The sequence below is a fragment of the Chrysemys picta genome, chromosome 11 (assembly GCF_011386835.1).
Source record: "Chrysemys picta bellii isolate R12L10 chromosome 11, ASM1138683v2, whole genome shotgun sequence".
NCBI lineage: Eukaryota > Metazoa > Chordata > Testudines > Emydidae > Chrysemys > Chrysemys picta.
Genome location: NC_088801.1, coordinates 79,063,405 through 79,117,404, shown reverse-complemented (window position 1 = coordinate 79,117,404; position 54,000 = coordinate 79,063,405). Strand labels below are relative to the sequence as shown.

Below are 54,000 nucleotides of genomic sequence, written 5' to 3'. Positions count from 1 at the left end.
TTAGGACTAGATCAAGAATTGCCTCTCCCCTTGTGGGTTCCAGGACTAGCTGCTCCAAGCAGCAGTCATTAATGGTGTCTAGAAGTTTGATCTCTACATCCCATCCTGAGATGACCTGTTCCCTGTCAATATGGGGATAGTTTAAATCCCCCATTATTATTGGTTTTTCTGGGGGGTTTTATAGCCTCTAATCTCCCTGAGCATTTCACAGTCACCTGCAGCATCCTGGTCAGGTGTTGGTAGAATATTCCTACTGCTATTCTCTTCTTAGTCAAGCATGGAATTTCTAGCTATAGAGAGTCTGTGGTACAGTTTGATTCATTGAAGATTTTTACTATACTTGACTCTGCTTTCTTTCTGACATAGAGCCGCCCTTCTCCCCCTGCGGGTGATCTACTCTGTCACTTCTATGTATTTTGTACCTGGGTATTAACTGTGTCCCACTGATTATCATTGTTCAACCACGTTTCTGTGGTGCCTATTATATCAATATCCCCATTGAATACCAGGCACTCAACTTCACCCATCTTAGCCTTTATACTTCTAGCACTTGTATACAAGCACTTATAAAATCTGTCAATATTTTGTTGTCTGCCTTCATGTGGTGTAATTGAATGGGACTCTTTTCTGTTTGAGTTTTTCTCTTCTGCTCCTACCTGTACATTATCAATCTCTATCCTCTCCTCTTTACTAGGATATAGAGGCTCCCCATGAATAGATACACCCCTTAGTATGTGCCTATCTGACCTGTGTGATCCTCCGCACCTGTCAGCTTTCCCCCAGCCCTTAGTTTGCAAACTCCTCTATGTCCTTTTTAATTTTACATGCCAGCAGTCCGGCTCCAGTTTGGTTTAGGTGGAGCCCATCCTTCCTGTATAGGCTCCTCCTTCCCAAAAGGTTCCCCAGTTCCTAACAAATCTAAACCCCTCCTCCCTACACCATCGTCTCATCTATGCATTGACACCCTGCAGTTCTGCCTGTCTAACTGGCCCTGCGCATGGAACTGAAAGTGTTTCAGAGCATGCGCCTATGGAGATCCTGGACTTTAATCTCTTCTTAGCAGCCTACATTTGGCCTCCAGGACCTCTTTCTTACCTTTCCCTATGTCACTGGTGACGAATATCCCACAATCACCAGCTCCTCCCGAGAACTGCACATTAGTCTATCTAGATGACTCAAGAGGCCTGCAACCTTTGCATCCAGCTGACAATTCACCATGCAGTTCTCCCAGCCATTACAAACCCAGCTATCTATATTTCCAACAATCAAATCCCCCGTTACTACTACCTGTCTCTTCCTATTAACTGGACTTTCCTCCCTCGGAGAGGTATCCTCCATGCAAGAGGACACCATGACATCATCTGGAAGGAGCATCCCAATTATGGGATCGTTTCCCTCTGCTCCAGTTAGATGTTCTCCTTCCCCAAGACCTTCGTCTTCCTCAACAGCACAGAGGCTGTCAGGCGGTCGGTGGGACTGGTCTACTGTGTCCCTGAGAGTCTCATCTATGTACCTCTCTGTCTCCCTTAGCTCCTCCAGTTCAGCCATTTCTGGCTCAAGAGCCCATACTGTGTCTCTGGAGGCCATGGGTTGCTTGCACTGAATGCACACACATGCCACCTGCCCACAAGGTAGGTAATTGTACATGCCGCATTCAGTGCAATAAACTGACTAGCCCCCACCCTGCGGCTGGACTGCTCCCCCCAGTATTTTTATTCTTGCAGGGGGGGTTGGGCGGGGCGTTATTGACCTAAGTTTAAAATATGTATGTTGGGGTATCTGGCTCTCATGTTCCCTTTCTAAACTCCCTCACAACGCCCCCGTTTGCTGCTCCTGTTCATTAGCTCCTCTGGTTGTTTAGCAAATATTTAATAATGGCCTCCTCAGTCTAGCAGAGAAAGGTCTAACAGGCTCCAGTGGCTGGAAGCTGAAGCCAGACAGATTCAGACTGGAAAGAAGGGGTCAATTTTGAACAGTGAGAGTATGTAACCACTGGACCAGCTTACCAAGATTGGCTGTTTATCTAACAGATCTGCTGTAGGAATTACTTGGGGGAAGTTCTCTGGCCTGTGCTATGCAGGAAGTCAGAGGAGATGATCACCGTGGTCCCTTCTGGCCTTGAGATCTATGAATCTATGGATAAATTACTGTGTTAACCTCCATGAACAAACCTAGCCACCACACTGGGTCTGTGTCCCTGGGGATAGCACAGCAGTGCTGGATAGAGTTCTCTGCCTCAGCCAAGTGATGCTCCTTCTCCAAACAACAGCCTGCTTTTCCTCATCGCCATGGTCACAGGACCACTCGTTCCCAACACAGACTCAGGAAAAGGTCACCTCTTGGAACTCAAGGACATACAGTTCATTAACACCCACTCCTGATTCATAGCAGCTTTGGTGAACTCCCATGGCTCCTGTGAGCCTGTGTTTGGATTCAGTGACTTTGGGTAGAATGGGATTGTGTTTGGCTATTTACTTTTCAGTGGCTCCTCTGTAGCATTTTTGTGGTGCCACTTCTGCCTTCTCCAACGAAAACAGGCAATAAAGCGATGTCTCCTGATTTGATTATGAATCTCGTAATAACCGGTGTCTTTCTCAGAGCTCCTGCTCCCAGGCTCATGGGATGGCAGGAGAATCTCAGCTGTCGTTACAAAAAACAAGGAAGTTTCTAGCCCACATGGTTGTGAGAAGCTGGGCAATGTCATTCAGGGGCACCCTAAAAGGGTCAAAATCAGAAGGCAAATAGAGAACCCCCCATTTATTAGCTTGAAAATCAAACGCTTTTTAAAAGCCGATCTCATGATTTTGGGGGCTGACCTGTGACTTGAACGCTGTGGGTTGTGAGGACTGAGGAAGTCACCTCCTGTGCTCGGTGAAGAGGGAGCTTCGCAGTGCAGGGCAGTGGATCTGACAGCGCACCCCAACCCCCCCGGTGCCTGGGCCTCACGAGGACAGCGGGCAGGATGCTGATACATGGCACTGCCATTTCTTAGTGCAGTGCATGGGCACGTGGTGTGATGGGTACCCTGGGAGCCCTGCCTGTCGCCTACCCAGCCCCCGCAGGCCTCTGGCACATTTTGGGGGGCTGCAGCTAGCTCACAGGGCTGGTGCAGTGCTGGGCTCAGGTGATCTGTCTGACCTGCCCGTTGTGTGCCAGGCAGCGTGGAACCCCAGGGCAGTGGCTGGCAGGGTGGGAAGGGGCGGGGAGTGAAGCAAGAAGACCAGCCGGGCAGCCTCAGCTTTGGCAGCCCTGCCGATGAGTCACAGTGCAGGGGTTGGGGCTGGTTTTGGGGGGCCCTGCACTCCTTGGGGATCTGCCCAAGCCACCTGCAATTCCCCCGTCAGCTGCTAGAGGTTGCTGTCATGCCAGTGCTGCAGGGGGCCATGGCCACTGGCAGCCCCCTGCCCCCCACCCACCCCCAGCAGAGGCTGCTTCTGTTCATGGTGCCAGGCAAGGGAGGCAATGGAGACACAGACCCCTTCCCTGCTGGCTGGAGACAAAGGGTGGCTGCAGGAGCTGCTGTGGACTTGAAGCAGGAGGCTGGAGGAGCCAGCGTTGGCAGGGCTGTCCGCCCTCGTGGCTTCATTACCAGGCCCATGACATTTCCTTTTGACTCCCAGCCCTGCCCTGGAGGCGATTCATTACATGGGAATCTCAGCTTCCATTTGAATGCACAGAGAAGTTTCTAGCCTTCGTGGCTGTGCAGAAGCGCCGGGAAACGTGAGCCTAGTGCAGCCGCATGGCTCACCCCCGGAGGATTGAATCACCGTGGCTTGGAGTCTGAGACTAGATGAACATTTTCCGGATCCAATTAATCCAGTTTCTAGCACAGGTGCTGTGGTGTGTTGATAAGAGGATGGGGGGTGGTCAGTCTGGGTGACTGTCTCACTCCTCCCCTGGCTCTGGGGTGAGTGAAGCTTCTTTCATGAGCCACGGGGAGAACAGGATTATCTGCATTGCCCCGAACATGCTCATAACACTTGCAGCTCTGCATTATGACACTGACTCTAATAAAATCTCATGCTTCAAGGCTTCACCCTTCACCTGCAGGGATCAGGAAGATATTTACTTCTCCATGCACAATCGTAATCTGGATTTTTTCTTTCTGAAGCATCAGGGATTGGCCAGAGCTGGAGACAGGACACAGGATGTGGTGGACCAGTGTTCTGAGAACCCTCTTTCGAGACGCCCGGCTGGTGTGCCTCGTTCACATTCTTGGGGTCAGACTGATCACCACATTTGGGGTTAGGAAGGAATTTTCCCCGGGTCAGACTGGCAGGGAGCATGGGGGTGGAGGGTGTCACCTTCCTTGGAAGCGTGAGGCCGGGATCGCCTGCTGGTATCATCTGGGCATGTCCACCCCATTGCAGGGGCCTCGCACTCTCCTGGTCTCTGCTTGTGGCTCACAACAGTTTAGTCTCCTGAGGACAGAAATGCTTTAGTTTAATTAAAGTCACTGGGCTCAAAGCAGGGGTAACTGGATGAAATGTAAGAGCTTGACTTATACAGGAGCTCAGAGCGCTGGTCCCCCCTGTCTGGGGTCCTGTCTCCAGCTGTGGCCAATCCCCGATGGTTCAGAGGAAGGCCCAATCTGGACTTAAATTCTATAAGCTATAAATGGGAAATATGAAAACCCTGAACCATTTTTCTTTTGTAAATCGCTCCTGGTTTTTAAGCCTGGCGGTGCCGCACTGGGGAGCTGGAGAGGGCGGTGGGCTGGAGGAGGAAGGGGCGGCTGTGTAGGGGGCTGTGGCCTGCATTTGTGCAGATGCACCTTTTGTAGGTGTTCTCAGATTGAATTTCCCACCTGTGATTGTCTCCATGTGGCATGTGTGGCCAGGGAATTCACAAACCAGCAGCCAGACTGGGAAACATCTTTTCCAAAAACCCTCTTCTTTTGGGGCCAATCGTGGGGTTTATTAATGCTTGGGGTTGGCAGTAGGGGTTCCCTCACCCCCCACCCCCTACAACTCCCACATCCAGCTCCCAAGGCCTCCCCTCAGCAACTCCCTTCTCAGGCTTAGGTGGGAAGAAGTAGCAGTGGGACATATCTTTGGCTATTGAAACTCACTCACAGCTGCACACTTATTTTTCATAAGATTCTGAGCCTTGGAGGAAGAATATGAAAATCAGGGGACGCTTTTTAGATCTTTGGGAAGCTTAATTTGATTTCAAGACAGCCCCTTGCAGCACGCTGGTATGCAGCGGGATTGCGACATCACTGGTCAGCCAGCCAGCCATCAGATGGTTGCCATTATTCGCTGGCCAGCTGTGCTGCAGACCAGTCCGCTGAAATTCTGCAAAACTCTCTTGGCGTTTTCTGGCACTTTCATCTGCGTTCCCGGGGGATGATTATTTAATGCTGCTGGGATTTTGTGTAATTAAAGATGTTAAGAAACTTGGCTACGTAACTTATTATTTTAAAATAAACAAATCACATGGCCAGATGAGACAACACTGCCCTGAATTTTTAACAGAGGCTATTGGACCTCCTAGGTTAACAGCTACAATCGTTTAATAGCTGACAGATGCTGCATTAGGGCTCTCTGCTGTACCACACATATGCCCAGGATTGCAAGATCCCCCAGGCAGGGACTCTGCTTTTCCGGGTGCTATGTAAATAGTCATTAATGTTATGGATTAACTGCGGGCAGGAACCGACACAGTGGTTTGAGTGCTTTGATCATACCTGATTTCTCCTTCCTAACGTGCAGGCTGCACCATCCACGGGGCTGCTGTCCCTGGGGCACACCCTCCCCTCAGCACAGGAGCTGCCATTCCCCTTGATTCAGCAGGGAGCATGCCCCTGGACACTCCCTAGGGAGAGCGAGCTGCCCCCCTCCCCACACACACTTTTCCTGCCGTCTCCACCCACCAGTGGGGAAGAGCCCCCAGGTCAATCCGCCCCGCTCCCTACTGCGTCACAACCTGTCTCCTGGTTGTTTGGCTGTACAGTGACAAAGTGGGTGTGGAAATATCTTTTATTAGACCAACTTCTGTTGGTGAGAGACACATGCCTTCCAGCTTACACACAGCTCTTCTTCACGTCTGGGAAAGGTACTCAATGTCACAGCTAAATACAAGGTATGTCAGCAGGGTCTGAATGAGCTCTCCCCTGACATCTAATGATGGACTGGGGGAGAAGATGTCAGGAACTAACCTTGTTTGCGTAGACACACCGGCTCTGTCTAGGTGTGCAGCGTGATGGAACTGCTTTGTCCAAATGATCGCTTTTGGCTGGTTTTAGATTGCAAGTCACTTTGTTATTGGGAGCAGGGGTAATAAGGTGTTGTTATCCTTGTGTGAATCAAGGGGAGCAGAACTTGGCATGCCCTGATTGAGGGGCTCACCCGCAACTGAACTGCACTCACTAAGCAGGGGTTGGGGTGCCAAAGCCAAGAGGAGATGAGAAAGGGTAAGAGTAGGTGTTTCTGCTTGGGGGTGTGGTTGCTGCCTAAGGGTCCTAGACACTATTTGACCCTTCCCCTCTCCACTGTTCAATGACAGAGCTGATTAAGACTCAATTGAGAGTCTTTTGTTGTGGATCACGAGAGCTGAAATCACTGATAACCAGGTCTAAGCATTAGCTCTGCTCTGGGACAGGATCTCTGGTAAAAGAGACTGTCCTAGTGTGAGGCTCCCCCACTAAGTGCTGAAATCACTGAGAGCAGTGTTAAGCGGTGGGACCTCAAGATCTTCCAGAGGTTGCAGCAGAGAGGGCAGTGATGGAGTGAGTGATGGCGGAGTGGCCGACAGCAGAGCGAGCGGCTGACAGTGGAGTGAACAGTTGACTGAGCGGCTGAGGGTGGAGTGAGTGGCTGACCAAGGAGCAAGCAGTGGCGGAGTGAGCGGCCAATGAAGCAGCTGACAGCAGAGCGAGCAGCTGATGGTGGAGCGGAAGCTGAGGCATTGCTCGCTGCTTCCCCTCTCCTCCCCGGGGTGGGAGGTGAACTCCTCGCTCTAGGTCTTCGCTGACCAAGGACAACTGTGAGTGGGGTGTGGTGGGGGGAGAGGGAAGTGGCAGGGTAAAGGGACTTTTGTTTGTTGAACTTTCACACTGCAAGGTGAGAGATTGAGGAAAAGGACACTGCCCAGTGTACTCTGGAGTGGGTGTTTTGTTCATGGTTATATGTTTTCAAATCATGCTTGTGACATGTGACAGGTCCCTGGGGCAGGTTCGTGGGGACGAGATTGTAAAGTTTCTCTTGGAGTTGTTTGGGAAGGATTTAATGACCTCCTCTAAGCACTGGGTGAACTGTGGCCGGGCTGGTAGAGGGGGTGGTGCTGCAGTGCTGTGGGCTGAGTGGTTAGCCCAAGCGTCCCAGCTGACGGTGCTCCAGGTGCGGGCCCAGGGATCCCTCCCATGTGGGCGGCTGTCCGGCCGGTAGCGCTGTCCTGGCAGCTGGCGCGCTTGTGAAGGGTTTCTCTGCCAGGGCACATGCTGTGCCGGCGGGGGTGGGGCTGGCAGGGTGGCCAGGGAGGGGTCTGTCGCTGCTGCCAAGCAGCCAGAGCTGAGGCACCGCCAGCCAGTAGCACAGCGGGGCAGGGCCGGGGGCAAGGAGGCGGAGTTGGCGCTGCCAGGAACGCGTGGGCCCATGTCTGCCGAGCTGGGGAGCCTGTTTCTGTCCCAGCGGCTCCCGGAGGCCGCAGTTGGGCCGAGCCCCTGTGCTCGGAGCTGTACGGCTCTGTGTAATGCTGCACAGCGTGGTGCCATGGCGTCACTGGCCTGTGCAGTGCAGCACCCACCCGCCAGCCGGGGCCGGGGCTCTTAGGAATCCAGAGACATTTTAAATCCATGAACTGCCCCACTGCTCCCAGCATGGAGGGAGGTGACAGAGCTGCCACATGGGTCGATGGGAAGCTCTCCTAGAACTTGGCGCTCTGGTTGCTGCGAGGACAGCGTGGGGTGGGAAGGTGCCAAGAAAAGGGAGCGCTGTCAGAAGTAGCCCCCCTGTATGGGACCGGTTGAGGGTCTGTCAGGTGCTTGCTCCGACAGCACGGTGTGGAGTGGTCAAAGCCAAGCAAAATGACATTGGCCCAGCTGTTGCTCCGAGGACTTTCCACTTCCCTCTTGTTATTTTGAAAAGTTTGCAAAGTTTAAGTGTTGGCAACCAGCTCATGGCTGAGTGCAGAGCTCTCTGGGTTCCATGTCTATTGCTAATGCTGCAGCAGATGTCTGCACTGGCCCTGCACGTCCCAGGGCACTGACTGCCCGATGCTCAGAGCTGGCAATGCTTGGTCACACGCCTGGGATTTGTCTGGTTCCCTGTGGTCTCTCCAGGTGTTTGCGGAGAAGGGGTGGCCCATATAAAACAGAACCTGCGAGTGACCTCACCCGCTGGCGACTGAGCAATGAAGAAGGGCGGCAGAGTTGGCGCTACCTGGAGGCTGGCGAGGCACGTGAGCGAGAGCAGAGCGGGCTGGAGGCTCACTGCCTAGGCTTGGACACGGTGAGTGGCTGATTTTCACTCGCAGCGTAGTGTTTGACAAGGCTGGGAAAGGGGCACCCACCTGAACCCCATGCTCGTATGGCCGGCTGTAATTCCCCTATTGCTGCCATTGTCTCCTGCCCCCAAATGCTGAGTTGTTGTCTCTGAAGCAAGGCTTCTTTTCAGTGACTGTCTTGGATTCACATGCTTGCTAATTCCACCGGGCAGGCACAGGTGGTGCTGGCATCAGGGGCAGAATTCACAACCTCATGCCAACCTGGTTGTATTTGTTACTGGAGAAGAGGGGAGGTGTCACAGCCCCCTGCCTGGAGCCCTGGAATCTGGCCCCTGAAAAAGGGAGCGGGGGGGGACGGGAGACGGGGACTGTTTACACTGCTCCCTGCCTGCCTGCTGACCCCACGCTGGGCTAGGCAGGCCTGTTCCTCTCTGCGGATTACACTGCTCTACAGCCAAAATGCTTCTGAAATAAATGTAGTCAAACGTTACTAATTCTGGGTCACTGAGAACGAAAATGATGCTTAAAATTGTTGATTGGCTCTAGTTTTCAAGATATGCTATTGGGTCAGTATATACGACCCTTGACTTGAGAATGGCCGAGGATAAGTGAGTTATAAAGGGAAGGGATCTCAATTTAAACCAGAAATGACTAAAATACATCTTTGACTGGATCTATGAATAAATCTATGACTGGGTTTGGACAGTACTTGCTTTTTAGGCAAAACAATGAATGATGCAATCTGAAGCTGGTATTGCATCATACATGATATGAATTGCATCATGTTATTCCTAGAAGTCATGGATGATGCAATCATAACGAAGCTTACATCACTCTGCTGAACAAATTGCCCTATATCAGCTCTAGAAATCATACAGTGTCGTGGTCTCTTATTTGTCAGTGTTTAATTTTGCAAAGGGACACATTTCTGTTTAGCCAAAGTGAGCAGAGGTGCCTCGTACTTGTGTGAACAGTGCAGATAACTTCTGCTATGTTTGTGGTGAAGTGACTTTTGCATCACAAAAGCGCAGTATAACCACTATGGTTAAGAAAGCCTATCACCTTTATTTTGGCTGCAAAATTGGAGATCAGGACAAGAGGTGGGCCCCACACATATGCTGCAACACTTGTGCAACAAATCTTCGCCAGTGGTTGAACAGGAAAAGGAAATCTATGCCTTTTGCAGTGCCAATGATTTGGAGAGAGCCAACAGATCATACCAGCAATTGTTACTTCTGCATGGTGCCTCCAGTTGGGAAAGGTGTGTCAAAGAAGAAAAAGTGGACCGTGCATTATCCAAACATTCCATCAGCTATATGCCCAGTACCCCACGAGGAAGGACTGCCGGTTCCTGATGCACCAGAATCATTCTCACTTGAGTCAGATGAGGAAGAGGAAGAGGATGAAACTTCTGGTCCTGAACCATCAATGTCACAGGACCCACATTTTCTCCCATCCTCTTCCTCTGAATAACACCTCATAGCACAAGGTGAACTGAATGACCTTGTCAGGGATTTGGAACTACCCAAGAGTAAGGCAGAGCTGTTGGGCTCCTACAGCAGTGGAATCTCCTGGCAGATGGTGTTAGGGTTTCCATGTTCCGTGACCGTCAAAAGGATCTTGTCCCATTCTTCTTCATGGAAGGTGATCTTGTAGCCTGCAACAACATCGATGGTGTGATGGCAGCCCTCAACATCGTTCATGATCCAGATGAGTGGAGACTGTTCATTGATTCATCGAAGACGAGTCTTAAAGCTGTTTTACTGCATAATGGCAATGTTTTGCCATCAATTCCAGTTGGTCATGCAGTCCATATGAAGGAAACCTATGACAACATGAAACAACTTTTGAGGTGCATAAACTATGACCAACATATGACCAACGCAGCTTTGTGGCGATTTGAAGGTTGTTGCTCTCTTGCTTGGTCTGCAGACTGGATACACAAAGTACTGCTGTTTTCTCTGCGAATGGGATAGTCGTGCAAGAGATTCCCACTACATCAAGAAAGATTGGCCACTCCGACAGTCATTGGAGCCTGGGAGGAAAAGTGTTCAGCATCCACCACTTGTTGAATCAAGGAAGATTTTGTTACCACCCTTACACATCAAGCTGGGTCTGATGAAGAACTTTGTCAAGGCCATTGACAAAACACAAGCAGCTTTCAAGTACCTCCATGGAAAATTTCCAAGGTTAAGTGAAGCTAAGATAAAGGTAGGTGTCTTTGTTGGTCCTCAGATTCGTGAACTTCTTCGAGATGATGCATTTGACCATGCACTGCGTGGCAAGGAAAAGACGGCATGGAAAGCCTTCCAGTTAGTGGCAATACATTTTCTTGGAAACAACAAGGCAGACAACTACAGGTTGTTGGTGGAAAACCTCCTCAAGGCATACAAAAGCCTTGGTTGCAACATGTCACTAAAGATACATTTTTTGCACTCTCATCTAGATTTTTTTCCACCGAACTGCGGAGCAGTGAGCGACGAGCACGGCGAGCGATTTCACCAGGACATTGCAACAATGGAGAAACGCTATCAGGGCAAATGGAGCCCATCAATGCTTGCAGACTATTGCTGGACAGTGACAAGAGATGCTCCATTTAATGAATACAAGAGACAAGCCAAGAAGCGCCGAGTAGACACTGAATAGGACTAAACTATGAACATAATAGTTTTTTGCCTTTTGTTTCATAATACATTTTATTTATATAACCCTTTTGCTGATTTTTAAAGTGTTACATAAACAGGACAGGTGAAATATTATCATGTAAAGCAACCATAAACACATGAAAAGACCTAGGTTTACAATTTATGATTAAAACTCTATCTACACAATATACATAGACATTAAATGTAAAAACTTAAATGTCTTAAAAACAGTAGCCAAGCAGTTGTTTTAATTGTCATATTTGAATTCAGCACATCAAAATACATAATAAATAGCACATTTTATCTCTGAAGCAGACGACTTCTCAAAAATTGTAGACCAGTGTTATGCACTGAATGACTCAGAAGGTGCTTCAAGGCAGCAAGTGTCCTGCTTGTATTCACACTCCTCTGCTCCCCTCCCATACCCTCTTCATCCCTATGCATGCTCTGCACAGTCGCTCTGTGCTGGATTTGGTGTCTGGTTGCTGGCGTTGCTACTAAGTATTGTGTGAAAGGCCAGTGCAGTGCAGGCCATGGGGGAGGTACACATACCCTGATTACCCGTGGGACTGCAGTGCCGCCATATCCCACAGCACAAGGCACTTGATTCTACTGGTGTCTTGGCCGCTGGCCATTCCTTGTGCGCGAGCTGGAGCAATGCTCTTTTAATTTGTGTCTGTCCCTGCTCCTCTTCCTTTCTTTGCAGAGTAAGTTCTTCAAGGCCTTGCCCCAGGCCTGCACAGCCCAGGAAGCAGCGTTGAATGCGATGAAGTTTTACTCTGGCCTGCAGGCGGAGGATGGGCACTGGGCCGGTGACTACGGGGGGCCCCTCATCCTGCTGCCAGGTACGGTGGATGAAATGGCTGCGCCATGTGCTCTGAGCGGCAGCACCTCCGCACAGAGTTACCTGCGTAGGGATGGGATAGCGGGTGCCAAGCAGGGTCCGGCAGCGTGGCCAGGGTCTATGGGGTCCGTGGCGCTTGCTCTTTGCTTAGCTGTCTGGGGATGATTCAGGGTCGGGCGCTGTCGCAGGCCTGGGCAGGGCAGCGTCTTGTCATTCCCCAGCACACTGGGTGCTGAACCTTAATGGCCGATCGTTTCCCCAAACAGTGACCTAGGAAATGCCCCGGCTGCATTGCACTACAGTTAATCCCCAGCGAACGTGTCTTTAATAATGAGCTGATGTCTGTTGTGAAGCACCAAGAACTACCCAGCCAGTTAAATCCCCCGTCTGGTTTTGCCGAATGGGGGCGGGGTCCTTTGGTGCAGTTCTGACCCCCACAGCCTGTTCCATCGCGGGGGCTGAAGCCGGGGAAGCTAGGGAAGGTCATGTGGTTGTTACAGTCTGATGTGCATTCTGTCTGGACGGCCCTGATGACACTTTTGGGTTCCAGCAGATGACGACCTTGGAGCCATTTAGCCTGGGGTTGTAGCTGCTCCCTGTTAGCTATACGTGCAGTGCTTACTTGGGACTCCCTAGCTACAGTGATTTCTCATGTCCTGTGCTGACCATGAACAGGACACATGCTTCTCTGAACCAACTAGAGTGTCCCTAGTCTGAAATCGGGGGGTGGTTTGGCCTAAAGGGCGGACTGTTTTGTCCAACAGGTTTCCTGATCACCTGCCATGTTGCCAAGATCCCGCTGCCAGAAGAGTACAGGAGGGAGATGGTGCGTTACCTGCTCTCGGTGCAGCTTCCGGATGGAGGCTGGGGCTTGTGAGTAGCAGAGAAGTTCCTTTCTCCTTATTCCTGCTGCATTTGGGCGGGTTGTGCGTTCCAGACCCAGTTGACCAGGGGAATGGTTCCTATCTGTCTGTCCCTGTACAAAACAGTCAGTGAAAACAGTATAGAAATCTCAGAAGCCCCTTGCAAGCACAAAAGCCAGTTCCATTCCTGAGATGTCTGCCTCGCGAGTTGTTATCTGCTCTGATACAGCCTTATATCTCAGACATTATTGCCAGACATTAGGTCCTGCTCCACCTGCTTTGTGCTTCCCCTCACTAGCCCTCCCCGGGTCATGGCATTCCTGGACGGCGCAGAGCTGCTGTAGCGGCTCGAGGTGTGTTAGTGGGGTGGGCTGCTGGTCATTAAATACACTCGGGAAAGGAGGGCACAGAAACAAGGTGAGGGAAGCCTTCCAGCAGGCAGGCATGGACTGCCGGGAACATTGCTGGGGTGGTGTCAGGGCTGGTCTGCAGAGGCATTCTGGCTGTTATGTGCATTCTGTCTTGGCTTCACTGGAGAAGAGTGTCTTTCCCGTCTCTAGGAGGAGGGTCTGTGATCAGAGGCCTTGGTGAAAGGGAAAGCAATCATGGTAGAAACGTACGCCTGCACTGCCAGCTCTCCGCCATTGTCTAGGCAGGTTTCCCTATTCCAGCGGAGGTGAGGGGGACCCAGAGGAGCACTAGGAAACGAGGGAGAATGTTCAAAACTGGCTCATTTTCTGTGTCTCGCCTTCAACCTATTAAACAAAATCCCTGAAATCCCATCAGCCCCCAAGCTGGCCCCTGGGAGGGAAACACTCTGATTTCATTAGCAAATCAAGCCCCGCTTCATCGGCATTTCCGGGGTGACTTTAGCTCCGGCAGTGCCGCCGTACTGAATCACACAGCAACGCAACGGTGGGTGTTCGAAGTACTCGGTGTTGGCGTCATTCCGCCCCCCCTTGCCTTGACGAGAGCACTTGCCTATGGCTTCAGCGGGGACAGGCTAGGCCATGGCTGAGTGCTTCTGAAGCTCCCCCCGCAGCATCCAGAGCTTGGCCTGGTGCTCCCTTACATGTGGGAAGCGGCTCAGAGCTATGCTGAGAGCTGGAGCTGCAGGGCCGTGGAGGCCAGCACTTGGCGTGACCAGAGCCCTCCTTCACCATGGGGAGACCACTAGAGTGAGGGGCTGGGAGCATTTCGTTCCCTTTTCCCAGCAGCATGGCCCAGGGCAGTTGCTTTTCAGTTAGTTTGCTCAGTTAGCTCTAACCCCCTGGGTAGGTTTGCCCCAATAAAACCAGTCTCGGTTGATTGCACGAGCGCTCGGCCATGTCTGACTTCCCTGCTCTCTGTATGTGGCAGGCACGTGGAAGACAAATCGACGGTGTTTGGCACAGCGCTCAACTACACGTCCCTGAGGATCCTGGGGGTTGGGCCGGATGACCCGGACCTCGTGAGGGCTCGGATCAACCTCCACAGCAAAGGTCAGCATGTGGCTGGAGCTCTCCAGCATCCTGTCCTCCCCCCAGCAGCCATGGGGCTGGGACTGTTGAGAAGGGCTTGCCCAGCTCCGAAGGGGTGAGTGGTAGGCGAGGGGACATGCGGCCAGAGTGGCATGAGCCTTTGCAATGGCTTGTCCTTGGCTGTATGGCAGCATGTGCAGTTCGCACGTTAGTTTCTGCCCTGCCGCCCTTAGCTTCTCCCAGCGTGGCCTGGCTGTCGCAGCACGTGTGGCATGTCACAGCCCATGCTGCATCCTGCTGTGCCAGCACCCTGCCGCGCTTACCTTCTGGGGTGACGGTGAAACCTCAGCTCCTTCACTGCTTGCAAACGCTTCCCAGGTGTCGTTTCTGAATGGCTGTGTCTGTCGGTGTGTAGTGCCCGTTGAGTGCCCGCCGCACCGGCTTGCCGCTCTCCAGGGTCCCTGGCCTGCCACACGACCAGACCAGACCAGGATTCAGGAGCCTCTGTTCATGCCCTGTCACATGGCAGGGTCCGTGTCCCTGGCCCCCGTGGCTGCCGTCAGAGCCCAGATCTGTGTCTGTCTCTCCAGGGGGTGCTGTGGGAATCCCGTCCTGGGGGAAGTTTTGGCTGGCCGTCTTGAACGTTTACAGCTGGGAGGGAATGAACACGCTGTTCCCTGAGCTGTGGTAGGTGCTATTCTGTATCTGCAGAGTGTATTGATTTTCAGTCCCAAGCCACAGCCATGTCCCCTCGCAGCAGCACCCAGCAGAGAGCCTGATGCCGAACACCAGGGACCTGAGAGTAATCCCCGGCCTGCACCAGTCCCCCATTCTCCCGCTCAGCCTGGGCCAGGAGGCTTCGGGCATGGAAACCAGGCACCATTCCTGGCACGGGGCGTGGGCTGATGGGGGAGGGATGTTCTGTTGATGACCTTCCCTCCCCCTCCAAGCTCGGCCCACCTGCTCGATCTCCAGCCTTCCTGCCCTCTCTGCCAGCCTCCAGACCCACACGCGCTCTCCCCAAGTCCCTCCCTCTTGGGGCTGAACCTGTGCTGGGTCCTGACACGGTTCCTCCCCATTTGGCATGCCACAGCTGTCCTTGTCCTGGAGCTGGGCGTGCCGCAGACTCCCCCAGCCCTCAGGGACAGCTGGTGCCCGAGCTGGCTGTGGGGCCAGGAGCAGGGGGCAGTGTGAAGCGAGGGAGTTCAGGCAGCTGGCTGATTACAGGGAAACTAGTGGCAGCATTGCCCACTGCCATGTTCCCTGCTGGAGAGGCTGTTTATTCCCTGCGCCTCCCTCCGCACCCCGTTAACACAAACCACAGGGAATCAGATGCAGTCTGTTGGCAGAGGCCCTGTCCAGGATAACAGCCTCGCTGGGTTGCTGGGAGAGCCCAGAACACTGTCCTCGGGCTGGAGGAGACAGTCTCCTGGCTCCAAACGAGGTCTCCAGCTTCTCTTCCAGGTCCCCCACACCCCAGGAGCATGGAGCAGCGATCGCCTGGGGTCGGTGCGTTGTCCTGTAGGGCTGCTCTAACACTGAGGCAGCGGCTATCCTGGGCCCCGGGTGTCTCCTGGGCACATTACCCCTCTGACTGCCCACACCCCTGTCCTTAACTGTGCCGTGTCCCTGCGGCTCCCCACTCCCCATCCCGCAAACTGCAGACAGCATCCCTCTGTTGTGTGACAGGCTGCTCCCGGCGTGGATGCCAGGCCACCCCTCCACGCTGTGGTGCCACTGCCGCCAGGTGTACCTGCCGATGAGCTACTGCTATGCCACGCGCCTGACAGCCGAGGAGGATGAGCTTGTCCAGAGCCTCAGACAGGTAAATGAACTCCCTGAGTACCCTCCCCACTCCTCACCCTGTGTAACGGTGGCCTGGAGACCTTTCCCACCATGGCCCAGCTGTGGCTAGTCGCATGGACCCGAATCTCCTCATTGGGCGCAAATCCCAGGGGCTGCAGCCTCTGGCAGTGCTTTGGTGGAGATCCCTGTGGGCTCGTTGTGATGTGATCCCCACATCAGCCCCTTGTTCCCCTGTCCCACCAGAGCTTCTGGGTCTTCCCCTTGCTTGGGCACTAACTGCGACGGCCCTGAGCCATGTCTCAGCAGCCCCGTGTCTGACACCTCCGTCCCTCATCTCTGTTACCAAAGAGGGTGGGAATCTCTGTTACCAAGTACGGGGTGGGAATCTCCCCTCATTCTCTGTGGTGAATCATAGAGTATGAAGGGACCTCAGGAGGTCATCTAGTCCAACCCCCTGCTCAAAGCAGGACCAATCCCCTGACAGATTTTTGCCCCAGATCCCTAAATGACCCCCTCAAGGATTGAACTCACAACCCTGGGTTTAGGAGGCCAGTGCTCAAACCACTGAGCTATCCCTCCCCACTGAAGACTTTAGCAACCCTGCTGCTCAGTGTCTCGTCCTCTCTGGTTGTTCCGCTCACCCTCTGCTGATCTAGCAGGGCCAGCGACTCTCACCAGCTTTCTGGTTCTCCGAGACTTACAGAAGTTCCTATTTGCTGCTGGCCATTCTGGTTCCCTCTGAGCCTCCTTATGCCTTCCCTGTCACAGCTGATGCTTCTGTACATTGACGTAGTGTGGGCTGCATTTCTGCTCCTTCAGGGGGATGTTGCTTGAGTGAGCCACGTGGTCCTTCCATGCTTTCCCTTTCGCTTAGGGCTGAGGTACGACTGGCCCGTGCTGAGGTACGACTGGCCCGGGCTGGGTTGGGCCCCTCGATGTCGGTATGTGGCCACTGGCATGTTACCTCTGTGCAGCATCCCAGCTCTCGTTAGCAGATGGAAAGGCTTTGCCTTCATAGGTGCAGTAGTAACCTTCCAAACAGGAGCTGCATGGAACCGATGCCCTGCTGTCTGCGTGACGACCCAGAGCTCGATTCATCACATCAAGGGACCGGTAGATCATCTAGTCAGGCTCCTGTGTAACGCAGGCCAGAGAATGTCACCCAGTTACTGTGGACTGAGCCCAGCGACGTGTCTGGCTGCAGTACAGCGTGCCCTCCAGAAAAGCAGCCGGTCGGGAGCTGAAGACATCGAGAGATGGAGAGTCTGCTAGTTCCCTTGGCAGCACATTCCGGTGGTTGATCACCCTCGTTGTTCATTGTTCGGGCCTTATAGCTTCAGCCACTGGTTCTTGTTCTGCCTTTCTCTGCCCTTCGGTACCTGGTATCTTCTCCCTGTGAAGGTTCTTCTACCAGTCACCTGCCAGTCTTATTTCTGATACTCAGTGGCGAGGACAGTCACGGGGGGCCTGGGAGTGCCCGCCTTAAACAGCCCTTGTAGGCGCTGCATTAATGCTCTTCCATTGCTGGTAACCTTGGCTGATGGGAGGGGTGGAGGGAGCCCTATGGGGCAGAAATTGGGGTGGGCTTTGGGGAAGGAAGGAGAGAGCTGGGAGGGCAAAGTAGGAAGGAAAGCCAAGGGCAGAGTGTCTGGGGTCGTGCAGGGAGCAGACTTTCCCTGTGAATGCCACGGCAAGGTACTTGCCACACACTTGTTCACAATGCCTAAGGCCTGCACTTTCCAAAGGGAGGAGTGATTTTTGGGAGGCCCCGTCGGCCCCCTGGGAGGGGTCTGATTTGAGAGCACTGAGCCCTGCCCTTTGCGAATCAGACTTGGTGTCTCAGGCTGGGCACCTGACACCCCTAGGCCTGAAGGGGAGTTACGCCTTAGGGGCTGTCTTCTCCCTGCCCACTGGGCTCCGGGAGCCCTGCTGTGAATTGGAGCGGGGTGGAGTCCTGCACACAGGCCTCCAGCCAGAATTAAGCCCTCCCTACTGCATGAGCATGCTCCAGCTTGCTCCCCCCATTCTGGCCTGTGTGGTCCCTGGAGCCCCCCCCCCTTCGGGCTATGTGCCCCCCCAGGCCGCATGGGGCCCCGGTGCCCCCCTCAGGTGCTCTGGCACTATCTGAAGGTGCTTTCTCCTCTTGTTAACTCTCCTTAGCAAAGGGTGCTGGGAGCAGCTCCCACATGGGACCTGTCCCGGTGGCTGGTGTGGAACCACAAAGCGGGCCAGGCAGCGCTGCCCTCCGTCCCCGGTGCTGCCCTGCGTGCTCCGTGCTGTACTCCCCTGGCTGCCAACGCCACCAGCCTGACACTTGCAGCTGTCTCATGGGTCTGCTCCCATGGCGCGCTAGTGAGCGGATGGCTAATCTCCCACCTGCTCCCTGCCAGGAGCTGTACGTCCAGGACTACTCCAGCATTGACTGGCCGGCCCAGAGGAATAACGTGGCTGCCTGTGATCTGTACACCCCGCACAGCTGGCTGCTCACACTCGCCAATGGTGAGTAGGCCACTGGCTGGGCCTGGCCAGGGCAGGGCGGGGGATAGTTAATGTGCTGGTTGTTTTCTGACCCCACTGCCGTGAGTCGCTGGCGGAGTTGAGAGTCCCTGGGGCTCTCGCCCTGCTCCCCCCAGAGCCCTGGCCAGCTGGGGAAGGGATGGGGGAAGCTCTCTGGGGCTCGGGGCCAGGCCCTGCTCGCACAGGAGTTGGGACCAGGCAGCTGGTAAGAGTTTCCTTATTGTGTCTCTCTTGTTCCCGTCTCAGCCATCCTGAACGTGTACGAAGCCCACCACAGCGCCCGGCTGAGGCAGCGAGCCATCGCGGAGCTGTACGACCACATCAAGGCTGAAGACAGATTCACCAAGGCCATCAGCATTGGCCTGGTAGGCTGCTCGTTACCGTTCCCAACGAATCAACGGAGCTGGCTCCAATTCCTGCCCAGGTGCGGGAGAGACCGGCCTGGGACTCCCCAGCTCTGCACAGATGCCCTGCTGCTGGCACGTAACCATAGCAACCAGCAATCCAGGCAGGCTCAGGGCCTGCTGTGCTGGGCGCTGCACACAGGAGAGTTCATGGCGGATGACAAGGGCATGAGCAGGCTGGCGGGAGAGGAGAGCGTGAGCAACCGCTTGGACATTGTACAGTGGCAGTGGAGGCTGGGCGTGCCAGATGCCCCCCTCTGCAGAGTCTTTGCTGGAGACAGCTGGGGGGTGTGGAGTCAGCTGGTGGAAGGCCGTGGCTGGAGAGTGATCTCCTGCCCTGTGATGGGGAACGGACATGGGGATGCCAAGGGGTCCGTTCTGTGACCAGAGCCCCATGTAGACGTGCTCGCTCGCCTGCAGACAGCCCCCAGCCTGGGGTTTGCTCTGGGGCTGGTCACGAGGTCAGGTCATGCTGTGCAGGCCCAAGCCGAACACCACTGCGCTCTGCAGGGGAGTGACGCCTTCTCTCTCGGCAGATTTCCAAGACCATTAACATGCTGGTTCGCTGGTACGTGGATGGGGAGAGCTCTCCAGCCTTCCAGGAGCATGTCTCCAGGATCCCTGATTACCTCTGGTAAGGCCAGGCCCATGAACCTCCCTAGCCCTGGAGACAGCGCAGGGCTCAGCTAGAGAGAGCCACTCTGCCCCGCACGGGAGTCTCCAGCCCCTAGCAGGGAACCTGCTGCCCAGACCTGCCATGGGGGACCCCGCTCTGCCCCCAGGGCCACCACGCTGCGTAGGCCCCACGAGCAGGGAGCTCTGTGCAGGGGGCATGCGAACGGGGGGGTCTTGCACTGATCAGCAGCCAGCTCCAGACACTGGCTCCTTATTAGTGAGTCCCACTCGCTCCAGTTCTCCCAGTCAGGCTGGGAAGGGGCAGGCCAGGGCCCCCGGGGAACCTGCTGCAAGGCTGCCCCTGAAGCTCAGTACTCCGTGCCCCAGCAGCAGTGTTAGACACCTGGGGGCTGCGGGAGGTTGGGGACAGCACCACGCTCCCCAGGCTGCTGCAGTGATGTGCTCTCTCTCCACGCAGGCTGGGACTCGACGGCATGAAGATGCAGGTAAGGCGCTGTGGCCCTGGCAGTGACCGCAGGGACCCTGGGCACCCTCTCGCTGCTGCTGAGGCAGCTCGCAGGGCTGGGCAGGGACCCCTCACCCGGGGACTGAGCGCGTACTGCAAAGGGGGTCTCGCCAGGCTGCTCTGCCTCGGGGGATCTGCCACCCCTGGAATGTCTCCCTTTGCTGACGGGCTGTTAATAGTCATAGGACCAGCCCTGGCCCAGCTGTGCGGCTCACAGCAGCAGCTTCTCCCGTCCCTGCTCCTCCTCCTGGCAGAGGGTAGAAGGGGTTGGTATCAGGAGCAGTGTGTGTCAGTGCTCTCGGGCAGCTGCTTCCCCTGCACCTCTGGGGGGTGCTCTGCACCCGCCATCCCGTGCCCAGCCCCTTCGCTCCGGCCTTCCGCCTCTGGGGTGGAGCCTAGGGGAGGAGTCCCGTCCTGTCCTGTCTCTGCTGTGCGGTTCTGGCCCTACATTAGCGGACAGCCCCTCTCCTACCTGCGCTGGGGGCTAGAACCGAGCACTAACGGCTGCTTGGCCCCTGCTGAGTGTCCAGCAAGGAAAGGGGCTGCGTGCTGCTCCCCCATGCCCTGGCCACGCAGGCCTGCTTCTCTGTCCCACTTCCTGCAGCTCAGTGTCTCCCAGACAAACCTGCCTCTCCTGGGACAGCGGTGCATCCCCCCGAGACACAGCTCTGCCACCTCCCTCCTCCCCCGCCCCACGGCTCCCCTTGCCGCCCAGCCAGCCATTCGCACTGCTGTCTGTTTGTGCAAACATGGACTGTTCCTTGTGTCACGGCCTGGCCCCGGCCGGCAGAGCACTCACAGACCCGCCATGGAGGCGGTCTAGTAGTGCAGTGCTCCACCAAGACCTCCTCCCAGCCTTCATTTCCTTGGGGCTTGAGTACCACACCTGCCCTCTCTGGGGGCTGCCCCACGGCCCAGCAGGGCCCACATGGTGCTGCCCAAGCCCCCCATGTGCCTGGAGCCCCGTCGGCCCATCCCAGTCCCCTCCGTGCGCTCCCCTCTGGGTTCAGGATCCATGGCCAAACTGCCCTCGTTTTGAACCCCTCGGTGGGCTTGCTGCAGCTTCTCTCCCCTTCCCTCCGGCTTCCTCTGCTGTGCGAGAGCCGAGTCCCTGCAGCTCCTGCCCTCTGGGCCAGCCTTGCTGGCTCTGCCTCGCTTCATGTCTCAGCTCAGAGACCCCCGTCCCATCCCGTCCCGTCCCTACGGCTCGCGCTCTGCATGCTGCTATGGGCTCTCTCTTGTTTCCAGTCGCTGTGTGTGGGATGCAGCTTGCAGCCTAGGGTGCTGTACACACCAACACTGGATTGGGTGAGGTGCCCGGAGCCATCCTGCACTGGGTCCATGAGGGGCTTGCAGGATCAGACCCTAAAATAGCTTTGGAGGGAAATTCTAACCTCATCCTCCGAACTAAGAAACCCCTAACCCTGCTCCTGCTGCCCGTTTCTGCCCCAGTGTGTTCCCTGAGGCTGCAGCCCTCCCTGTGCACAGGGCCCATTGGTGCAGTGTGGCGGTGCCTGTGCTGCGTGACTGCACCCAGCCAGTGTGCCCTATAGCCTTCTCTGTCTACACGGCCATTGGTACAGCGTGGTGGCGCCTGCAGGCAGCATGGCCCGTAGGGGTGGGTGGGAAGCCTGGGGCGGATTGAAAAGCTGCTTCTCATTGCACACTCTTCTGTTCCAGGGCATCAACGGATCCCAGCTCTGGGACACAGTGTTTGCCGTCCAAGCCTTCCTGGAGGTAATGTTTGCTGTTGTGCCAGCCTGCTGGGCTGCCCCCCAAGGGACGTGGGTCTCAGACAGGCACCATCCTGCACTTTCCTCGGTGCCATGGCTCTTGGCCTGCTCCTACAGTGTACGCTCAACAGCAACACTAGAGAGAGGCTTCGACAGCCTCGGGTGTCAAGAGCAGACGGAGCTGTGACGATCGTCGAGTCTGACCCCCTGCAGAGCACAGGCCAGAGAATGTCCCCCTGAGCTCCCTGCGCTGAGCCGGTAACTGGTGGTGCAGCCAGAGCGCAGCTCTTAGAGAGAGCCCTGCAGGCTTGCGATCCCAGCGCGCTCCGAATGCAGGCTAAGGGGCAGAACAGCTAGTGCCCCGTAGCGTTGGGTGGATGCACCTGTGTACAAAGGCAGGTGTGTGCAGGTTTGCAGGTGGACTGGCCTTTGAACGCTGGGTGCGAGGTGTCACTGGAGGAAGGCTAGAATGGCACGGGGCTCTGCACATGTCCCCTGTAGTAACACCCGGAGATGAGCAGCACTGTCACGCCGCTTGGGAACCTGCACTTGGCCAGCTGCAGGCGTGGAGCTGGCAGGCGCGTAGGGAATAGCCGCTATAGCTGTTCTATAGCATGTGGCATGCTGCCAGTGATGGCCCCTGAAAATACTGTCCTAACCCCCGTCAGGTGCAAGCACGTGGCCCCACGGTACTGGTGGGTAGGCGCTGAAATGCACATGGGCAGGGACCAAGGAGAGTTCCTGTTACCTCTTCCCCGCATACGCTGTGTTCGCTTTGGGATACTGGTACGAAGATGGGCCATATCGCACCTGCCGTGGTAAAACCTGCCCAGAGCCCAGCGCTGCTCGGAGCCAGCAGCAGTGTTGGAATATAGAGACTGGGGTTTGACCGCTCTGAGCGAGCGATGGAGATGTGTTGCTTGGTGTAGCTCCAGCATCGGGCACTGCGATGCTGCTCCGCCAGTCGTTCAGAGCCTGAGAGTTCCTGTTCCTCGCTGTACCAGCCAGTGCGAGACGAGCCACCCCAGTGCAGATCTCGGGTGCCCCGGAGTCCCTGGCTGGCCAAAGTGCTGTATTTGATTCTTACCAGGGAGAGACCGTGCCTGGCACAGATTCCAGGAGATCTCTTCTAATTTGTGTGATGAAGTGGGACTGTTCTTAATGTTTCCTCTGAATACTGTGTGGGTGCCTCAGTTTCCCCTATGCATTTCTTAAGTCTCTAGGGGGTGAGATTGTTGCAGAGAAAAGGGCCAATGCACATAAATTAAATGGCCAACACTCTATCTCCTGGCAACTACTGGCTGGAGCCCTTTCCCCCTGTAAGGAGATAGCTAAAGGTGTTGGAGAACAAAGAGATCAGGTGACCTCCTGGCCGGAGAAAGGAACAAAGCCCAGAGGAGGAGGGGCTGGAGGGCTGAGTTAGTTAGTTTTGGAGCTAGCTGGGGAGGAGGAGTGAGTGCAGACGTGGGTGTCTGGCTCACTGCCCCCCAGGATGGATGGACCCAGCTGAGGAGTCCTGTTCTCTGTACCTACAAGCTCTGTTTTAGACCACGTTCCTGTCATCTAATAAACCTCTGTTTTACTGGCTGGTTAAGAGTCACGTCTGACTGCGAAGTGAGGGTGCAGGACCCTGTGGCTTCTCAAGGACCCCCCTAGGGCAGACTCGCTGTGGGAAGCGCACGGAGGGGCAGAGGATGCTGAATGCTCCAAAGATCAGACCGAGGAAGGTGGTAGCCGTGTGAGCTCCTTGCCCTGAAGACAGTCTGCTCACAAAGAGAAGACTTCACCAGAGTCCTGCCTGGCTTTGTAGGGAGCAGTTCCAGAGCATCGCCCGGGGACTCCATGACAATTTGTTTTTCCTGAAGAACTAAACTGATCACAGAACTGAGCAGTGACGTCTCTTTATTTTGTGTGTCTGCCTCCTTGTCTAGGCTGGTGCTCAGAACGACCCGGCATTCGCTTCCTGTCTGAGACGGGCCCATGAGTTCCTCAAAATCACCCAGGTGAGCACTGAGTTGGGGTCACAGATGTGGGGAGTCAGCATTGACTCTGGTAAGACTGCAGTGTCCTGCGTAGCTTCTCGGCATCCAGCCATGCAGCTCATCCCCTTCATGCGCTGTAGTCATAGGCGCGGGAACTAGGGGGATGGGGTGCTGCAGCACCCCGAGGTTTCACTGTGAAACGTTTGCTGGCGCTGTTAGAATGAAGCTAGCGTTATTTTGCAATTCTTGAGAATTCCAGAGATGTGCTGCACCCGTGTGGTGTGAGCAGGAATTGCATTTTTTCACATTGCATTTGAACACACAGGGTTTACAGTTTCATTAGCTGGCTTTCAGCATCCAGCGCCACTGGCCGTGGTAGGAGATACAGAGGAAAGGGGTTTGGTACCAGAACACGGTAGGGAGAGAGGCCCAGAGTCTCAAAGGTATTGAGGTGTCTAACTCCATTTGGGGCTGGGGGTCAGAGCCCAGGGGCATTTTAAAGCAGCGTGGCAGGGAGGTGAATGCTGTGGGTCCCACGGGCTAGCTCAGCTCAGGGGCTTTCGTTGTCTATCAAACGCACTAGTTTGCAAAGTCCTTTTTGTGAGCCCGTGTCGAATGTCTCTGGATCTGTAGGTTTCCTCCGTCTTACATTTCATGGGGCTTTTCTGTAGGGGCTGACCCAGCCAGGTTCTCTCTAGTTCCCCTGTTTCCAGAGCCCTGCCACTGTCCCACTGCAGCTCCGGTGAGAGTTCTCCCCACCCAGCTCTGGAGCCAGGGCTGCGAGTGCTGCAGGGCGCAGCGCGCTTGGCCTTGTGAATCAGAGTGTGCCTCACCTCTCTCAGGGAGGGAGACCCACCTGCCCTGGGACACAGCTGGCACATGGGCCTGGCTGACCCTGAGATTCCTGTGACGTCCCAGCACTGGTGCCGTTTCCCGGTGCTGCTCCACAGGCGCTAGAGGCAATGGGAGCACACGCATGAACCTCCACTGGTGTTCTCACCACCGCATCATCCAGGCCTGTTCTGAGCAGGGCTGCCTGGCCCAGGGATCAGACCCCACAGCCGTCTGCTCTCAGGCTGCCCTGTCCCTGGTGCTGGACCCAGCGTGGCAGGGCAGTTTCATGGGAAGCTTGGTGCGGACCCAGCCGCGGGGCCCTCTCTGGGCTCTGCGGGGGGTGAAGCACTGAAAACAAGTGGATGCACAGGGCCCTCTGCAGTCCGGCTAGGGGGAGAGCTCCAGGTGCCCTGTGTGCTGACACAGCCACCCCAGGGCAGCACTGGGGCGTACTGCAAAGGGTCAGCTGTGGAAGACCCTTCTGCTCATCCCCTCCCAGTGGTAGAGTCCAGGGCCAGCCTTGGCCCCAGCCTGATCCAGGGAGACGTGCCACGGACAAGCACCAATCCCAGCCTAGCCTCTGGCGACCAGACTGCGGCAGCGCAGACAGGAGTGCTCTGTGGGCACGGCTGGCCTTGATCCCATGGCCATCACCATAGCTGTGGGACCCCTGCCCTTTGCACTGCTCTGCTCTTGCAGTGGGGCCTATAGGGCCTGCAGCCAGGCTGCACCTGCCGTTCCTCCTCACTGGCGCTCCTCGTATCTCCTGCAGATTCTGGATAACCCGCCCGACTACCAGAAGTACTATCGCCAGATGAGCAAGGTACAGCTGGCCACGGGCCTGGATTTCCCTGGGTTGATTCTCCCCTGTTGTTCCATGTTTGTTCCTCACATGTCCGGCTGCCCCTAGCTCTGGGCTGCTCGCGGGGCAGGGAACGAACCTTTTAGACTCAAAGTGGATCTATCCTGTGATAGTGTCAGAGGGAGGCTCTGGCCGCAGAGCGACTCTCTGGTGTCCGGAGGAGTCTGCGGCCGTGACTGAGATCCCAGGTGCCGAGGGGCTGGCAGTGAGACAGGCTCAGCTTGCTTGGAAGAAGGGCACGAGCTGGCGTTTACCTGGCAGTGCCCGGGGCATGGGAAGCAGAACAGCAGTTGGCTTGGTGTCTGCATATGGGGGCAGGGCTTGGCCAATACACATCGCATCAGCGGAGGAGGGGCTCTGTAAGCTGAGGCCAATGGCCGTGGGTCTGGGGTGGCCATCAGGCCAGTTGCCATGGAAGGAGATGTGGCACAATCCCACTAAGGCCTGTTTGTGGTGGGGCTGGGCAGCGTTGTTTTCTCCAGTATGGTATTTTTTGGTGGGGGAGGCAGCCTCACCTGGGTAATTATGAGGGTCCCGTGTAACAGGCAAAGTGCAGCCAGACACAGCGCGAGCTCCTGCCCCCAGGCTCTGCCACGGCACTGCCATCCTGGGCTGCAGCCCCCGCTATGCCAGCTCTAGGCCCCACCTGCCCCAGGGCCTCCCGTTGCGCCCAGCTGCTCGGTGAATGTGTCTGGACACCTGCCCACGGCACGGGCTGGATTTCACCCACCATTGGCACTTTGCTTGGGGCCCAGACTTGGGTTTGGTTCCAGCCTCCAGCATGAAAGCTATTGCAGTAGTTCCTGGTGCCACCTCGCTGTTAAGGAGAGACTCCCCTGTCTCTCCAACCTCCTGCTGGACTCAAAGTGGGGGATGGTTGCCAGCGTTCTCTCCCCATTTCGTGTGCACAAGCGGAGCTGTAATGCGGGGTTGGGTGAGGGGGCTCCACCTTCCCTTGGGCAGGGCAGAGCCTGGCGGGGGAGTTTCCCTCGCTCTCCCTGCTCCTGGGGCTGAGTGCTGGTGCCTGACTCCCCAGGGCGGATTCCCCTTCAGCACCCGTGACTGCGGCTGGATCGTGGCTGACTGCACTGCGGAGGGGCTGAAATCGGTGATGCTGCTGCAGGAGAAGTGTCCCTTCATAGCAGAGCACGTCCCCACGGGGCGCCTCTTTGACGCTGTGAATGTGGTAAGAGGCGGCGGAGGCCCGGTTGGGGGAGAACCCCAGAGTCAGTGCCACGTATCTCAGAACAGCTTAAAACAAAATGGCTTCTGGGTGGGGGATGTTCTCCCTCTGTGGGCCTTGGCCGTCCTGTGACTGGGCATACGGCCTGCAGGGCGTGAGCCTGGGATCACGTCTGGATGTGAGCTGGGCCCGGCTGGCATGAACCCCAGGAGGAGCCCAGGCAGGGCTGTTAGTGCAGCGCCTCTCGCTGCCAATGGGTGTCGCTCATGAGTCCCGAGTTGGGAGCAGCACGTGCAGCCTGACAGGACAGGACAGATTGGCCTGTGTGCGGGAGAGAGCTCAGAGCTGTTCTGTCCCTGCAAGGGCGCGTGGAGGGACAGCGAAGCACCTTTCTCCGGCGGGTAGTCTGCTCACAGCACGGACACCCTGTGCAGGGAGCTCATTCGCCCAAGTCTTGGGGAGCAGAAGCGAATATCCCGAGCTGGCTCCAGGGCCTTGGAGACCAGGCAGCTGTTCCATGGGGAGGATAAAAGTGCCTCTGGCTCTGGCCAGCTCCTAGCAAAAGGGAAGGGGGAAAAGAGGGAAGAAATGAGGCCTCATTCAGCACAAAATTGAGATGTTGAGAATAAAATCAGGGAGCCAAAGGACATGAGAGAGAAAAAATCTTGAATTGCCTGTGCACCAGTGCTCAGGGCCAGGGTGACAGACAAGAGGAATTGCTTATCTATGAGCAATGTGATCTAGCTGGCACTACTGAAACCTGCTGGGACAAGTCCCACCATTGGAATGTTAAAATCAATGGCTATGGCCATTTAGCAAAGATCCAGTGGGCAAAAGGGGAGGGAAAGTGGCATCTCCATCAAAAATGGCATCACCTGTTCTGAGTCACTGATAACTCGGAAGACAATGATCTCGAATACTAATAGATCAATGTTCTAATAGACGGAGCACAAGTCGGTATTTGCTACAAACCCCAAATCACATGAGGGGCCAGGATGACCGGCCCCTTATGCACCTATCTACTGTGTGTAGAGAAAAAAGCTGTGTGATCATGGGGGACTTCGGTCAGAGTGACACACGCTGGAGGGCTCATGCAGCCAGGACCAAAACCTCCTTGGGATTTTGAAATCTCATTGATGACAGTTTCCTAACTCAAAAAGTGCTGCTACCGAGACAAGAGAATTCTGTATTGGACCTCGTCTTGACAGATAAAGAAGAACTGATCACACAACTAAAAATTAATGGAAGCTTAGGTAAAGTAATCCTAATTTGATCACATGAGTAATGTGCAAGCAGAATAAAGTCCAGACCAAAGGCATATATACTTGGTACTTTAAAAGGACCAATCTCATAAAGCAAAACAACTATGACCCTGTCATAAGTTTCACCCCACTCTGAACTTTAGGATATAGATGTGGGGGCCTGCATGAGAACCCCTAAGCTTAATTACCAGCTTAAATCAGTATGCTGCCACCACCAAATCGTTTAAACAATGTTTATGAGTCATTTGGGAACTCTGTCTTCCCCCCAAAATATCTCCCTCCCAAGTACTATAACCCTTCCCTGGGTAGCCTTGAGACTTCCCCACCAATTTCCTGGATCTTAAAACAAGGAAAAATCAATCAGATTCTTAAAAAGAAGACTTTTAATTAAAGAAAAGGGGTGAAAGGAATACCTCGGTGAGATTAGCATGCAAGCTACTCTCACAGACAACAGATTCAAAACACAGAGGATGTTCCTCTGGGCAAAAACCTTAGTTACACAAAAGAAAAGCCAATTTGATTATTCCTCTATGCAAAAAGAAAAAGTCACAAAAGGAAATAAACATAACCTAATTCATTCCTTCTCTAATACTCACTACCCTGGTTGATTCCTGGATCTTTTCACTCCAGCACAGAACTTAATGAATAGAACAAAGGAAAAAATTTCCCTCCTTCCTCTTGAAAAATCTTGTCCCCACATTGGTCCGCACCTCTGGTCAGGTGTCCGCTAGGCTAGGTGAACTTCTTAACCCTTTACAGATAAAAGAGGCATTAACCCTTAACTGTCTGTTTATGACAGACCCAAATCAGCTGGGAGGAAGAATTTAATCAGAGAAAATGTGGTTGATAACTGGGAATTGTTTAAGAACAATTGGATGCCCCAAAAGCTACAATCCCACAATCAAGGAAGAAGGCGGTAGTGGATAACGAAAGACCTGGATTAGAGGAGAAGTGAGGGCACCTATAAAAATAAGAAAACAATATATAACAAATGGCAGAAAAGGGAAGTTGAAATCGGAAGCTAAGAACTGTAGATGATGGATGCGGGAAACAAAGGGGCACAAGAAGAAATCTATGGCCTGCAGAGTTAAGGACAATAAGGAGTTTTTTAAGATATTAAGAACAAAAGAATCCTGACAGTGGTATTGGTCCATTACTAGATGAAAATGATAGAATTATCAGTAATAATGCAAAACAAAGCAGAAGTGTTCAATAAATATTTTTTATCTGTATTTGGGGAAAAGCCAGATGGTGTAGTCATATCATATGATGATGCTCTTTACATTCCACTAGTATCTCTGGAGGGTGTTAAACAGCAGAAACTAAAGTTAGACATTTTAAAATCAGCAGGTCCAGATAACTTGTATCCAAGAGTTTTAAAAGAGCTGGCTGAGAAGCTCACTGGACTGTAAATGTTGATTTTTCAATAAGCCTTGGAACATTGAGGACGTTCCAAAAGGCCGAAAAAAAATTAATGTTGTGCCAGTATTTGAAAAGGGTAAATAAAATGTTCAAGGTAATTATAGGTCGGTCAGTCTGACATCAATCCCTGGCAAGATAATGGAGCAGCTAAGGAACTCCATTAATAAAAAATTAAAGGAGGGTAATATAATAAATGCCAGTTGCCATTGAGAATAAAATTAGAATAATAAAAATTATTTATGGAAAATAGGTCCTGTCCAGTTTGGTTGATAAAGGTAATAATGTTGATATAAGACTTAGACTTTTGTAAGATGTTTAACATGGCACCTCACAAAATTTGGTGAAAACACTAGAGCAATAGAAAATTAACCTGGCAAACATTAAATGGATTAAAAGCTGGCTAACGGATGGATTTCCAAATATAATGTAAACAGGGGATTGGAACCAAGCGGTGTGTTTCTAGAGGTGTGTCGCGGGGATCAGTTTCTTAGCCCTTGCTGTTTAATACTTTTATTAGGGCTGTCCGTTAACTGCGATTAATCCACATGATTAACTAAAAAAAATTAATCGTGATTAAAAAAAATAATTGCAGTTTTAATCGTAATGTTGAACAATAGAATACCAATTGAAATTTATGAAATATTTTTGGATGTTTTTCTACATTTTCAAATATATCAATTTCAATTACAACACAGAATACAAAGTGTACAGTGCTCACTTTATATTTATTTTTTATTATAAATATTTGCACTGTAAAAATGATAAAAAGAAATAGTATTTTTCAATTCATCTCATACAAGTCCTGTAATGCAATCTCTTTATCATGAAAGTGCAATTTACACATTTCGATTTGTTTTGTTACATAACTGCACTCAAAACCAAAACAATGTAAAACTTTAGAGCCTACAAGTCGACTCCGTCCTACTTCTTGTTCAGCCAATCGCTAAGAGAAACAAGTTTATTTACATTTATGGGAGATTATGCTGCCTGCTTCTTATTTTACAGTGTCACCTGAATGTGAGAACAGGTATTCGCATGGCACTTTTCTAGCCGGCATTGCAAGGTAATTATGTGCCAGATATGCTTCATGCTTCGGCCACCATTCCAGAGGACATTCTTCCGTGCTGATGATGCTCATTAAAAAAAGAACACATTAATTACATTTGTGACTGAACTCTTTGGGGGAGTATGTCTCCTGCTCTGTGTTTTACCCGCATTCTGCCCTATATTTCATGTTATGGCAGTCTTGGATGATGACCCAGCACATGTTCATTTTAAGAACACTTTCACTGCAGATTTCACAAAACACAAAGAAGGTACCAGTGTGAGATTTCTAAAGATTGCTACAGCACTTGACCCAAGGTTTAAGAATCTGAAGTGCCTTCCAAAATCTTAGAGGGACGAGGTGTGATGCATGCTTTCAGAAGTCTTAAAAGAGCAACACTCTTATGTGGAAACTACAGAACCCGAACCACCAAAAAAGAAATCAATCTTCTGCTGGTGGCATCTGACTCAGATTATGAAAATGAACATGCGTCGGTCTGCTCTGCTTTGGATCATTATTGAACAGAACCCGTCATCAGCATGGAACCTCTGGAATGGTGGTTGAAGCATGAAGGGACATGAATCTTTAGTGCATCTGGCATGTAAATATCTTGCGACGCCAGCTACAACAGTGCCATGCAAACGTTTGTTCTCACTTTCAGGTGCCATGGTAAACAAGAAGCGGGCAGTATTATCTCCTGCAAATTGTAACCAAACTTGTTTGTCTGAGTGATTGGCTGAACAAGAAATAGGACTGAATGGACTTGTAGGCGCTAAAGTTTTACATGTTTATTTTTGAATAAAGTTTTTTTGTACATAATTCTACATTGGTAAGTTCAACATTCACGATAAAGAGATTGCACTATTAGATGAATTGAAAAATGCTATTTCTTTTGTTTTTACAGTGCAAATATTTGTAATAAAAATAAATATAAAGTGAGCACTATACACTTTGTATTCTGTGTTGTAATTGAAATCAATATATTTGAAAATGCAGAAGACATCAAAAATATTTAAATAAATGGTATTCTATTATTGTTTAACAGCATGATCAATCGTACAATTAAACACGATTAACTTTTTTAATCGCACGATTAATCGTGATTACGTTTTTTAATTGCTTGACAGCTCTAATTTTTATAAGTGACCTGGCAGAGGACATAAAATCATCACTGATAAAATTTGCAGATGACACATAGATTGGGGGGGGGGTGAATAATGAAGAGGACAGGTCACTGATTCAGAGCGATATGGATCACTTAGTAAGCTGGGTGAAAGCAAACACTATGCATTTTAATATGGTTAAATGTATACATCTGGGAACAAAGACTACAGGCCATACTTACAGGATGGGGGACTCTATCCTGGGAAGCAGGGACTCTGAAAAAGATTTGGGGGTCTTGCTGAAGAATTAGTTGAACAGGAGTTCCCAGTGCCAAAAGGGCTAATAAGCAGGTGAATCTCAAGTAGGAGCAGAGAGGTTATTTTACCTCTGCATTTGGCACTGGTGTGACCGCTGCTGGAATCCCGTGCCCAGTTCTAGTGCCCACACGTCAAGAAGGATGTTGATAAACTGGGGAGGGGTCAGAGAAGAGCCACAAGAATGATTAAGATTAGAAGACCTGCCCTATAGTGAAAAACTCAAGGAGGTCAAGCTGTGTAGCTTAACATAGAATCATAGAATATCAGGGTTGGAAGGGACCTCAGGAGGTATCTAGTCCAACCCCCTGCTCAAAGCAGGACCAATCCCCAACTACATCATCCCAGCCAGGGCTTTGCCAAGCCACCTCCCTAGGTAACCCACCACCTCCACCACCTCCCTGGGTAACCCATTCCAGTGCTTCACCACCCTCCTACTGAGACAGTTTTTCCTAATATCCAACCTAAACCTTCCCCACTGCAAATTGAGACCATTACTCCTTGTTCTGTCAACATGAAGGTTAAGGGGTGACTTGATTCCAGTCTATAAGTACCTACATGGGGAAACAAATATTTAATAATGGGATGTTTGGTCTAGCACAGAAAGGTCTAACACAATTCAATGGCTGGAAGCTGAAGCCAGACATATTGAGACTGGAAAGAGAGAGGGTATTTAACATTTGGAACAACTCCTCAAGGGTCGTGGTGGATTCGCCATCACTGGCCATTTTTAAATCAAGATTGGCTGTTTTTTAGAAGATCTGCGGTCGTTGGAAAAGAGTTACTTTGTGGCAGGTCTCTGGCCTGTGCTGGGCAGGTCAGGCCAGCCCTTCTGGCCTCGGGATCGAGGGTTCTGGAGAGGGATGGCGGTCAGGGGTGGTGGGGCTGGATTTGTAGCAGGGGGTGAACAAGACTGGTTTGGATCGTCAATCTCTTCCCTTCCCTGTCCGGGCAGTTGCTGAGCATGAGGAATCCTGACGGAGGCTTCGCGACGTATGAAACCAAGCGGGGGGGGCGGCTGCTGGAGCTCCTGAACCCCTCGGAGGTGTTCGGTAAGGGCAGGTGCTCTGGGCTTCTCCCCAGCTATTGTCACGCGCACCGTGAGGGGAGGCAGAGCCAGGTCTGCTGGGCGTGGTGCCCAAGGCAGGCTCGGGGGGTCTCGGTGCAGTCACACAGTTAGTGCCCCTCCCCAGAGACAGCCACGAGTCCCCGTTTGATGGGGATCCTCGTTGCTCTTTCTCCTGTCTGGCAGGTGACATCATGATAGACTACTGCTACGTGGAGTGCACGTCGGCCGTCGTGCAGGCGCTGAAGCACTTCCACGAGGCCTTCCCCGAGCACCGGGCCCAGGAAGTCAGGTAACGGAGGGGAGCGCCGAACCGTCCGTTCAGAGCTTGCACCCTGGGGAGGTCAGTAAGTGGGGCCTGCTGGGATGAACCTGGCGCAGGCCCCATCTGTACGCTCTGACCCGCAGGGCAGATCCTGCCGCCCACACAGCTCCGCGAACGAACCCGGTAACCGAACATGGCAGCTGCTGTCCCAGTGCAGTGGGGGGCACCCTCCTTTCCTAGCTACCCTTTGAGAACAGCCCGCCTGAGTACATCCGCTTCCTGTGTGAGGCCAAAGGGCCACCCGGCATCAAGCAGGGCCCTGGGGGCACAGACCAGGATGTGTTTCATCCGCAGACCGGCTGGGAAGGCACCGGCAAATGTCCCGGGGTGGAGATCCTGTCTCCATCTGAGCCCCCAGGGGCCATGGTCAGCAGCTGCACAGGGGCTGTGGAGGCTCAGTCCACCTTGCAGCTTAAGGCCCTCGAGTGACTCTTTTAATAGGGGCTGGGCCCCCACTTCTCAGAGGGGATTCGAGCTCCCAAGGAGCCCCTGGGTCGGGCTGGCAGGAGGATGGACGCTGCACACTAAGGAACCCCCTCTCCTCCTGTCTAGAGAGACGCTGCGCAAGGGCCTGGAGTACTGCCGCAGGGTGCAGAGAGCTGACGGCTCGTGGGAAGGGTGAGTGGCCGCGTGCACTGCTGGTGCAGCAAACTCCACCCTGCTCAGGGCAGGGGGTGGCTGGGGTGAGGAGAGAGGTGCTGGTACCTGCACTCTTGGGCAACCCTCTCTCCCCTTTACCTCCAGGTGTGCCAGTGTCCGGGGGAGGGGGTGGGGGGCTGGCTCAGGGAGCCCACAGCAGTCCGGCCTGTTACAGTCGTGTCTAGGGCCCCCTGCAGACCAGTGCCTGTGGCGCAGGGTGCTCCCAGTGAGTGACTAACCCCCTTAGCTTGCGGACTAGAGACAAGCCAGACGCAGCGACGTGGGATGGGATGCGACTCCTAGCCCGTGTGTGTGCGACAGCTCCAGTAAAGGCTCAGCGTAGCCTGAGGCGACGGGACCCTTCCCAGGTCTGCGGTGGGGAGGGACTGTACTGAGAGGCGGGGACTTCCCAGGCCTGTCTGTGGCACGGGGGGCCGGTGGTGTTAGACCCGCAGAGCGTTCTGCGCTGCCTGACGCTGCCGCTCTCCTCCCATCAGGAGCTGGGGCGTGTGCTTTACCTACGGCACCTGGTTCGGACTGGAGGCCTTGGCCTGTCTGCAGCACACCTACCAGAACGGGTGAGTGTGGGAATCCGGCGTGTGGCTCCCTGGCTGCCACGGCCTGCAGGGCATGGCCTGGAGTGGCTGGCGCTATCCCTCGAGCACGGGAGGTGCTGCATCACTCCGCTGAGGGAGGAGCTTGTTCAAACCCAGAGCAGCCTTCCCCTCCAGGCATTGGGTCAGGCTCCTCTGTCCTCCCGTCCCGTGCTCACTGAGTGTCACAGCCCCCTGGGGCCCTGTCCCCAGCCCGTGGCCCCCTCACTCCAGCTTGCTGGCCGCTCGCAGCTGGGGGCTCTGGTGTTCAGAGCCAGGTTGGGCACTCACCAGAGGAAGCTCGCCTGCCCTAGGCTGCTGCTCCCACCCCCGGGGGCCAAGGCGCATCTCGGAGACCCCGGCTCCTGCGAGAGCCTCCCTGCCCCAGCTTCACACTGTCTCCTGCCCCCACCTGCTCCGCCAGCCCCTTCCCCAAAGCCCCACGAGGCTGCCCTGGCTTAGTCCCTTTGCTCTGCCTCGTCCCTTTAGAGCCGCATGCAGGGAGGTGGCCCAGGCCTGCCAGTTCCTGGTCTCCAAGCAGATGGAGGATGGTGGCTGGGGAGAGGACTTTGAGTCCTGCAAGCAGCGCAGATACGTGCAGAGCCCCACCTCCCAGATCCACAACACCTGCTGGGCCCTGCTGGGGCTCATGGCCGTCAGGTAGGAGAACCGACGCCGCTTCTCACGTCAGAACATCATCCTCTTCACCTGCATTCACAGAGCACAGCCCTGCCAAGGACCTCGGCACCGGGGCGCTGGCGTTGAAGCCTTCATTCGCGCCATGCCTGCCCCCTGCTGTGCACTGCGTGTCCTCACCTGGGCTAGCCCAGAGCACACGCCCCAGCCCGTGCTGAGAGGGGTTAGCCAGTGACTGCTCCAGTCCACGGGCTGGCGCTTGGTGCCCGTCGTCACGCCACCAGCTCTCCTACAGCGAGCGTCTGGGCTCCGTAAGGCAGCAGCACGGCCCAGAGCTGCCACCCCAGCCTTAATAAATAATAATAATATATGGAGATATACCTATCTCATAGAGCTGGAAGGGACCCTGAAAGCTCATCGAGTCCAGCCCCCTGCCTTCACTAGCAGGACCAAGTACTGATTTTGCCCCAGATCCCTAAGTGGCCTCCTCAAGGATTGAACTCACAACCCTGGGTTTAGCAGGCCAATGCTCAAACCCCTGAGCTGTCCCTGTGCTGGGCACTGCAGGATGTGGCCGCTGTCGCTGGCCTGGCTTGAACACCTGGTGCTTCCTCACCTGCTTGGCTGCCCGGGGCCTTTGGTGCCCACCGAGCCGGCCTGTGAATGACACAGAGGTGGGGGGGGGGTGGCCATAGTGTGAGTGCTGGGGACTAGTGGGGAGAGGAGAAGAGTTTTCCTGTCCCCGCTGCGGTGCCGGGGAGGGAGAGGAGAGCTCCGGCTGCGGCTGCACATGGCGGGGGTGGGGGGCTAGCATGCTATTCGGAGTCAGCTCCACTGACCTCTGCCCCTTCTCTCTGCAGATACCCGGACGTAGGGGTGCTGGAAAAGGGGATCAAGGTTTTGATTGACAAGCAGCTGCCCAATGGGGACTGGCCTCAGGTATGCAGCTCCTCACTGCTCTCTGTAATGTGTCCAGCCCCTGTCACTGCAGGCATTTCAGCCAGCTCCTCTCCCTCTCATCCCTCCCAGCCGGGGGAGATGCAGGCCGATGGCTCAAGGGGTTTTGCTGGGAGCTGTCTGTGAGGGGGAATCGCTGGCTGAGGATGGCTCCGTGGAAGAGCTGAGCTTTGCATTTCGTTCCGTCATGTGGCAGTGAGTTCCACAGTCCGGTCCAGCTCCAGGGAGAGGTCTGCCTTCTGTATTGAAAAGCCTCCCTGTCTGGGTGAGCTGCTGGAATGCAGCTGTCAGGAGAAGTCGTGGTCGCAGGAGAAGGGACGATCTCCCTGGTGGAGAAGGTTTGAACAGCAGCTGGAGCCCTTGTCTGGGACTCTGTGAAAGGGGAGCCGGAGCAGGGAGCAGGTACTGGGGTGACCTGTGCGGCATGTTGAACCAGCCGGAGCTGTTCAGGACCTGTCGGTCCACCCCTAGCTGCACTGAGCCTTAGATCTCACAGAGAGGTGGGGGGGCCGGGATACACTCTGGGTGAGGCCGGCTTCTGATCAGTGCAGGCTGAGGCGATGAGGTGAGGGGGCTTTCGCTGTCATGGTTACTTGGGGATCCGGGCACCATGCAGGGCCCAAAGCAGCCCAAGGCTGCAGAGCGGTGAAATGCTTCGGGAGCAGACGCCCTCGGCAGTGGGAGCGTTCCAGATGAGGCAGGGTCTCTGGGTGACCTCCCTCCTCTCCCCACCACGCTGCCCCCGGGCTCCGCTTTGCCAGCGGTCTGTCATCTCCCTGCTGTTCACGCTGGCAAACTAAAGAGCGCCCCAAGCCAACCCTGTGTGCCCTGCCTTCCCCTGCCAGCGCTCACCCTCTGCGCCATTGCAGGGTTTGCTGCTTTGTGCACATGGAAGTAGCCTGTCAAATCCCTGGACACGGATCCGTTTTGCGTCCCAGCAGCTCACCGTCCCGCAGGGCGCCCTGGGTGCAAGGACTGTGGGCAGGACGAGGCTTCTTCTATATATCTCTAGGGTATTTCCCCTTGGCTCGGGCCGCGTGGCTTTGTGTGACCCCACCTGACCCTTCCCAGGGCCCTGTGCCCTCGGGTAGCAGAGCCCTGGATCCAGCTGGAATGAGGAACAGGGCAGGGCTCATCACTGAACCCTGTTGTTCAGCGGCTGGAGGCGTATGGGGAGATGCAGGCACGGCGTGTTAAGCGGGTGGGAGTGGATGGGCCGGTGGCTGCAGGGAAGCCCTGGGAGGTGGGGAGGTCTGACTGCCTGATTCTGGCACCGGTTGCCTACTGGCCTCGGCCCCAGCACACATGAGAGCAACCCAAGGCCTGCTTTAGTACAATCCCATCCAGCAGCGTGCTCCATCCGTGCCACGACCACGCCACGTGCTAGAGGCTGCATGTGCCTCTTAACGCTGGCTCTGTGCCAGGCAGGGCAATCCCCACCTGGGCACTGGTGGCCAATGTCTGGCCCCAGGGGCCACCAGAGCAGGGTGGGGAGCCTGGCCCTGTGTGTGTGCGGTGTCATGTCTCAGCGGGAGAGAGCAGGGAGTGTATCCATGTGCCGGGACATGTGGGAAACATGGGTGCATCAGTCATAACGTGTGTGCTTGGCACAGTACCCGCAACAGGCCTGTGAGAGGGCAAAGGGCTTGTGGGACCTCCTGCAGGAGCACCCCTTGCTCGCGAGCGCCCTGCCAATCCTGCCTCTTTCTGTCTCTCTCCCCTCGCAGGAGAACATCTCTGGGGTGTTCAACAAGTCCTGTGCAATCAGCTACACCTCCTACCGCAACGTCTTCCCCATCTGGGCCCTTGGGCGCTTTGCACGCCTGCACCCCGGCAGCGCCCTTGCTGGAAAGCTGCAGCCCAGGTCCTTGCACAGCGAAGAGGAGATCCTGGCTGGAGGGAAGCGGGATGGGGTTCTGTCAGGGTCCCCCTTTGCCTGAGCCTGGGCCCTGCCCATGCCCCATGGCAGGCCTGCAGCCTCAGTGACACCCTAGCTGGATTTGCTTGGCTACAAGGCTGTTTACGGGAGACTGGCAGGCCCTGGCGCTGTGTCGTGGTCCATGAGGACTCTGCACACTGATTCTAGCTCCGGGCCTACGTGTGGGCTTGGAGGGGGCAGCAAGTGTGTGGGCACTGGCTGGCTTATAGTCAAACATGCTGTATGTCTGGGGCTTGGCTTGAATGGATCCCTCTTCCCGGACCCATTGTGTAAAAGGCTGTGTGTCTGCAGGTGAACGCTGCTGCGCAGGACAGGCTGCTGTGGTGTGACAAAGTGGGAATGTTCTTAATGTTTTCTCTGAATGCTGTGTGGGTGTCTCAGTTTCCCCTATGCCTTTCTAGGTGGGGGGGGATCAGGGTGTGTGATTGTTGCAGAGCCCTTGAGGGCAGGGGTGTGCAGGGATCTGCACAGAGAACGGCCAACACCCTGTCTCCTGGCAACTGATGGCCTGGGCCCCTCCCCTGCAAAGGTGCCAACTGAAGGTGTTATAGAACAAAGAGATCAGGTGACCTCCTGGCCCAGGAAAAAGACAAAAGCCAGAGAGGAAGGGCTGGAGGGGTTTTCAGTCTGGAGCTGGCTGGGGAAATGGAGGAAGGCCCAGACGGGGCTCTGGGCTCCCTGCCTCCCCAAGATGGACCTGACTGAGGGGTCCTGGTCTCTGTACCTACAAGCTCTGTTTTCGACCATGCTCCTGTTGTCTAATAAACCTACTGTTTTACTCGCTGGCTGAGAGTCACGTCTGACTGCCGAGTTGGGGTGTAGGACCCTCTGGCTTCCCCAGGAGCCCCACCTGGGCGGACTCGTTGTGGGAAGCGCACGGTGCCGAAGGGGATGCTGAATGCTCCGAGGCCAGACCCAGGAAGGCCGAAGCTGTGTAAGCTTCTTGCCCTGGAGACAGTCTGCTCCCAAAGAGGAGGCTCCCCCAGAGTCCTGACTGGCTTCGTAGGGAGCAGTTCCAGAGCATCGCCCGGTGACTCCGTGACATGGGGGGTGGGGCCTAACCATATGACCTTGAGCATGTCTGCACTTCAAGCTGGAGGAGACACGCCAGCGCTCACTGAGATCGAGTTCGGGCGCTAACCCACGGGTTCCCAAACCTGTTTCCCTGCGGCCCGCCTGTGCAGCTGCCATGGCGCTGCGCCCACTAGTAACACTGCTTGAGGAGACGATTAACTTTAATTACTACATCCATATACACTAGAACACTAGAAACCACGTCCTTGGTTCCTTTTCCTGGTCATCTAAGCAGGGGTAATGAGAGAAATCCCTAGCCGCACTCACTCAAAGAAATGCTTCAAGGTCTTTGAAACCAAACAGTTTTAGTAAAGCTCCACTTTAAAAAATGTGGAGAGCAAAATGTGTTCACACAGGGAAAACACAATTTGGTATACAACTGAACAATAAGCAACACAACAACGGTAACACAACTGTTGAATAATAACACAATGTGTTTTTTGATTTTAAAACAAAACAGTTGGCCAGCTTAGCCCACGATATTGTGTTTTCTATATTTTAGTGTAAAAGCTGGGTCTTTACTTATGGTGTGTAAGTAAAGACCCAGCCCAGCTCTCTACTAGTTAGGTCAAATATTGTAAATAAAAATATAAAATAACTTACAGACCAGGAGTCTTCCTAATGGCACAGGTGTGCCTGCTTCTCCTTGCACTTTTTTTCCATCTGGGGACATATATGAGCAAGACTCAACCTGATCTCATCTTCAATTTTCAGCCTTTCAGCCAACTCAGGGTGCAGGGAAGGGGGTGGCTATGGACTGTGTGCGGGCAGTGGGTAGCTGAGGGTGCAGGGAAGGGGTGGCTAGGGGCTGTGTGCGGGCAGTGGGTAGCTAAGGGTGCAGGGAAGGGGTGGCTAGGGGCTGTGTGCAGGCAGGGGGGTCGCTCAGGGTGCAGGCAGGGTGTAGCTAGGAGCTGTTCTGTGGCCCACAGCATGGAAACCCCTGCGCTACGGGCAGAGTTTATCTGCCACAGTGTGATCAGCGGGAGGGGCTGGGTGCTCTGAGTACAATCCTTCTGAGACTGTAGCAATGTACCCAGGACGCCCGCCTGCCTTCTCGCTCCTCGCACAGCCACGGTGCCCCAGCTCGGGTATGTCTCCTCCAGCTCATAGCATCGCTGTCCCCTTCGGACTTGCCCCGCCCCAGCTCCACGTATCAGATGGGGTACTTAGCAAAGGGGGCTTCCTGCTCCCTTCCTGGGGTGCTCTAGAGTTCTGACTTGTTGCCTGTGGCAATGTCGCTTGGTGCTGGGAGCTGCCTCCTCTGGACATGCTGCAGGGCTGTCTGCTGGAGCTCTGTATAACTAGCCTGGCACAGCCTTGTGCACATGCGCTGCCCCGGCCACGAGCTGCTGTCGGGCACAGGGGTGGAGCTGGTCCCCCAGTGAAAAAGCAGATACCCCATTCGCACTGGTGCTCTGCAACCCCCTGCTCTCCCACCTATGGCCAAATACTATACTACTAAGTTCTTCAGTCACTCTCAAAGCGCTTTACGCAGGAGGGCAGTGGCACTATTTGTGCTGTACAGCTTGGGAAATGGAGGCCACATGACTTGCCCTAGGTTACCCCATGGGTCAGCTAGGACCAGAACCCAGGTTGCCAGAGTCCCTAGCCAGTACCCTGTCCACTGGGCCACGCTGCAGGTTCTGTAAGTCAGGTTGTCTCCCTCCCACCTAACTGTATCCCTCAAGGGAGCAGGGTGGTGGCTAACCCGTGCGTCGTGCCCAGAGGCAGCCTGCTCGCTCTGTCCTTGAGACACACGGAGGAGAAGCTCCCGCAGGCACAGGCTGCCAGGGGTTCGGCTGAGCACGGAGGTATTTTTGGCATACTTTTCACCTTGAGGCAGCAGAGGCGTGTCAGTGAGGGGGAATGGCTGGCTGAGGATGGCTCCATGGAAGACGAACATACTAATTGCATGGCTGTGCTGACCGCCTGCGCTGGTGAGCTCTGGCCCTGGGAGAGCTCCTGTCCGATGTAGTATCTGGTATGAGGTGTGGGATCGCGCTGTGAACCAGTCCTATGCTCCGAGCATGGGACTGTGCTCCCACCCTCAGCAGTGTCGGGCAGCATGAACGATCTCGTCCCGTTGCTGCTCTTGAATACTTCCTAACCGTCAGGGTGGTTAAGCACTGGAATTAATCGCCCAGGGAGGTTGTGGAATCTCCATCATCGGGGATGTTTAAGAGCAGGTTAGACAAACACCTGTTAGGGATGGTCTAGATAATATAGTCCTGCCCTGAGTGCAGGGGACTAGACTAGACCTCTCGAAGTCCCTCCAGTCCAATGAGTCTATGACTGTGGGGAGTGTGATCTGGGGGGAGGGGAGACAGGGCCGACCTCTCCCCACTCTGCCAGCTGAACAGCGTTTGGGCACTGACCACGCTGCCCTCCTCAGAAAGGCTGCCAACCCTGAACCATCTAAAATCATGAGTCATCCCCCTGCCCCCGAAAGCCCCCATGAGATTGGCCCCCCCAAATCACGAGGCTTCTGAGAAAAGCTGACCCCATATTTATAGTCTGTCTCCTGAAGTGTCACGAGCCCCTAGGCTGCCCCGGTGTCTGAGACGGTTGAGTGAGTACAGCACTGTGGCCCCCGCTGCAGGAGCCCTCGCTAGCAGCCTGGGGACCGTGCTGTGCTAGGTGCTGTACGGACACAAGGGAAGCAGCAGTCCCCACCGTGCAGAGCTTAGACTCCAGAGCAGAGCGAAGGGGTGAGTTCGTCAGGTGCGAGCTGGTCCTGGCACTCCCCAGGCTCATCTCCCGGGGGGGCTCCCAGACTGCCACGAGACAGGCGGCTCCGGCCCAGCGGGGATGTAGCAGCTCGAGCAGCCGGCTGCTCTGTCTCCCCCTGCAGGAGGAGGAGGGGCTCACAGCCGAGGGCGGCTGTTGCAGAATCCAGAAGCAAACCCCCACCTGAAGTGTCAGGTGAGGCTGCACAGGGCGAGCTACCCCCGACGTGGATTTAGCCCTGGGGCCGCTCTAGGAGGGCAGCAACCCAGGCTCGGCGGTCGCTGGCCAGGGCCGGCTGTATCTCTGCTGCTGGTCCCCAGGCCAGGAGCCAGGGAGAGAGCCTGCTGCTCCGTTTCTCATTCAAGTAACAGCCCTGGCAATGCCCTGGGTGCTAACAAACCCTAAATGCACCCCTCAGCCCTGGGAATAGGGCCCCTGCCAAATGCCCCCCATGGAGAAGAGGGGAGGGGCTGACAATCTGAGCCCACGTCACCCCCCAGCAGGACTTGGGTCTAATCAGCAGATCGTGGCCCAGCCAGAGCCTCCATGAGCAAAACTGGCTGACGCGCAAGGAGACGTGGCCTTGGTTCCCCCTGGAATGGCTCTGTTACCACGCCGATGGCTGAGGCGGTTTCAATCAGCCCTGGTGACAGGACTGCCTGGATCCCCCCAGCCGGCTCCAGCCAGAGTGGCTCCAGCCCGGAGCAGCGTCGCCTTCTGGAAGAGGTGCGGACGTTCCCAGCACAGCTCGAGCAGGAGGTTTGGAAGATGCTGTGTGCCACGACCAGTCAGATTCCTACCAATGCTCTAGCCCCCGTCCATTCCCATTCACCTCGCGCTGCCCGTCCCTTAGCCCAGGGCGACCTGTAGGGCCAGCAGAGGGCTGAGACATAAGGCCCAGATCCTTGGCTGGTACAAACCAGCCTGCCCCCATTGAAGGCGTGGAGTGAACCTGTCTTATGCCAGCTGTGGGAGGATCTGGCCTGTAGCCATGTTGCTAATCAAGGGTGGGTGTAGCTCCCACCACACGTGAAAGCATCGAGCGTTGCCGTGCGGTACAGGAGCGTCCACATGCAACCGCCAGCGTGTCCTGGCTCTGCTCAGCCTGCAGTCGGTAGGAGATGCTGTGACAGACGCTGGGCAAGGAAAGGAAACGCCCTGTACCCTGCACCTGTCTGACGGAAATAGCCAGCCAGTCTGGCGGGTACCAGAGCGAAGTTGTGCCGGTTGTGCCTGGGTCTTCGTGCACTAACATTGTTTATACACCAAAAACACAGCGAGACACAAACATGAAGGTTTACGCGGAGCGAGAGGAACACAAGAGCACAGTTACGCAGAGAGAGGGTTACGTGCACACAAAGGGAGACAGAGAGGGCCATGCACCAACAGGGGTACACAAAGTGAGAGGGACACAATATACACAGGGTCACAGGGAGTGAGAGGGACACGTACACAATTACAGGGAGAGAGAGGGAGACGCACACACGCAGGGTCACAGGGACAATGTGGGACACACACACACAGTGTCTCGGAGAGAGAGAGAGACATGCACAGAAAAGGTGACAGGGAGAGAGAGAGAGACACATACACACACAGGGTCACGGAGAGAGAGAGACATGCACAGAAAAGGTGACAGGGAGAGAGAGAGACACACACACACACAGGGTCACGGAGAGAGAGAGACATGCACAGAAAAGGTGACAGGGAGAGAGAGAAAGAGAGACACACAGGGTCACAGAGAGAGAAGGAGATGCACAGAAAAGGTGACAGGGAGAGAGAGACACACACACACAGAGTCACAGAGAGAGAGGGAGACGCACACAGGGTCACAGTGAGAAAGAGGGACAAGCACAGAAAAGGTCACAGGGACAGAGATGGACGCACACACAGGGTCACAGAGAGGGAGACATACATGTACACACACAAGGTCACAGGGAGCGAGAGGGACACACACAAAGCGTCACAGGGAGCGAGAGGGACACACACAAAGCGTCACAGGGAGCGAGAGGGGGACACACACAAAGCGTCACAGGGAGCGAGAGGGACACACACACAAAGCGTCACAGGGAGTGAGAGGGGGACACACAAAGCGTCACAGGGAGCGAGAGGGACACACACACAAAGCATCACAGGGAGCGAGAGGGACACACACACAAAGCGTCACAGGGAGCGAGAGGGACACACACACAAAGCATCACAGGGTTGCCTTTGGCTTTAGAGTTGTGATCTTTCTCCTCTAGTCTGGGAAGCTCATTTCATTGTTTCCGGTGGGGCCAGAAACTGGTTCAAAGGGCTAGTATGTGTTTTGGCTCGTTGCATTGGGGTGCAGGAGGGGGCGCAGGGGTCAGGCTCTGGGAGGGAGTTTGGGTGGGTGCGGGCTCTGGGCTGGGGCAGGGGGTTGGGGTGTGGGAAGGGGTGAGGGGTGCAGGCTCTGGGAGGGAATTTGGGTGCGGGCTCTGGGCTGGGGTAGGGGGTTGGGGTGTGGGAAGGGGTGAGGGGTGCGGACTCTGGGAGGGAGTTTGGGTGGGTGCGGGCTCTGGGCTGGGGCAGGAGGTTGGGGTGTGGGAGGGGCCAGGGGGTGTCACTTACCTCGGGCAGTGTGACTCCCAAAGCAAGTGGCACACACACCCCTCTGGCAGCGGCTCCTAGGCAGGGGGCCAGGGGGTCTCTGTGCGTCACTGCCCGCAGGTGCCACCCCCGCAGCTCCCTTTGGCCACAGTTCCTGGCTAATGGGAGCTGTGAAGTCAGCGCTCGGGGTGGGGGCAATGCACGGAGATACCCCTCCCAGGGACCGCAGGGACATGCCGGCCGTTGCCAGGAGCAGCGCAGCAGGGAAGGAGGCAGTGTGGGCAGGGAGTTGCCTTAGCCCAGCTGTGCTGCTGCTGGCACGTCTCTGCGCGCCCCTTGGGGGGAGGGAGCAGTGGGTCTCCATGCGCTGCATGGGCCGGGGGCAGGGCGCAGAGCCACTTCCCCCCATCAGGGGCACACAGAGACGTGCCAGCAGCCGGCCGCTTCCGGGAGCAGCGTGGGGCCACGGGCACGGAATGCAGGCAGCCTGCCTGAGCCCTGCTGCGCCGCTGGCTGGGACTCGGGGGCAGGCTGTCAGATGAGATTTGTCCTGCATTTTGGGGGGCACCCTGTCATTGGGTGCTTTAAAGCGCCGCCGGAGCTCCGGCATCTGGGCTCGGGTGGGGACTTAAAGGGCCCTGTTCTCCTGCCACTGCGGTGATCCCCAGGCCCTTTGAATCACCGCTGGAGCTCTGCAGCGGCTGGAGCCCCAGGGCCTTTCAGTCTACCATCTGCAGACTGATGGGTTGGTAGAAAGGTTTAACCGAACCCTCAAGGCTATGATAAGTGTAAGCAGAGTCAGGATGAGCTCTACCCTGACATCTGGTGGTGAATTATGGCGAGGGTGGAAAAGAACTTCAGGGTCTGATCTTGTTTGCATAGGCACACCCACTCGCCTGGCATGAAACAACAGCAACTGAAAGTGGTTACTTTGGCTGGTGTGGGATCCCCAGTTTCTCTGTTATTGGGGCAGGAAGAATAAAGTTTTGTTATCCTGATCCTGTGAATCAAGGCCAGTGGAACTGTTGTATGACAGAAGGACTGAGTGAGTCCTTCACCATTACCTAAGTAGCACTTGCTTGACAAGGGGCATGGGTTACAAAACCCAGTGACTAGAGAGAGGATGGGTAGGGGTAGGGGTAGGGGTAGGGGTAGGGGTAGATGTAGATTCCTGGCTCTTTGAGCTGTGTGCCAAGTGTAGTACTTGATGGTATGGGCCCCTTCTGAGGGTTTGAAACACCAACTGTACTATCTCTTCTCTCCACTGTTGAATATCAGAGTTAACTTTGATTCCATTAGGAGTCTAGTTATAGGCTGCTGAGCTGAATTCACTTTGGGCCAGTGGTGCACTAGCAGTGGGGCTCCCCTACTATGAGCTGAAATTGCTAAGAGCTGAAATCACAAAAGAGCTAAAGTTACCAAGAGCTGAGATCACTGAGGCTGTGTTAACTAGTGGGGGAGTCTGAGGCTATATTGCTAAGTGGCTGGCAGAGCAGCTAGCAGAGTGGAGGCTCCCTGGGATGCGGAGTGGAGCTGAGTGGCTCACAGGTCGGGGAGCGGAGCGGAGTGGCTGGAGGAGCACCTAGCAGAGTGGAGCCTTGTGGGAGCGGCCCAAGGGACGGCTGAAGTGGAGCAGAGCTGAGCGGCTCACAGGTCGGTGAGCAGAGCGGAGCAGCTGCCAGAGCAGTTTGTGGGACGGCAGGAGCGGCTCACGGGACAGCTGGTGGAGTGGAGCGGCTTGTGGTGAAGGCTGCGGCGGAACCCCACGGAGAGGCAGCCGGTCGGCCTCGGATCATGTAAGGTGCCCCTTAACACCCTGCGCACACACCCCTTTGAACTCTGGGGCTGCATTGACCAGGGACAGAGACTTTGGGGGGTTGTTGGACTTTGGGGACTCTGGGTGATTTTTGGGCTGCTGGATTCAAGAACCTGAGGGAAAGGACACAGCCCAATTTGCTGGGGTGGGTTTTGCTCATGGTTTGTGTTATGAATCCTGTTTGTGGTGTTTTTCCAATTTTATGCTGATGTCGTTTACCTCATGTTATTAAACATTTTCTGCTACACTCAGACTCCGTGCTTGCGAGAGGGGAAGTATTGCCTCTTAGAGGCACCCAGGGGGTGGTATGTAATTGTCCCAGGTCACTGGGTGGGGGCTCGAGCCGGTTTTGCATTGCGTTATTGAAACGGAACCCCTAGATATAGAACCCGGCCCTTGTTGGTGCCAACTTAGATGGGCAGAACGGTTACATTTTTGGGGGCTCGTCCGGGATTCCCTGGGTCAGTACCCCTCGCAAGCACCTGTTGAGTGTCCCACTGCATTGGGAAACAATTGTGGTTATATTTTGAGGAAATTACTGTTTGTATAATGGCTAATATGTCAGGTTTGTTGGGCCCCGGCCCTGCAGCCTCTAGCTCAGGGGCCATAGCCTCAGCCAATGATTGGGCAAAAGCACTGGGGCAAATATTGGAAAAGGTTGTGTTGTCCCATGCTAGGTCAAACTCTTGTCGTGAGTTAAGGTTATTTGCTGGGGCAGAGGAGTTCGAACCCTGGTTGGAGCATACCACTGAAATGCTGCAGGAGTGGGCCGTACCTGATGCAGAAAAGCGAAGATGTCTAATAGAGAGCCTTAGTGGCCCAGCATTAGATGTGATTCGCACCCTGAAGCTCATTGACCCTGGGGTCAGTGTGAAGGACTGCCTGGAGGCCCTTGATCATACCTTTGGGAGTGTAGAGGGCCCTGAAGACAGTTACTGTAAGTTCCTTAATTCCCGACAGCAAATTGTCGAGAAGATTTCAGCCTATATACAGAGGCTGGAGAGACTGCTTCAGAGAGCTGTCATGAGGGGTGCAGTGACTGCTGAACAGATGGATCGGACCAGAGGAGCTCAGTATCAGAACCCGATTCTACTCTATCTCCGGCTAAGAGAACGACGGGAACATCCCCCAAGTTATTTCCAGCTGATAAAGGAGGTCAGAGAAGAGGAAGAAAGGCAGGCTGCCAGTGAGTTTTGGGAAGCCCAAACATTGGAGCCAGCCGGCACAACACCACTGGAAACGGCCAGTGTACTGATGGTGAGCACCACAGAGGAACTTGCCCAACAAGTGCAGGTCCTGACAGAACGGATAGCTGAACTGCAAAGCACCATTGACCGAGCTAAGACTTCCGGGAATAAGGAGCCTCTGACTGTGGCGATGGAGAAGTCAGCATTTAGAGCCACCATCCCATCTGGGAGAAGGGGGAAAGGACAATTCTTCTGCTACCGATGTGGTCAGGATGGACACAGTGCTGCCAAGTGCCATAATGAAGAAAACCCCTCCTTAGTGTATGGAAAGCTGAGGATCAGTTGGGAGAGATCCGGTAGCTGCCAGAGAGTCCGGGGACGGGGACCACCCAGGCCTGCAGGATTTGAAGATTCCCCCAGAAAAGACCGTCCAGCTGGGATCCCCGCAGGACTGATAGGGCCTCGAGCAGAGGTCATGGTGAAGATTGAAGGGGAGGAGTGTAAAGCCGTGCTTGACACTGGATCTCAAGTGACTATTATATTTCAGTCATTCTACCAACAAATGCTTAGGCACCTGCCTATACAGCCACTGACTGGCATTGGTCTGTGTGGCCTCAGCATGGATGAATACCCCTACCAAGGGTATGTCATAGTGCACCTGGAATTCCCAGAGGAGGTTGCTGGGGTAAGAGAAGAGGTGGATACAGCTGCATTAATATGCCCTGACCCTAAAGGGACCTCTGATGTGTCTGTGCTGATAGGGACCAACTCCAGTCTCTTCAAGGTGCTCGCGGATTACTGCAGACGACGGGCTGGGGACCAGTACCTGAATACCCTGATGATCCATACGCTTTGTGCTGAAGCCTATAGGAAGATTGAGGGTGCTAAAAAGGAGACATCTGAGCTACCAATTGGGGCACTGAAGTACATGGGCACAACCCCCTTAGTAGTGCCTGCAAGGACGGAGCAAGAAGTGCTTGTCATGAGTACTCGGCTGAAAGGCAGTAAAGGGGCATTAGCAATGGTAGAGCAGCCAGTTGAAGGAGAGCTCCTGGAAGGAGTGCTGGTCCCCAGTGGAGTCATAACCCTACCTGCTGAAGCCCAGGAAAAGGTGACTATACTGATTGCTAATGAAACAAGTCGAGATGTTGTTGTGAAGCAAGGACAAAAGATAGCAGATCTCTTCGAGCCTGAAGCAATTGTAAAACCCCAGCGTGAGACTCAAGTTCCGACAATAGACCCTGCAAAGTTTGACTTTGGAGATTCACCGTTGTCCGAGGAGTGGAAAGATCGCCTGAGGAGGAAACTTTGTGAAAGATCCAAGGTGTTCTCATTGCATGAGTGGGATGTGGGATGTGCAAAAGGAGTCGAGCACAACATCAGACTACATGACTCTCGACCTTTCAGGTAGAGATCTAGGAGGATTGCCCTCTCCGAGATGGAAGATGTGCGACAACATCTTCAGGAGCTGGCTGCGAATGGCATCATTACAGAGTCCCGCAGCCCATACGCCTCACCCATTGTGGTGGTCCATAAAAAGAATGGGAAAATCCGGATGTGTATTAACTACCGCACCCTAAACCGCCGTACTGTGGTTGACCAGTACACAATGCCCCGAGTCCAAGATGCCTTAGACTGTTTGCTGGGAAGCCAGTGGTTCTCTGTGTTGGATCTTCGGAGTGGATACTACCAGATCCCTCTGGGCGAAGAAGATAAGGAGAAGACAGCCTTCATCTGCCCATTAGGGTTTTATCAGTTTGAACGCATGCCCCAAGGGATTTCTGGAGCACCTGGCACATTTCAACGTCTTATGGAGAAAGTTGTGGGAGACATGAATTTACTGCAAGTGTTAGTTTATTTGGATGACCTGATTGTGTTTGGAAGAACCTTGGAGGAGCATGAAGAAAGACTTCTTAAAGTGCTTGATAGGTTAGAGGATTATGGTTTGAAGCTTTCAATTGACAAATGCCAGTTCTGCAGGACCTCAGTGAAGTATGTGGGTCACATCGTGTCCCAAGAGGGTGTGAGTACTGATCCCGATAAAATAGAAGCCCTCACTACATGGCCATGTCCAAGTAACTACAGAGAACTCAAGACCTTTCTTGGGTTTAGTGGCTACTACCGCAGATTTGTGAAGAACTATGCTACGATTGTAAAACCTCTGAATGATCTTACCAGGGGATACCAGTCCAGCAGGAACAAATCTAAGACCAAGAATAAGGGGAGGTCCCCAAAGCCTCCTGTGCAGAGACACTATGGCCCCTTCGAACCATTTGGGCCACATTGGGATGAGAGATGTGAAAGGGCTTTTCGAGAAATCATTACATGCCTAACTCATGCTCCGGTCCTAGTCTTTGCTGACCCAAGCAAGCCATTTATCCTGCATACTGATGCCAGTTTGGAGGGTCTGGGAGCAGTACTGTACCAGGAAGTGGAAGAAAGACGTAAACCTGTAGCCTTTGCCAGCCGAGGACTGTCTGATAGTGAAACTCGCTATCCCACCCACAAGCTGGAGTTCTTGGCCTTGAAATGGGCCATCACTGAGAAATTTCGAGACCACTTATATGGTGCTCAGTTCCAGGTGTGGACGGACAACAACCCACTGACTTATGTGTTAACAAGTGCTAAGCTGGATGCTACAGGGCAAAGATGGGTGGCCGCTTTGGCTAGCTGTGACTTCAGCATTGAATACCAATCAGGGAGAAGCAATGTAGATGCAGATGCATTGTCCAGGCGTCCACAGGCACCAGGAGTTGCTGTGATACCCACAGATGGAGTGAGGGCTATTTGCAGTGTGAGTCGCCGGGAACCAGAGTCCCAGGAGAGTCTTCATGGATGTGCTGCAGAAGCTTTGGGCCTGCCCCCTGAATGCGTGCCTTCTGCTTCAGTGAACTATATTGCGTTGGACCAATCTCCTTTGCCCATGCTCAATACGGCTGACTGGCAGGAAGCCCAGCTGCAAGATATTGACATTCGGGATACACTACTTGCAAAAGGGGAGGGGCGAAGCCCAGCTGTGGTTGTCCCACCTAACCCGGAGGGTAAACTACTATTGAGAGAATGGACCAAACTAAAACTGATTCAGGGAGTGCTACACCGAGTGACCACAGACCCTTTACAAAAGCAACGAGCACAGCTAGTGCTGCCAAAAGAGTACAGAGCCCTGGCCATGAGGGCCCTGCATGATGACTTTGGACATTTAGGGATGGAGAGGACCCTGGAACTTATTCGTAGTAGGTTCTATTGGCCTCGGATGGCTGAAGATGTTCGCAGGAAATGTGAGACCTGCGCTCGATGTGTTCAAAGGAAAACTCTGCCCACGAGGGCTGCATATCTGAAGAACATCACCAGCAACAAACCTCTGGAGCTGGTATGCATTGATTTCTTGTCTTTAGAAGTAGACTAAAGCGAGTAGCTGAGCGACTCACAGGTCGGTGAGCGGAGCGGAGTGGCTGGAGGAGCAGCTACCAGAGCAGAGCGGAGCCTTGTGGGAGCGACCCAAGGGATGGCTGAAGTGGAGCAGAGCTGAGTGGCTCACAGGTCGGTGAGCAGAGTGGAGCAGCTGCCAGAGCAGTTCGTGGGACGGCGGGAGTAGCTCACGGGACACCTGGTGGAGTGGAGCGGCTCGTGGTGAAGGCTGCGGCGGAACCCCGTCGGCCTCGGATCACGTAAGGTGCCCCTTAATGGGGTTGCTGGTTTCAAGAACCCAAGGGAAAGGACACAGCCCAACTTTCTGGGGTGGGTTTTTTTGCTCATGGTTTGTGTAATGAATCCTGTGTGTGGTGTTTTTCCAATTTAATGCTGATGTCGTTTACCTCATGTTATTAAACATTTTCTGTTACACTCAGACTCTGTGCTTGCGAGAGGGGAAGTATTGCCTCTTAGAGGCACCCAGGGGGTGGTATGTAATTGTCCCAGGTCACTGGGTGGGGGCTCGAGTCGGTTTTGCATTGCGTTATTGAAACGGAACCCCTAGATACAGAACCCGGCCCTTGCTGCTGCCAACTTAGATGGGCAGAAGGGTTACATTAGCATCTGTCCTCGTATGGTGATTTCCACTCCCCAAACCCCCGATTTAGGAGAGGTGGGTGGACTCGCCCTCCCACTCCCGGGAGACGCTGTGTGTTGCCAATCCCCCTTGACGAACACATTTTATTGGAGGTCCTCACCACACAGGCAAGTGGTTCCCATCCCAGCTCACATGGCCGCTTTCTCCCCTCGCTTCCTTTCCTGCTGGTGTCTAGCCATAGTTCCTTTCCACCACCCTCCTCTAGCAGAGGGGACCAGCAGGGCACCAGCAGGTGGCTCTCTCCCAGATTGCTACTGAGGGCTAGACCTTGCAAGGACTTGCGACATTTGAATTTTTAACACTCCCAAACATCACAGGGGTTTGAAGGCTGGGGATTTTGGTTAAACCACTCGCTAATGCATGTGATGTCAGGCTTTGCATGTACGTGAGCATTTAATCATTGAAATACACAGTTCATTTCAAGGGGTAGCGACCCACATAGGGGTAGGTATCTGCACAATCACCTTCAGTAACCCCACAAGTCAGTCTTTGTCCCCCTCTTGTGGCTGATTCACAGAAGGGGTTGAAGAGTCTGTGGTTGCTAATTGAGGGTACATCTAGACTGGCATAAAGGCATCTCTTTAAAGCAAGTTAGCTGACACATTTTAAAATCCTGCTGTGGACGGGACAAGCTGTATTTTAATGTGTGTTAGCTGGAATTGTTAAAATACCTCTTGTTCGGTTCACAGCACTAGGGTTTGAAAACATGTAGCTAAATTGCTTTAACCAACATGTTTTGAAAATACACCTTTTATCTGAGCCTAGACAAGCCCTAAGGGATTTAATTCTTTATTCAATTGTTTGAGGCTTATGCTTTCGTTACTGAAGGTCCCATCTAACTCACCTGATTGGTCCACGCTGGTTCAAGTTACATATGCCCAATATAGTATTTCCAGTCTCCTGTAACAAAACCATAGTCACGTAGGATTTCCCAGTGCCCACGACACAGCTACTTAGAACTTCACTGTGACATGTGAAAGCCCAGATCCTCCTGCTCCCAAAGCACTAGCCCACACTTTTTATTATTATTTGTATATGATAGTGCCTAGGAGCTCTAGTCACGGACCAAGACCTCATTGTGCTAGGTGCTGTACAAACACAGAACAAAACAGTCCCTGCCCCCAAAGAGCTTAAAGCAGAATCTCCATTAGCTATTAGCAGCATAATGTTTATGACCCAGTTGAGTAGTTCTCACTCCACCCAGTAGAGGGCAGTCCTGCATACACTCTAGACAGGACATTCAAGTAACAACTAATAATTATTCAACCAATTCCCCCCTTCAAACTTTGCAGTGCCTGCACACCTAGAGTTACCTCTACCCTGAGAAAAGTCTTCAGTGTAAAAAATACCTCCCCTCGCCCTGCTACTACAAGGGCGGCAAATCAAGGCTTTGCCAAGCTCCCTCAAGAGGACATTCAAAGCCAACAAGTATGACAATTATTTTTGCCCAAATGTTAAAACTTCTGCGAAGAAGTTAAGCGCCTGAAAAGGTGCTTTTGTTAGGATACGCTCCTCATCCCAGCATCACTTGTCATCCACACCCACTCTGGCTTTGTATCACCCCAGTTCCAAAGCAAAGGCACTCTCCACAACACACACAGGGCCAGAACGTCTCAATTAGGACAACTCTCCCTTCCCCCAACTCACACACATCAGGTAAGTGTCACCCCTGGGAGTCCCCTGAGCAGTTTGGTTCTCCCTGAACCCCCCAGTGCCTCCTGCAGCAAAAGGACAGGGGCTGGGGCACAGGATATGGGTTGGGAGGGATTTGGGGACAGGGGTGAGGGGGACAGGTGAGAGACCCTGGATCAAGGAGTAGGTAGTAGGTGATGTCTGAAGACAGGTGGTAAGGACTCTTTGGGGGAATGTGCAGGGGGTTTGGAGGGTCCCCTGGGACAGGGGATAGGCGCTCCATGGGGAAAGTGTGGGGGGAGAGTCAGGGCCTCCTGGGACAGTGGGGGGGGGGATCGGGGATCCTCTGGGGAAGGAGGGAGAGTCAAATATCCCCTGGGACACCAGATGGGGGCTCCCTGGGGAAGGTGAATGGAGGCTCGGGGTGGGAGGGGGGTTTCCGTAGGACTTGGTATGGGGGCTCCCTGGGAAAGATGAATGGTGGTTTGGGGTTCCCTGGGTGGGTCGGGGGTCCCCGGGGCAGTGGATTGAGGCTCCCTGGGGGTGGGATCAGGGGTCCCCAGGGAACGGGAAGGGGGAGCCCTGGGGGAGATCGGGGGTCCCCGGGGCAGGGCATGGGGCTCCCTAGGTGGGAATTCGGGGGATCTCCAGGGAGGGGCTTCGGAGCTCCCTGGGGAAGACCTGGGGATCCTGCGGCACCTCTCGAGCCCCCAGGCCGTGGCAGGGGCAGCGAGCCCTGGCTCCCCGCAGCGTCGTCCCGCTCCCCGCCCGCACTCACCCGCCGCTCGCTCCCTGCCGGCTGTGGCTGCAGCACGTGGGGGCCGCGCTCGGAGTCGCTGCCCCGGTCCCAGCCCCGCCCCGCCCAGGCTGGGAGGGGAGCGCAGCGCAGCGTCCCCCGGCTGCAGC

General features: G+C 54.5%; 1 protein-coding gene across 1 annotated transcript; it reads left to right on the top strand.

Annotated features, from left to right (window-relative positions):
* The first annotated feature begins 5,969 nt into the window (after positions 1-5,969).
* LOC135974194 (lanosterol synthase-like) lies at positions 5,970-38,804 on the top strand. The gene is made up of 22 exons (XM_065561208.1): positions 5,970-6,084; positions 8,282-8,450; positions 11,797-11,935; positions 12,699-12,807; positions 14,157-14,278; positions 14,848-14,944; positions 15,947-16,082; positions 18,454-18,562; positions 18,827-18,945; positions 19,521-19,618; positions 20,078-20,105; positions 21,806-21,862; positions 23,790-23,861; positions 25,447-25,497; positions 26,573-26,722; positions 32,822-32,918; positions 33,119-33,224; positions 33,810-33,875; positions 34,394-34,474; positions 34,979-35,149; positions 35,986-36,064; positions 37,810-38,804. The coding sequence occupies exons 1-22, from the start codon at positions 6,014-6,016 to the stop codon at positions 38,020-38,022; spliced, it is 2,340 nt and encodes a 779-aa protein (XP_065417280.1). The 5' UTR covers positions 5,970-6,013; the 3' UTR covers positions 38,023-38,804.
* The last annotated feature ends 15,196 nt before the right edge of the window (positions 38,805-54,000 follow it).

What these genes read in the sequence shown, in the direction of transcription:
- LOC135974194 (XM_065561208.1), top strand. Translation starts at nt 6,014, where the DNA reads ATGCCTTCCAGCTTACACACAGCTCTTCTTCACGTCTGGGAAAGGTAC. An exon ending in CCGGATGGAGGCTGGGGCTT is followed by an intron (nt 12,808 to 14,156) that starts GTGAGTAGCAGA and finishes TGTATGTGGCAG; the next exon opens with GCACGTGGAAGACAAATCGA. An exon ending in TCGACGGCATGAAGATGCAG is followed by an intron (nt 20,106 to 21,805) that starts GTAAGGCGCTGT and finishes CTTCTGTTCCAG; the next exon opens with GGCATCAACGGATCCCAGCT.